At 41.5% G+C, this 72089-nt stretch overlaps 2 pseudogenes; both read right to left on the bottom strand.

Moving 5' to 3' along the window:
- Positions 1-41542: 41542 nt before the first annotated feature.
- Positions 41543-42851, bottom strand: LOC129025718 (heat shock transcription factor, Y-linked-like; annotated as a pseudogene).
- A 2534-nt stretch (positions 42852-45385) lies between these two features.
- Positions 45386-46986, bottom strand: LOC129025876 (glutamate dehydrogenase 1, mitochondrial-like; annotated as a pseudogene).
- Positions 46987-72089: the final 25103 nt, after the last annotated feature.

Genomic DNA, 72089 nt, shown 5'->3' with positions numbered 1-72089 from the left:
GGTTCCAGCGATTCCCCTGCCTCAGCCTCCTGAGTAGCTGGGATTACAGGTATATGCCAACCTACTCACCTAAATTTTGATTTTTATTAGAGACTGTGTTTCACCATGTGACCCAGGCTGGTCTTGAACTCCTGACCTTCAGGGATCTGCCTGCCTCAGCCTCCCAAAGTGGTGGGATAAAAGGTGTGAGTCACTGAACCCAGCCTAAATTGCAATTTTTCAAAATTAATTTGGGTTTTGTTTTGTTTTTCAAATAAATAGGTCATCATCTAATGGCCACTGTTATTGAAAGGCCACTGTTATTGAAAGTGGCCACTGTTATTGAAAGGTGGCCATGAGGGAGGCCTGGCCAACTTCACAGAGCCTCAGGCAACTGCTTTCTCTCCTTCTCTTCTGGAGGCCCCTCCTTGTCTCCCTCACTGCCTAGGGAAACTCCATCCTTGTGGGGACCCTGTTGTTCTTTTATCCCTGTAGGTAAATTGTGTCTTGTTCTCTTGCCAAGGTGGTGGCATAGTATCAGCTGGCTGCAGTCTCCATCTCCTTGCTTCCAGTGATTCTCCTGCCTCAGCCTCCCAAGTAGCAGACGTTACAGGTGCGTGCCACCGTATCCAGCTAATTTTTGTTTTTTTAGTAGAGACAGGGTTTCACCGTATTGACCAGGCTGATCTCACAATCCTGACTTTGTGCTCCACCAGCGTTGGCCTCCCAAAGTGCTGGGATGACAGTCATGAGCCACTGGGTCTGGCCACCATCATTGGTTTTAACTGGAGATTCAAGACTCAAGGCATATCTCATTCTATGCCACAGAATGACTTCTTTATCCTGCCAACCCAAGAAAGCTGGGCCCCTTCTGATTCATTTCAAATGGAGAGTCACTTCATGTTTGGAAAACAGATCTGCTCCCAAGTTCAGTGGTTGGATGTGGCATGTAGGAGGACGGACTGTTTCTTCTGACTTAGTCTGCATGGTGTGGCCTAGTGCTGGAGCTCAGTGCAGATAGATGGCTCCCTCTACCTTGGGTTCCATTGTCCCCACCCTGGAACACCAGCCTTGGCAGATCCTGGCGTTTCCTGGCCATTAAGATCTGTCAGAAACCACATCCCAAGCTTGGATGCCCCGAAGGACTGTGGCTCACACCTCTCTGGAAACATTTGAAATCTATCCTCTATGCATGGCCACCTAAAACCACAGGAGCACAGGACACTCGACTACCATCCACTTCACTGGTTTGTGGAGAGAATGCTGAAAGTCTCTTGCTGACTCTCTCTTAACTCGAGTTCTTCAAGGGCATGTGGTCAGGACATAGTGAGACCAGATATATTAAGTCAGGCTGGGTGTGGTGACTCATGCCTGCAAACCCAACACTTTGGGAGGCTGAGGTGGCAGGATTGCTTGAGCCCAGGATCTTGAGACCAGCCTTGGACAACACAGCCAAAACCCGATGTGCATGCCTGTGGTCTCAGCTACTCAGGAGGCTGAAGTGGGAGAATCACCTAACCCTAGGGTGGCTGAGGCTGCAGTGAGCTGTGATGGTGTCACTGCACTCCAACCTGGGCTACAGACACAGAGAGACCCTGTCACAAGTAGAAAGACAGACAGACAACACCTATATTATGTCCTTCTCAGGGTAGGCTGAAAAACTAACAGAATACAACACTTACGAATTTTTTACATTTTAAATTTAAAACTATTTATTTTTTCATTTGTGAAGATTGTGAAGCCAGCTAATTTTTGTAATTTTGTAGAGATGAGGGTTCACCATGTTGCCAAGGCTAGTCGTGACTGCCTGGAATCAAGGAATCCACCCTCTCTCCGGCTCCCAAAGTGCAGGGATTAAAGGTGTGAGCTACTGCTCCTGACAACATTGTTTTGTTTTTTTTTTTCTTTTTTTTTTCTTTCTTTTCTTAATTGTTTGTCTTTCCAGGAGTTTTATGGCAGGGTGTTTAGCTGGCTTGTTTAAATTAATTCTAAATAAGAACTGAGGATGTCAGCTTCTGGCCTCATGGACTCTGGGCTGAGAAGTCCCCAGGTCTGTCTATCATGGTACTGTACACGTAAGAAGCAAACAAGTCGTAATGTTTAAAATAAATAATTTTGTTGTACAGAAATATACGGATGCACCCCAAACACAGAAATGATTCTTTAAAAAGTTGTCTTAGTCCTGGTGAGTGTGGAAATTATTATTTTAGGTTTGGAGCTTGACTGAGAGAATTTCCAGTCGGTCTCTGGATGGAAGTTCCACATGATCCAATAGGTGTGGACTTAGGCTGTGTCCCCCCAGGGACCCTGGTTGATTAGTTATGGGGACTGTCTGCCAGGGTTTCGTGACCCACTGTACTGTGGGGGCCTCCATCCTTCCCTTCCTTTACCCCCTCCGGGTGATGACAATTCATTGAGGGCTGACACTCTCATTGGCAGAAGTTGGGCATCACCTGGCGGCCATTGTTACTCTGAAAATGGAGGCCTCAACGAGGAAGAAAGCTCGTGGCTCCCAGGCACACCCCGGGGCAACTGTGTCTTCTCCAATGCCCCCACCCCCACCTCTAAGTTTCTCCCTCTGTTGTTGCCTAGGGAATTACCACCCTGATGAGTGGGTCTGATTGTTCTTTGATCAGTTAAAAAAATAGATAAACATGCCGGGCATGGTGGCTTACACCTGTAATCCCAGCACTTTGGGAGGCAGAGGCAGGTGGTTCACCAGGTCAGGAGTTCAAGTCCAACCTGGCCAGTATGGTGAAAACTTGTCTCTACTAAAAACACACAAAAAAATAGCCAGGCATGGTGGTGTGTGCCTGTAATCCCAGCTACTCGGGAGACTGAGGAAGGAGAATTGCTTGAACCTGGGAGGTGAAGGTTGCAGTGAGCCGAGATAGCACCACTGCACTCCAGCCTGGGCAACAGAGTGAGAGTCCATCTCAAAAAAAAAAAAAAAAAGAAAGAAAAATAAAGAGTCCAGGCACAGTGGCTGACGCCTGTAACTCTAGCATTTTCAGAGGCTGATGCGGGTGAATCACCTGAAATTGGGAGTTTGAGACCAGCCTGACCAACATGGAGAAACTCTGTCTCTACTAAAAATATCAAGTTAGCCGGGCTTCGTGGCACTTGCCTGTAATCTCAGCTACCTGGGAGGCTAAGGAAAGAGAATTACTTGAACTGGGGAGACACAAGTTGCAGTGAGCAAAGATTGCACCATTACTCTCCAGCCTGGACAACAAGTGTGAAACTCCATATCCAAAATAATATTAATAATAATAATATAAAAATAAGTGTGTTACCAGGAAAAAAAGAAAAAAAAAAAAAAACAACAGTGACATAAACAAACTCCTCTGTCCTTTCAAGGCAGCAATGATGCTATAAAGTGATCCATCTCTCTCAGCTTCCCAAAGTGCTGAGATTACATGTGTAAGACACTGCACTCAGCTATGTGTAATTTCTATGTGTACTTTGTTTTTTTAATTTAATTTAATTTAATTTAATTTAATTTAATTTAATTTTTGTTTGTTTTGAGACAAAGTCTCACTGTGTCATCCAGGCTGGAGCACAGTGGTGCACTCGTGACTCGCTGCAACAGCCACCTACCAGGTTCAAGCAGTTTTCCTGCTTTAGCCTCCTGAGTTGCTGAGAATATTGGAAGGTGCCATTGCACCTGACTAATTTTTGTATTTTTCATAGAGACAGGGTTTTGCCATGGTCGCCAGCTGGTCTCGAACTCTTGATCTCAAGTAATCCACCCATCTCAGCCTCTCAAAGTGTGAGAAAGAGTTTCTGGGGTGCCAGATGGGTTAGTCTCCCCTGTGTGAGGCATTCATTTGGAGCCATGGGTGCCTCTGAGGAGAAATGTCTCCTTATTGCCTTCATGTCTTTATGCCCTGAAAGCATAGCAGCTTAGAGGCATTCCACAGGTTCATAAGGGAGATACCACTCCCTTGAAGCAGTGGCGTATAGTCAAACATATTGGCTCCTCCTGAAACCCACTCCCACCCATTTCGGTCCTGATAAGTTAAAGATCTTGAGTAGTTACACACACGCCTTTGCTCAAGGAAATTCACAAAAATCTCTGCTGCTATACATCTTATTGAATGACACTGATTAATCCTTTTCCTCATCCCTTTCTACCCCTCCCATCTGCTTAAGAACAAACGGCTTGTAAATCAACGAATTCAGCAGAGCTCCAGAGCTCTGGGCTGTGAGCAAGCCTCCGGAGCTCCGGTCCCCTGGACCCGCCATTTAAACATTTATTTTGTCTCTTTCCAATTCCGCTGTCTCTGCCGGACTCGGGGTACCCACCAGCTGTTGTGGGGCTGGTTTCCCCAACACAAAGTGCTGACGTTACAGGCATGAGCCACTGTGTCCGGCTATGCGTAATATCTTAACTCAGCTCATTTCTTGACTGGGTACCATGGGCATTTCGGCCACTTTCTCATGGAACTTACTTGTGCCTCAGGATCTGTTCGCACCCAGTCAGGTCCACAACACTTCCGTGTCATGCTGGAGTTCTGCTGTGCACACCCACTTACACCCAGTGTGTGATGAGCGGCTCAGATCACTAACTTTGTGGCTCCATGGTTGGGCATTTGGTTTCTACTAAAAGCCAGAGGCTAGCTGAGAGAGCCTGTAGCTAGAAAGAATGGTTATCTGCAGATAATGGCAGGGCCTTGCTCCGAAATCCTCAAGACCTCCATTGTGATTTGGAATAGCCTCTGTCTCAAATGGTTGGTCCTGTTTTTCTGCTGTAGTCTTTATGAATGAGTGGAGCCTTCCCGTGCTCTGCCACCTCCTTGCATTTTTTTACATTCATCTATTCATTTATTCATGTATTTTTCAGAAACGTGGCCTTCCTGTGTCTCCGAGGCTGGAGTGCAGTGGTAGGATCATAGCTCACTGTGACCTTGAGCTGCTGGGCTCAAAGTGATCTTCCTCTGCCTCAGCCTCTGGAGCACCTGGGCCTACAGGCATGGAGCGAGCCATAACACAGCACAATACCCCGCTAATTATCTTCAATTTTTTTAAAATTGTTTTCTTTTTTTCTGAGACAAAGTCTCCCTCTGTCACCCGGGCTGGAGTGCAATTGTTCCCGGACCAAACTGAGGGTGGGGCTGTTTATTCTCACGACCTGATAATAAGATACGGATGAACTAAAAAACAGGGAGTTTTCATTTCTGTTACCACTTACAGGGAGAAAGCCTGGAAATATCACCAGACCGACTCAAAATTACAAAGGTGTATAAAGCTTATGTACCTTCTAAGCTACCTGCGTAATCTTAAGAGTGCATGCATCCAAAGGTGGAATCAATTTATTTTATTTTATTTATGTATTTAGGTATTTATTTATTTATTTATTTATTTATTTTGAGATGGAGTCTTCCTCTGTTGCCCTGGCTGGAGTGCAGTTGTGAGATCTCAGCTCACTGCAACCTCCACTTCCCGAGTTCAAGTGATTATCTTGCCTCAGCCTCCTGAGGAGCTGGGATTACAGGTGCCCACCACCATGCTGAGCTAATTTTTGCATTTTTTTTAATGACGGGGTTTCGCCATGTTGACCAGGCGGGTTTGGAACTCCTGACCTCAGGTGGTCTGCGGGCCTCGGCTTCCCGAAGTGCTGCGGTGACTGGCTTGGGTCATCACGCCCAGCCTGCCTGTTTTGCACTAGAAATGGGCTCTCTCCTTATCACGGTATAAACGCGTCTATATTGTGGAATATGGCGTGCGTGTGTACGTGCGTAGGCGCATGTGTTTCTCCATGTTTTCCAGAGCCATAGTGATTCTTCCCCCGCAGGGGCTCTGGTCTATTACTTGTTGGGAGCTCCTGGGAGGGCACCGGGCTGATACTTCCATCTGTTGTCATCTGGCGTCATCTAGATGTCACCGTTTTTGAAGTCTAGGAGGCGCACAGGACGCTGTGGCCGCCCGCCAATGGTAAGGAGCCAGTGTGGCTTCTCTCAGCTCCTTCCAGTCCTACCCTAACCCTCGGAGGCCCGCCCTACCCCCGTCCCTTCATCCCCTCCCTCCTTGCCCAGAAAACCTGTGGAGATTCTGGCTGGACCAGATTGTTGATCTTTTTCATCAGTTGCTTCCTTTTCTTTCTTTGTGTGTTTGACCCTCGTGGACTCTTCTGCCTGAGTTTTACAGACGGCAGCTCCACCCTAGGCATTTTCATTAGTGGGGACTTTTCTGATTCTCCCCAGGTGTTGTGAAAGCAGGTAGATGTCAAGCATGTTGTACTGAATGACATTTCTCAGAAATAACCGAATGAGTGTAGAGGAAGAAGCATGCACTGCATAACTTTCAAATCAGCGATGGCAGCACTATGAATTCGGTGTCTTTTCTGGAATCAGCTTGTTTCCTGGGTTGCTCTCCGTGTCCCCCCACCCACCCCAGGCTAGGAAATTTTCCAGAGTGAACTACTGTGCCTCCTTCCCTTCCCCCTCCTGTTTTGTCCCCTCCCCCTCACCTTGGTTCCTCTTCTTGGAGGCTGGCAGCTTTCCTCTTCCTCTCTCCCTCCCTCCTTAGGGAAACTCAACCACCTTGGCTTAGTCACTTGGCTTAGTCACTTGGCTAAGTCACTTTTTGCCGTTACGTTATGTTTAATATTTTTTTTTCCCCAGCCAGCATATTGATAAAGTGGAAAGTGCATCATAGCCCCTCTCTGGGCCTTACTATTTTTTTAGAGTTTCTTTTTCTTTTCATCTTTCTTTCTCCTTTCATTTCTGTCTTAAAATTTATTTCTCCATTTCTTTCTTTCTTTTTCTTTCTTTCTTTCTCTTTCTTTTTTTCTTCTTTCTTTCTTCTTTCTTCCTTCCTTCCCTTTCTTTCTTTCTTTCTTTTTTCCTTTGTCTTTCATTCTCTCTTCCCATATTTCTCTCTTTCTGCTTCTTTTTTCATTTTCTTTCTTTTTTGACTTTTCTGAGATGGAGTCTCGCTCTGTCACGCAGGCTGGAGTGCAGTAGCACTATCTCAACTCACGGCAACCTCCACCTCCGGGTTCAAGCAATTCTTCTGCCTCCCCCGCCCCCCTCCCGTGGGTAGCTGGGACTACAGGCCCGCACCATCATGGCTGGCTAATTTTTGTATTTTCAGTAGAGACAGGGTTTCGCCATATTGGCCATGCTGGTCTCGAACACCTCAGACTCCCACATTGCTGGGATTACAGCCAAGAGCCACTGCACTCCCTCATTGTTTCTTTTAAAGGTATTGTTCCTTTCGAAATGTGACCTCCTTCTGGGTTTCCTTTATATCTTTTTCTTTCAGGACTCGCAATCTTTATTCGTTCAAGTTTTTCAGATGGAGTCTTGGTCTGTTACCGGAGCAAAAGTGCATTGGCCTGACCACGGCTCACCACACAGCCTTGACCTCTCGATCCCAAGAGATGGTCTTATTTCAGCCTTTTGAGGAGTTGTGACTACAGACGCATGTCCTTGTGTCCTGCAAACTTCCCCCCCCTTCCCCCTTTTCTTTCTCTTTAAGTAGAGACAGGGTCTCGCTATGTTGCCAGAGCTGGTATCAAACTCCCAGGCTCAGGCGATTCTCCCACCTAACCTCACAAAGTGTTGGGATTATAGAATTGAGTCACCATGCCCTGCCCTTTTTGTTACTTTCTCTTTTTTTCTTTCTTTCTTTTTTTCTTTCTTTCTTCTCTGTCTTTTACTCTTTCACATTTTCTCTTCCTTTTTTCTTTCCTCTCTTTTTTTCCTCCCAGCTTTCCATCATTTATTTCCTCATTCTTTATCTGTTTCATTTTTGTTCCCTTTCTATGTCTCTTTCTCTCTCTCTGTTCCTCTTTTTTTTTTTTTTTTTTTTTTTGACAGAGTCTCTCTCTGTTGTCCAGGCTGGAGTGCAGTGGCACGCGTGGTGCCATCTCCACTCACTGCAAGCTCCGCCTCCAGGGTTCACACCATTCTCCTGCCTCAGCCTCACGGGTAGCTGGGAATACAGGCGCCTGACACCGCGCCCCGCTAATTTTTTGTATTTTTAGTAGAGACGGGGTTTCACCGTGTTAGCCAGGATGGTCTCGATCTCCTGACCTCGTGATCCACCCGTGTCCGCCTCCCAAAGTGCTGAGATTACAGGCTTGAGCCACCGCGCCTGGCCTCTCTATTTCTTTATATTTCTTTGTCTAGATTTTAATAATTCTGTCTCTCTCTGTTTCTCATTTCCTTCTTCCCTCCCTCACTCGCTGTTCCCTTCCCTCCCTCCTTGTTTTCCTCCCTCTGTCTCTTTTCTCCATTCCCTTTCTCCCTCTCTCCCTCCCTTCCTCTGACTGTCTTTGTCTGGATTGTAGAAGACTCTCCTCATTCTGTATCTTCCTGTGTCCTAACCGATCTGTAACCAAGTTCCGTTTCTTCTTTCTCATTCCAAGATGCATCTTCATAGTCCCATGCGCCACGGGTTGTCTTTTGACTCTGTCGTAGTCTATGCAGAGACATGTTTGCGGAAAGGTTTCTGTGAAGTTGAGGAGGAGGGGCTGTGTTTTCCGCCTCTTTGAAAAGACTGACTCATGGTTTGAGTTTCCCAGTCATGGGCTTCCTTGCCATCTGGAGCTCACTTGTGAGTCAGAGCTTGGGCGTTGCAGGGCTTTGTTGGGGGAGACTGTCGCCGTGCTTCCGTGTCCAAGGGCAGTGTGGGGCTGCCCTCGCTGGTAGAACAGCATGCCACAACTCCTGAGTCTTGGCCCGAGATCCACGCGGACGTATTGGGCATGGCACTGGTGGCTGGGGACACCCTTCCCAGCCCGGTGGCCGGCCAGCGCAGGTCCTGACCGTCTGCTGCTCCTGCTCGGCCCTAGTCCCTCTGCCCTGATCTTTTTTTGAAGTCTCCGTGTACAGTCAGAGAGCAGTCCCTGAGCATGCATGTTGTCTGAGAGGTGGCACCTGGCTGAGCTTTGGTCCCTCATGTGATCAGTCATGCTAGGTGCCAGCTGAAAATGACTCCGTCTTGCTCTGGAAAAATGGGCCAGCCCTTGCATTGCACGGGTGACTGGGAGGGTGTCCCTGGCCGTCTGCTTCTCCTGTGTGTGTCCTGGGGTTGACCAGAGGGCCCTGAGTGTTCTGTGTCACGCTGCCATGGTGGCAGTTTTTGGGAAAGATGTCCAGGTCATGCTTTTCTGGGCTGGTGGTGTGGTCGCTGACTCGACACCCCGCCACCAGGCAAGGTATATCTTTCACTCCGAATTGGCATTTTGGGCCACCAGGTTGTTGCTGACATGCAGTCTGGCAATTAGATTGGGCCTCTAGAGGCCTGTGAAGCTCTGGTATACCGGTAACCCAGCTAACCGGCCCTGTTCCAGTTTTAGCTGATTGCTGTGACCTGTGTGCCTGCCCTCACGCATCCTAGTGTCACAAATGTCCGTGGCACCCGAGGTCTCTGGGCCTTTGACCCTGGCAGGGAAGGCAGCTTGAGCTCCCCTGACCCGTGTGCTCCCCGCTGTGGGCACACGGTGGTCAGAACAACCCCGTCCTATTGGCTCTGTGCTGTGCATGTCACGCATTCCCCTCCTTAAATTATCTGCTGTCTCCATCCCGGAGTGAGGCTGGCTGGGCTGTTATGCTCATCAGTTTCCTCAAGACTGACCCCAGCTCAACCACCGCCTGCTATGGGGCTTTTCACGATTGATGTGGTGACTTCACGCTCTCCCAGGCTGTCCAGGAAAAGACTTCCCACGGAGGACACAGCCTTCCCAGCAGCCTCTGTGCCAGAACCAGGGAAGTCGTGGAGTCCCTGGCTTGCACTCAGCGTGTGTTTCTCATCCACGGGGGTGACCGCCAAGCGGCAAGAAGGCCATAGGAGGAAGGAAACAAGACGCCAAGCTTGAAAGAGGACGTTCAGACAGCATGAGGAAAAAAGCGGCGAGCCGGTGACGTCACATGGATGGCAGTGCCTTTCTGGCAGCCCCTGCACCGGGACGGTGTGTGGAGCGGGGGGGGTCGTGGAGTCCCTGGTTTGCACCCAGGGTGCGTGTCTCGCCTATGGATAGCACCGCAAAGCTGCAAGAAGGCCCTCGGGGAAGGGGACAGCACATCAGACATGAAGGGGGAGGTTGAGGCAGCTCGGCGGAAAAAAGCAGCGAGGCTGGGGTTGTCCCACAGATGACAGTGCCTTCCCGGAAGCCCCTGTTGCGCGCCTGCGTTTGTCGCGGAGTCCCTGGCTTCGCCGCTTTTTTCCCCGTTGATCTCTCCTTACAAGCCTGGCATCCGACTTCCTTCCCCCGGAGGCCTTCTTAGCCGCTTTGGGGTACCCCCAGTTGGCGCGACACGCACTCTGGATGCAAGCCAGGGACTCCACGACTTCCCTGGGTGCAGCGTAGAGGCTGGAGTCTTCCCATGGACAACAACGCCTTCCGGGCAGCGCCTGTACCGGGACCAGGAAAATAGTGGAGTCCCTGGCTTGCACCCAGGGCGCGTGTCTTGCTCACCTGGGGCTCCCTAAAGCGGCAAGGAGGCTCCCTGGAGGGGGGACAGGAGGGACACCACGTGAAGCTTGAAGGGGTACGTTGAGTTAGCCCGAGGAAAGAAGCGGCGAGGCTGGGGTCTTACCATGAAAGATAGTGCCCTAACATTAGCCCCTGAGCCGGGACCAGGTGGTCGTGGAGCCCCTGGCTTGCACCCAGGGTGGGTGTCTCGCCGACGAGGGACACCCCAAAATGGCAAGAAGGCCCACAGGGGAAGGAAACAGGACGCCAGGCTTGTAAGGCGACGTTGAGGCACGCCGGAGAAAAACTTCCCGCCCACGACAATGCCTTCTCAGCAGCCCCTCCACCGCACCCGGGGAAGTCTTGAAGTCCCTGGCTTTCACCCAGGGTGCGTGTCGCATCTAGTGGGGACAAGCCAAAGCGGCAAGTAGGGCTGCGGGAAAACGAAACAGTACGCCAGGCTTGAAAGGAGACGTTGAGTAGGAAAAAAGCAGCAGGACTGCTTACTCCCACAGACAACTGTGCGTTCCCCCAGCCCATGTGCCTGGCCCGGGACGGTCGTGGAGTCCCCAGCTTGCACCCAGGATGCGTGTCGCACCCACAGGGGAATCCCAAAGTGGCAAGAATTATTCTGGGGGAAAGGAACATGATGCCAGGCTTGAAAGGGAACATTGAGATAACACAGGGAACAAAGCGGTGGGCCGTAGTCCTCCCACGGACGACAGTGCCTTCCCAGCAGACCCTGCGCGGTTCTTAGGGTGGTCGTGGAGTCCCTGGCTTGCACCTAGTGTGCGTGTTGCGCCCCCGCGGGGCACCCCAAAGCGGCAAGAAAGCCTCCGGGGTAAGGAGAGGGGATGTTGAGGCAGTACTGGGAAAAATTTTCCACGGAGGGCTGTGCCTTCACGGCAGCCTCTGCATCATTCCCAGAGAAGTCGTGTAGTCCCTGGCTTGCACCCAGAGTGTGTGTCGTGCCCACGGGGTGTGGGGGCACCCAAAGGGGCAAGAAAACCTCCAAAGGAAGGGAACAGGATGCCAGGCTTGAAACGGGACGTCGAGGCAGCACGGGGAAAAAACCGGCGGGTCAGAGTCACAGCACGGGTGACACTGCCTTCCCGGTCTCCACTATGCCGAAACGTGGGGGTGGTAGTGGAGTCCCTAGGTCGCACCCAGGTTGCGCGTCGCGCCCACGGGGGGCACCTTAAAGTGGCAAGAAGGCCCCCGAGGGAAGCGGACAGCATGTCAGGTTTGAAGGGGTACGTTCACGCAGCCTGGGGAAAACAGCGGCGAGGCTACGGTGGTCCGGCGGACAAAAGCGTCTTCCGAGCAGCCCCTGGGCCGAACTCGTGTGTTTTGCTGAGTCCCTGGCTTTCACCTAGGGTGAATTTCTCTTCCACGGGAGGCACCCCAAAGAGGCAAGAAGACCTTTAGGGGAAGGAAACATGACGCCAGGTTTGAAATGGAAAGTTGAGGCAGCACCGAGAAAAACGCGGGTGGTCGGGGTCCTCCCACGGACGACAGTGCCTTCCCGACAGCCCCTACGCCGGGCCTGGGGGAGTCGTGGACTCCCTGTCTTGTACACAGGGTACACTTCTCGCCCATGGGGGGCACCCCAAAGCGGAAAGAAGGCCCCTGGGGAAAGGGAACAGGAAGCTAGGTTTTAAATGAGACATTGAGGCTGCCCCAGGGGAAAAGCAGCCGGCCGGGGTCATCCCATGGATGATATTGCCTTCCCGGCAGCCCCTGCGCCTGGCCCTGGGGAATCGTGGATCGCTCGCTTGCACCCAGCGTGCGTGTCGCACTTAGACATGGGGTGCCCCCAGGGATGCGACCAGCACCCTCGGTGCAAGCCACGGACTCCACGACCACCCCGGGCCCGACTCACGGGCTGCCGGCAAGGCACTGTAGTCCATGCGACGACCCTAGTCGGTGGCGTTTTTCCCCAGACTGCCTCAATTATCCCTTTCAACCCTGGCGTCCCATACCCTTCCCTCGGTGGCCTTCTTGCCACTTTGTGGTGCCCCCCTGTGGGCGAGACATGCACCTTGCCTGCAAGCCGAGGACTCCACGATGTTCCCAGACCCACCGCAGAGGTTGCCTGGAAGACGGCGTTATCCATAGCAGAACCCCAGCATCCCCTGTTTATTCCCAGGGCTGCCTCAACGTCCCTGTTCAAGCCTGACGTTCTGCCTCCTTCCCCTGGGAACCTACTTGCTGCTTTGGGGTGCAACCGTGTGCCCCTCGGTGTAATCCTGGGACTCAACAACCCCTCCGTGTCCGGCAAAGCGGTTGCACCCCAAAGTGGCAGGAAGGCCTCCAGAGGAACGGAACAGGAGGCCAGGCTTTAATGAGGACGCTGAGGGAGCACGGAGAGAAAAGAGGCCAGCCGGGTTCCTCCTGTGGATGACAGTGCCTTCCCGGCAGCCCCTGCGCGGGGCCCGGGGGGATCGTGGAGTCCCGGTCTTGCACCCAGGATGCGTGTGTTACCCACAGGAGGCACTCCAAAGCTTCAAATAGGCCCCCGGGTGAAGAGGACAGCACTTCAGACTTGAAGGGGGACGTTGAGGTAGCCTGGGATAAAAAACGGCGACGCTGGGTTCTCCCACGGACGGCAGTCCCTTCCTGGCAGCCCATTCGCTGGGCCGGGGTGGTCCTGGCGTCCCTGGCTTGCACCCAGGATGCGTGTCTCGCCCACAGGTGGCACCACAAAGCATCAAGAAGGCCCCGGGGGAAAAGTACAAGACGCCAGGGTTGAAAAGTATAGTTGAGGCAGTCCGAGAAAAAAGCGCCGGGCCTGTGTCCTCCCAAGGACAACAGTGTCTTCCCAGCAGCCCCTGCGCCGGGCCTGCGGTGGTCGTGGAGTCCCTGGCTTGCACCTAAGGTGCGTGTCGCGCCCACAATGAGCACCCCAAAGCGGTAAAAGTTCCCCGGTAGAAGGGAACAGGACGCCGGGCTTGAAAGGGGACATTGAGGCAGTCCCGGGAAAAAATTCCCATTGAGAACACTGCCTTCCCGGCAGCCTTTGCGCAGTACCCGAGTGGATGGTGGAGTCCCTGGCTTGCACCCAGGGTGCGTGTCTTGCTCACGGGGTGCACATGAAAGCAGCAACAAGGTCCCCTGGGGAAGAGGAAAGCACCTCAAGCTTGAAGGGGGAAGGGGGACATTGGGGCAGCCCCGGGAAAAAAGCGGCGAGGCTGCTGTCATCGCACAGACAACAGTTCCTTCCCGGCAGTCCCTGCGCTGGGCCCCGGCGTCGTTGTTTCTGGCTTGCACCCAGGGTGCATGTCTCCCTATGGTGTGCACCCCAAAGCGGCGAGAAAGCCTCCGGGGGAAGGGAACAGGACGCCAGGCTTGAAAGGGGGCGCTGAGGCAGCGCGGGGTAAAAAGCAGTGGGCAGGAATCCTCCCACACACGACAGTGCCTTCCCTTCAGCACCAGCGCTGGTCCCGTGGGGTGTCGTGAAGTCCCTGTCTTGCACCCAGGTGCGTGTCTCGCCCCAGGGGACACCCCAAAGCGGCAAGAAGGCGCCTGGGAAAAGGAGCGGGAGGCGAGGCTTGAAAGTGGACTTTGAGGCAGCCCAGGAAAAAAAGCTGTGAGCCTGGGATCCTCCCAGGGACGACAATGCCTTCCCTGCAGCCCCGGGGCCAGGCCTGTGGGCCTGGGGGAGTTCCTGCCCCTGGCCCGGGGCGGGGGGGTGTCGTGGAATTCCTGTCTTGCACACAGAGTGCGTGTCTCACTTAAGGGCGTACCCCAAAGCGGCAACAAGGGCCTGGGGGAAGGGGACAGGACGCCAGGCTTGAAAGGAGACTTTGAGGCAGTCCAGGGAAAAACTTTCCACGGAGGACAGTGACTTCCCGGCAGCCCCTGCGCCAGACCCCGGGCGTTTTGGAGTCCCTGGCTTGCACCCCGGGTGGGTGCCTTGCCAACGGGGTGACACCCTAAGCGGTAAGGGAGCCCTCGGTGGAAAAGAACAGGATGCCAGACTTGAAAGGGGACATTGAGGCAGCCCCGGAAAAAATGGGGCGAGGCTGGGGTCCTTTCACGGGTGACAGTGCCTTCCCTGCAGCCCCTATGCCAGGCCCTGGAGGGGCGTGGAGTCCCTGTCTTGCACACAGTGTGAGTGTCTCGCCTAAGTGGGGCACCCAAAAGCGGCAAGAAGGCCACCGTGGGAAGGCAACAGGACGCCAGGCTTGAACGGGGACGTTTAGGTAGCCCAGAGAAAAAAGCAGCGAGGCTGGGGTGATCCCAGGGATGACAGTGCCTTCCCTGCAGCCCAGCGCTAGTCCCGGCGGCATCATAGAGTCCCTGGCTTGTACTCAGAGTGTGTGTCTCGCCCACAGGAGGCACCCTAAAGCGGCAAGAAGGTCCCCGGGAGAAGGGGACAGGATGTTAGGCTTAAAAGGGGACCTTGAGGCAATCCGGGGAAAAAAGCAGTGAGCCGGGGTCCTTCGAAGGACAGTGCCTTTGCGGCAGCCTCTCGCCCTGCCCGATGAGGTTGCGGAGTCTCTGGCTTGCACCCTGGTTGTGTGTCACTTCCACGGGGAGCACGCCAAAGCACCAGGAAGGCCTCCGTTGGAAGGGAAGGGGACGCCAGGCCTGAAACGGGACGTTGAAGTAGCACGAGGAAGAAAGCAGCAGGCGCAGACGTCCCACAGACTGCAATGCCTTTCCGGCAGTCCCTGCGCCAGGCCTGGGGTTGTCGTGGAGTCTCTGGCTTGCACCCAGGGTGCATGTCGCACTCACGGGTGTCACCTCAAAGCGTCAAGAAGGCCTCCGGGGGAAGGAAACAGGACCCCAGGCTTGAAAGGCGACGTTGGGGCAGTCCGGGGAAAAAAATTTCCCGTGGATGACAGTGCCTTTCCGGCAGCCCCGTTGCAGTGAATGGGAGTGGTTGTTGATTCCCTGGCTTGCACCCAGGATGAATGTCTCCCCTATGAGGGGCACCCCACAGCGGCAAGAATGTTCCCGGGGGAAGGGGACAGCACGTCAAGCTGGAAGGGGGACGTTCAGGCAGCCCCAGAGAAAAAAAGCGGGAATACTGAGGTCCTCTCATGGACGACACTGCCTTCCCGGCAGCCTCTGCGGTGGGCCCGGGAGCTTCATGGAGTCCCTGGCTTGCACCCAGCGTGCATGTCTCGCCCACGGGGGGCACCACAAAGATGCAAGAAGGCAACCAGGGGAAGGATACAGAACATCAGGGTTGAAAGGGATAGTTGAGGCAGTACGGAAAAAAAAGCGGAGGGACGGTGTCTTCCCATGGAAGACAGTGCCTACCCGGCAACCCCTGCTCCAGTACCGAAGTGATCGTGGAGTCCCTGGCTTGCACCCATGGTGCGTGTCGTGCCCACAAGGGCACCCCAAAGTGGGAAGAAGGCCTCCAAGGGAAGGGAACAGGACGCCAGCCTTTAAAGGGGATGCTGAGGCAGCACGGCGAAAAAAGCGGCGAGCAGGTTTCCTCCCGTGATGACAGTGCCTTCCCGGCAGCCCCTGTGCTATGCCCGGGGCGACGTGGATTTCCTGGCTTGCTCCCAGGGTGCGTGTGTCTCCCATGAGGTGTACCCAAGAGCGGCAAGTAGGTTCCTAGGGGAAGGGGAGAGCACCTCAGGCTTGAAGGGGGACATTGAGGCAGCCCGGGGAAAACAACCTGCAGGCTGGGGTTCTCCCATGGACGACAGTGCCTTTCTGGCAGCCCCTGCGCCGGGTCGAGGGTTTCATGGAGTCCCTGGCTTGCACCAGGGTGCAAGTCTCACCCACGGGGGCCACCCCAAAGCGGCATGAATACCTCCGGGGGAAGGGAACAGGACATCAGGCTTGAAAGGAGACGTTGAGACAGTCCGGGGAAAATACCCCATGGAGAACAGTGCCTTCCTGGCAGTCTCTGTGCCGGGCTTGGGGTGGTCGTAGAGGATCCCGACCACGGGATATCAAGCGGGGTATCACATTACTTTTCCCCGGGGGAATTATTGTTGCCGTGTGGTGCCCCCTGAGGGCGAGACACACAACCTGTGTGCAAAACAGGGACTCCAGGAGACCCCCAGCACGCCGCAGGGGCTGCCCAGAAGGCACTGTCTTCCCTGGGAAGTTCTTCCACGGACTGCCTCAACGTCCCCTTTAAAGCCAGTTCCCATCCCCCAGTGCCTTCTTGGCGCTTTGGTGTGCCCCTGTGGGCGAGACACGCACCCTGGGTGCAAGCCAGGGAATCCTCGCCTGAGGCCTGGGTCTCTCTCCTGTCCTCGCGACGGGAGTTTACACGAAGTCGGTGGCCATGGGAATCCGGGTTCACAAGGACGTTTTCCTGGTAGCTGGCAAAGGCAATATCCTTCCCTGGAAAAAGCAGCAAGTGCGTTCTGGAGGAGGTCTTGGCTGGCGTCTGTGGGACACTCTGCCCCTGCCCTCCCCTTCCCCAGGCTTGGACGTTTGTGGTGGCACCAGATGAGTAAATTAAATTATCTCTGCCTTCCTGGAGCAGGAAGACAACCAAGAGGGCAGGGAACCTGGGCCTGCGCCTTTGAGGTCTGGAGATGTCCTGCCTTGCCCTGCCTAGGGCTGGGGACCTGGTGGAGCTGCAGCAAGGCAGAAGAGGTGGGATACTGCTGCCTGGCGGTGCACGAGGAGGTTCTGAGGTGAGGTGGGGATGCAGGCAGCTGGAAAAGGGGTAGCAAAGTCGGGGGGTGTTTTGGAAGCAGTGCGACAAAAGGGAGAAAGAGGGAGCTGGAAGCCAAAAGCCTGCAGCAGCTGGTATACCCAGGCGGCCTCATTTCCAAGTACTGAATCAGGCCGCACTCTGCTTAGCTGCACAAGCCAGAGGAGATCAGGTGTCTTCAGGGCGGGAAGGCCTTAGACACCCGCAGTGATACCTGGCTGACACAAGAGCCTGGCCCACCATGCCCGCCCGACTCCAGGCGTCACCTCCACTCCAAGGCAGGTGCTTGCTTTTTTTTTTTTTTTTTTTTTTTTTTTGAGATGGAGTCTTGCTCTCTTGCCCAGGCTGGAGTGCAATGGCGTGATCTCCGCTCACTGCAAGCTCCGCCTCCCAGGTTCACACCATTCTCCTGCCTCAGCCTCCCGAGTAGCGGGGACTACAGGCTCCCGCCACCACACCCGTCTAATTTTTTGTATTTTTAGTAAAAATGGGGTTTCATCTTGTTAGCCAGGACGGTCTCGATCGCCTGACTTCGTGATCTGCCCGCCTCGGCCTCCCAAAGTGCTGGGATTACAGGCATAAGCCACCGCGCCCGGCCGAAACTTTCTTGTATTTATTACTTTTGTTTGGTTTATTATTTAGTCTTCCTACTTAGAATGAGTAGTTTACACACCACAGCTATAGTGTTATAATATTCTGTTTTGTTTTGTACAGTTACTATTATCAATGAGGATTTTTTTTTTTTTTTTACTTGAAGGTTGATTATTTCTTTCTCATCAATGTCCTTTTCTTCCTGACTGAAGTACTCCCTTTAGCATTCCTTGGAGGATAGGCATGGTATTGATGAAATCCTTCAACTTTTGTCTGGAAAAGGCAGTATTTCATCTTTTTATTTGAAGGACATTTTTCACTGTGTATGCTATTCTAAGGTAAAGTTCTCTTCGTTTAGCGCTTTAAATATTTATTGCTTCTTTCTGCTGGCCGGTAGGCTTTCCTCTGTAAAGTCTGCTGCCAGACGTGTTGGAGCTCCCCTCTATATTATTTGTTTCTTTTGTCTTTCTTTTGTAGAACTTTTCTTTTTCTTTGACATTTTGAAGACTGGTTATTGAATGTTTTGAAGTAGTCTTTTTTAATCTGTTTAGTGTTCTATAACATTTTTGTAGTTGCACTTGGATATCTTTCTCTAGGTTTGGAAAGTTTTCTGTTATCATCCCTTTGAATAAATTTTCCTATCCCTGTCTCTTTCTATACATCTTTAAAACCAATAACTCTTAGGCCTGTCTTTGTAAGGCTATTTTCCAGATCCTGTAGGTATTATTTGTTGTTTTCATTCTTTTTCTTTTGTCTCTTCTAACTATATATTTTCAAATAGCCTGTCTTCAAGATCACCATTTCTTCTGCTTGATCCATTCTGCTATTAAATGGTTCGAATGCATTCTCCAGCATGCCAATCGCATTTTCCAGCTCCTGAATTTTTGTTTAATTTGTTGTAACTATTTCAATCTCTTTGTTGAGTTTAGCTGATAACATTTGGAATTTCTATACTTTGTTATCTTAAATTTCTGTGAGTTTTTAAAATACAGCTATTTTGAATTCTCTGTCTGAATGATTGCATATCACTTCTTCCCCAGGATTTGTCCCTGGTGACTTATTTAGTTCACTTTGTGAGATCACGTTTTCCTGGATGATGTTGATGTTAGCAGATGTTCTTCGGTGTCTGGACATTAAAACTTTGGCATGCAGCACCATAGAAGAGGTTAAAAAAAGAATTTTTTTTTTTTTAAAAGGTGAGAATTTATTGTAGTCTTCACTGTCTGGGGTTATTCATAGCCATCTTTCTTGGGAAGGATTTCCACATATTTGAAAAGGCTGGTGTTGTGATCTAAGGCATCTAAGGCATATCTGCTTTAGGGGACACCGTATACCCAAGAGTGCTGTAATTTTTGCTGACTCATAGATGTACCACTTTGACAGTCTTGGACAAGATCCAGGAGAATTTTCTAGATTAGTAGCCAGAGACTCTTGTTCTCTAACCTTATTTCCCACAAAGATACAGAGTCTTTCTCTCTATTCTAAGCCACCTAAAGTTGGGAGTAGAATGACACAAGCACCCCTGGCCATCACCACTATGACTATCCTGGGTCAGACCTGAAGCTAGCATAGCACCGGGTCTTGCTCAAGTCCTGATGCCTGCACTTCCTAACAACTGCCTATGTTCACTCAAGCCCTTTGATCTTTACAATTAGCAGGTGTCAAAGCCAGCCATATCTGTGTTCTTTCCTTCAGGACAGCGAGTTTCCTCAGTCCCTGGCTGGTTCCAGAAGTGCCATTCAGAAGTCAGGGAGTAAAACCAAAAATTTCAGAAGTCCACCAGACATTCTATTGAATTCCAGCTGAGCTGGCATTCAAACTGCAAGAAACAGTCCTTCCTATTCCTCCTTTCCTTTTCCAAAGGCAGAGTAGCCCCCAGCACCCCAGGCCACAAGGAGTACCATCTTTGTTCCTTTAAGGCCCAAATCCTCTTTTCAGGTTGTGATGAATGTGGCCTGGACTAGGACTTGCCATTTTCATGTCGGTGGGCTCCCCACTGGCCCTGGGCACGTCCATACTTGCCAACCAAAAATCAAGTCCCAGAATCAGGGATCCCAAAAAGCTTTCTTGGTGCTCTACCCACCGCTGGCCTTGCTGGTACTTAAGTGGCAAGAAAAAGTCCCTTTTACTTTTTCTTCTGCTTTTCCCAAGCAAAAGGAGTTTTGCCCTTTAGCCACCAGAGCTTGTAATGTGCTGAGTCTCACCTAAATGTAGTAAGTCTATGAGGCTCATGCCTGGTTCTTGATGTAGTATCTGGGTATGGCTGCTGGTTATTCATGGCCCAACGGTTGTTAAGTTTGCAGATGATAAATGCTGCCAGCACTGGTTTCTTTCCTTCAAGGCAGCAGGTTTTCTTCTGGCCCAGGGTGTGTCTAGGAATATCTAGGAGCCAGAGCCTGGAAAGGAGGCCTCAGGACTCTGAGCAGTGCACTATCTTGCTGTGGCTGAGCTGGTATCTAGGATGGAAGACAAATTCCTCCTGACTCTTTTTCCTCCTCTCCTCAAGCAGAAGCATGGGGTCCCTTTTGGAGCTATAAGCTGTGCAGCTTTGTATTAAGAGAGTGATAATTCCAGAACACCTTTGGCTGCCCCAGCTGGTGTCTCAGTATGTTGCATGCCCTCCCTCCCCAGTTGAGTGTTCCTGGGCCCAGTTCAGCCCTAGGTCTCACGTTAGATTTTCAGTCTTGATGGCCTAGGCTGCCTTTCAAATTTTCTTAGATACACGGAGTTCTGGAGCCCTCACAACCCACATTTCCAAATGTTCAATTTCCAACCACTGGAATCTCATTCCCCTCTGGCCAGGGCTGGTTTAAATAATCCCTCTTTGGATGGGCTTTAACTGCATTTGGTCTGGTTTTCCTTTTTGGTCTAACAGGGCAGCACGGAGTGCAATGCCTTACAATTGCTGTGTTATCCCTCCTGCAGAATCCAGTGTTGATCTCGGCACCAAACCATCACTGCTGGGGGTGAGGAAATGGTGCCTCTTTCAGCGATATGAAGCTAAAACCAGATACTTTGAGTACTCACCTGATTTTTGGTTCTTATGAATGTATTTTCTATGTAGATATTAATAGTTGTTCATCTGGTGTCCTTGCAGGAGGGAAGATCAGTGGAGCCTCCATTCTGCCATCTTGCTTTACCTTCACGCCCAGGAATCAGAATGCAGAACTTTCAATAAGAAAAGCTTTCAGAACTCAGGAAGGACATAGAAATGTCCTGTTTCTGTACATTTAACATTAGAATGTTTCTTCAACTTAGGTGCATAACAGTGACTAATCCGAGATTATCATAGCTAATTTGACTTGGACCATGGAATTCATTCAAATACTTTGTCTAGACAACATAAATACGGCTGATTTGGCACAAAATCTGACACACTATTTTCTTGGTATTCAATTGATTTTTACTCTGTTTTGGGTAGTAGTTTTATAAACCAGTCAGTCTCTTCATTAAAGTTCTGGGAATTCCTACTCAGTTCAAATGATATGATTCTAACGGTGCAAAAAATCTGTATTCAAGAATACTTCTCAGGACCTTTTCCATCCTTTCAAGAAACTCCTTAAAGATACAATATTTTATAAGTTTGCAATCTTGTAAAGTTTTCAGAAACTGCCTCAGAATTAAGCAATTTGCAGTGGAAATGATTTTAAATCATCATAGACACAACTGAGAAGAAAATTTTATTATTTACAGGAGTGAGCCACCGCACCCAGCCTCAGAAGTTAATTTAATAAAATTTTATAAATAAATTTATCAAATGTGTCATCTTTTAATCCCAGATTTTTGTGAACCTATGCTTTGGATTTTCTTGGATTTTCCCCCAACTTTCTCTAGTTATCTAGTTTTATCTATTTTTTACTTCTTCACTTTGAAATCTTTAAGTAACTTCAAAAAATTAAAACACATTTTTATGCCTTTCTAAGTTTTCTAATCAAAAGTTTATCTTCATTTATTGATTTGCCTGAAGATAAGCATATAAACAGAACCAAACACAAAAACCACATGATTATCTCAATAGATGCAGAAAAGGCCTTTGACAAAATTCAACAACCCTTCATGCTAAAAACTCTCAATAAATTAGGAATTGATGGGACGTATCTCAAAATAATAAGAGCTATTTATGACAAACCCACAGCCAATATCATACTGAATGGGCAAAAACTGGAAGCATTCCCTTTGAAAACTGGCACAAGACAGGGATGCCCTCTCTCACCACTTCTATTCAACATAGTGTTGGAAGTTCTGGCCAGGGCAATTAGTCAGGAGAAGGAAATCAAGGGTATTCAATTAGGAAAAGAGGAGGTCAAATTGTCCCTGTTTACAGATGACATGATAGTATATCTAGAAAACCCCATTGTCTCAGCCCAAAATCTCCTTAAACTGATAAGCAACTTCAGCAAAGTCTCAGGATACAAAATCAATGTGCAAAAATCACAAGCATTCTTATACATCAATAACAGACAAACAGAGAGCCAAATCATGAGTGAACTCCCATTCACAATTGCTTCAAAGAGAATAAAATACCTAGGAATCCAACTTACAAGGGATGTGAAAGACCTCTTCAAGGAGAACTACAAACCACTGCTCAAGGAAATAAAAGAGGATACAAACAAATGGAAGAACATTCCATGCTCATGGGTAGGAAGAATCAATATCGTGAAAATGGCCATCCTTCCCAAGGTAATTTACAGATTCAATGCCATCCCCATCAAGCTACCAATGACTTTCTTCACAGAATTGGAAAAAACTACTTTAAAGTTCATATGGAACCAAAAAAGAGCCCGCATCACCAAATCAATCCTAAGCCAAAAGAACAAAGGTGGAGGCATCACGCTACCTGACTTCAAACTATACTACAAGGCTACAGTAACCAAAACAGCATGGTACTGGTACCAAAACAGAGATATAGATCAATGGAACAGAACAGAGCCCTCAGAAATAATGCCACATATCTACAAGTATCTGATCTTTGACAAACCTGACAAAAACAAGAAATGGGGAAAGGATTCCCTATTTAATAAATGGTGCTGGGAAAACTGGCTAGCCATATGTAGAAAGCTGAAACTGGATCCCTTCCTTACACCGTATACAAAAATCAATTCAAGATGGATTAAAGACTTAAATGTTAGACCTAAAACCATAAAAACCCTAGAAGAAAACCTAGGCATTACCATTCAGGACATAGGCATGGGCAAGGACTTCATGTCTAAAACACCAAAAGCAATGGCAACAAAAGCCAAAATTGACAAATGGGATCTAATTAAACTAAAGAGCTTCTGCACAGCAAAAGAAACTACCATCAGAGTGAACAGGCAACCTACAAAATGGGAGAAAATTTTCGCAACCTACTCATCTGACAAAGGGCTAATATCCAGAATCTACAGTGAACTCCAACAAATTTACAAGAAAAAAACAAACAACCCCATCAAAAAGTGGGCAAAGGACATGAACAGACACTTCTCAAAAGAAGACATTTATGCAGCCAGAAAACACATGAAAAAATGCTCACCATCACTGGCCATCAGAGAAATGCAAATCAAAACCACAATGAGATACCATCTCACACCAGTTAGAATGGCAATCATTAAAAAGTCAGGAAACAACAGGTGCTGGAGAGGATGTGGAGAAATAGGAACACTTTTACACTGTTGGTGGGAGTGTAAACTAGTTCAACCCTTGTGGAAGTCAGTGTGGCGATTCCTCAGGGATCTAGAACTAGAAATTCCATTCGACCCAGCCATCCCATTACTGGTTATATACCCAAAGGACTATAAATCATGCTTCTATAAAGACACATGCACACGTATGTTTATTGCCACATTATTCACAATAGCAAAGACTTGGAACCAACCCAAATGTCCAACAATGATAGACTGGATTAAGAAAATGTGGCACATATACACCATGGAATACTATGCAGACATAAAAAATGATGAGTTCACGTCCTTTGTAGGGAAATGGATGAAATTGGAAATCATCATTCTCAGTAAACGATCGCAAGAACAAAAAACCAAACACCGCATATTCTCACTCATAGGTGGGAATTGAACAATGAGAACACATGGACACAGGAAGGGGAACATCACACTTCGGGGACTGTTGTGGGGTGGGGGGAGGGGGGAGGGATAGCACTGGGAGATATACCTAATGCTAGATGACGAGTTGGTGGGTGCAGCGCACCAGCATGGCACATGTATACATATGTAACTTACCTGCACATTGTGCACATGTACCATAAAACCTAAAGTATAATAATAATAATAATAAAAGAAAAAAAAAGTTTATCTTCACAAGTCTGTAATCCCAGCAGTTTGGGAGGCCAAGGCAGGTGCATCACTTGAGGTCTGGGATTTCAGACCAGCCTGGCCAACATGGTGAGACCCCATCTCTACTAAAAATACAAAAATTAGCTGGGTGTGGTGGTGAGCCCCTGTAATACCAGCTACTTGGGAGGCTGAGGCAGGTGAATCACTTGAATCTGGGAGGCAGAGTTTGTAGTGAGCTGAAATCATGCCACTGCATGCCAGCCTGGGCAACAGAACAGGACTTGGTCTAAAATAATAATAATAATAATAATAATAATAATAAGAAGAAGAAGAAGAAGAAGAAGAAGAAGAAGAAGAAGAAGAAGCATATCTTGCTTTTTCATACAGTCTGATTGCAGACTTGTTTCTTTCATATCTAGTAGTTTAGTCTTAGTAACCCCAATTTTCAGTGAAAACCCTAAAAAGTGATTTTCAAATATCTTATATCAGTATATTTAGATAAAACCATTTTATACTTTTAAAGAAATATAGTTCTTCAAATTATTGTTTATTAACAGAACCAAAGATATTCAGGTTTTCTATACCATATACAAGTAATATGTCATAGCATATAGATCTAATTTTTAGTGGTGAATATTTCATTATTTTAGCTTACAAATGACTCAAGTCATTTTATAATTATCTATTACTTAATTTAATGTTACTTTAAGGTTTTAAATTATGGAACAGAATTTTGGAACTATGACACAGGCAGCATCAATAATGTCCTCCCCCAGTAATTCTAGGTCCCAAGTAACCCCATGGCACCTCGAAAAACTGTGAAGATCATGGTCTGCTTGAGTCCATTAGGACTAAAGACAGAGCTGTGAAGGCTATACCTGAGTATCCAATCCCTCCTAAAATAGCCAGGAAGCAAAATAGGAAAAGCATAGAAAGAAGAGTCAAATTGGGCTTGACTCCAGCTTATAACTGCTGGTCTAGACATGGAGAACATGTCTCCAGACTTCATGATGGACAACTATCATGACCCTCTGATTCCAGAAACTCTTAACAAAAGACATAAGCTCACAGTTAAATAAAGCAAGTACCTAATTATATTCAACTGATAATTGTAAAGCCATTTCTATTTTACTAATGATGTAAGAACTAGCTTTATTTAAAAAATATCACATATATGTAACACATATAGACATACAAACACAGAGGAACAGATCTTATAGCTTTCATGAAGGATTTATTTTTTTTTTATTTTGGGTTTGGGAGTACATGTGAAGGTTTGCTAAATAGATAAGCTCATATAACAGGGGCTTGTTATGCCGATTATTTCATAACCCAGATATTAAGCCTAGTACTCGATTGTTAGGTTTTCTGTTCCTCTTCCTCCTCCCACCCTCCTCCATCAAGTAGAATCCCGTGTGTATTGTTTCCTTCTTTCAGTTCATAAGCTCTCATTATTTAACTCCCACTTATAAGTGACAACACGTAGCTGTGCAGTATTCCATGGTGCATATGAGTGTTCTGTGTGGAACATGTGTAAGGAGAGAAGAAAAGAAACACACAATACTTTTAAGGGTAAACAGACTTTATCCCAAGTTTATGGCAATACAGGTATAATAAACAAATCATCTGATAAGCCAGTGATATAATAAACAAATTACAATGGGAAGGGGAGAAGGGAAAACACATATTATATATATTACATATATAATATTATGTATATATGTATTATATATAATATATACATATACATATGTGTGTGTGTGTGTGTGTGTGTGTGTGTGTGTGTGTGTGATGGGGGATTCATCACCAGAGAGGGAAGCAACTACCTGGCCTCCAGAATTGGCCACTAGTCCATGCACAGATGAAGAGAGGTCCCATGAAGCTTCAGCATGGTCTTGGAAACTAGCTCTTTTTCTTAAAATTTGTTTGACATGAGGCCCAGTCATGAGGGCCCTTCTTGACTGGGCTGAAGGAATACAAAAAGGTCATCAAAAGCATACCTTCAAAAGCCTGTAGTTCCAGCACTTTTGGAGGCCAAGGCAGATGCATCGCTTGAGGTCAGATGTTTGAGACCAGCCTGGTCAACATGGTAAAACCCCACTATACTAAAAATACAAAAATGAGCCCGGCGTGGTGGTGTAATTGTTGTTGAAATGTTTATTCTTTTTCAATAATTATTTCTCTGAAAGAGTGCTGAATGAATGTCTCAAGGGGCTCACACAACTCATTCCAAGTCTTAGTAACCATTGTTTGTGTCCGTGTTCAGTTGAGTTCAAATTTAATAATTAAATTTTGCTCCATAATGTCCCACATTATCTTTATTCAATCTATCATTGATGGGCATTTAGGTTGATTCCATATCTTTACTTTTCTGAATAGTGCTTCAATAAACATGTACGTACTTGTGTCTTTATGATAGAATAATTTATATACCTCTGGGTATATTCCCAGTAATGAGATTGCTGTGTCAAGTGATGGTTCTACTTTTAGCTCTTTTGAGGAATTACCATACTGCTTTCCAAAACGGTAGGACCAATGTACATTCCAACCAACAGTATATGTGTTATTTTTCTCCACAACCTTGCCAGGATCTGTTCTTTTTTGACTTCTTAATAATGGCCATTCAGACTGGTGTGAGATTGTGTCTCACTGTGACTTTAATTTGAATTTCTCTAATGATCAGTGATATTGAGCTCCATTCCTGAGTTACTTAACTTAAATTAATAGTCTTCAATCCCATCCAGGTTGCTGCAATAGCCATTGATTCATTTCTTTTTTCTGTCTGAGTAGTATTCCATCCTACATATATACCACAGTTTCTTTATCCACCAATTGACTGATAGGCATTTGGATTGGTTCTACATTTTTGCAATTTGAAATTGTGCTACTATAAATATGTGTGTGCAAGTATCTTTTTTGTATAATAACTTCTCTTTTTCCTCTGGGTACTGAGTACATAGCCAGTAGTGGGATTGAGGGGTCAAATGGTACTTCTACTTTTAGTTGTTTAAGGAATCTCCACACTATTTTCCATAGTGATTGTACTACTTTAAATTCCCACCAGCAGTGTAGAAGTGTTCCCTTTTCACCACATTCACACCAACATCTATTATGTTTTTATTTTTTTTATTATGACCATTCTCATGAGAGTAAGGTGATATTGAATTGTGGTTGTAATTTGCATTTCCCTGATTATGAGTGATGACGAGCATTTTTCATGTTTGTTGGCCATTTGTATGTCTTCTAAGAATTGTGCATGACCATACTGCCAAAGGCAATCTACAAATTCCACGCAATTGCCATCAAAATACCACCATCATTCTTCACAGAACTACAAAAAACAATTCTAGAAGTCATATGGAACCAAAATAGAGCCCGCATAGCCAAAGCAATACTAAGCAAAAAGAACAAATTAGAAGGCATCTCATTACCTGATTTCAAGCAATAGCATAAGATCATGGTCACAAAGACAGTATGGTTCTGGTATAAAAGTTGGCACATAGAAAAATGAAACATAATAGAGAACCCAGAAATTAACCCAAATATTTATAGCCATCTGAACTTTCAGAAAGCAAACAGAAACAAAGTGGGGAAAGAACACCCTACTCAACAAATGATGCTGGGATAATTGGGAAGGCACATGTAGGAGAATGAAACTGGATCCTCTTGTCTCACCATATACAAAAATCAACACGAGATGGATGAAGAATTTAAATCTAAGACCTGAAACTATAAAAATTCTAGAAGATGACATCAAAAAAACCTTCTAGACATTGGCTTAGGCAAGGATTTCATGACCAAGAACCCCAAAGCAAATGCAAGAAAAACAAAGATTAATAGGTGGGATTTAATTAAACTGAAGAGCTTTTTCACGACAAAAGGAAGAGTCAACAGAGTAAACAGACAATCCACAGACTGGGAGAAAATCTTCACAATCTGTATATCTGACAAAAGACTAATATCCAGAATCTACAACCAGCTCAAACAAATTAGCAAGAAAAAAATCAAATAAAAAAGTAAGCTAAGGACATAAGTAGACAATTCTTTGGCCACTCTTTAATAGGGTTGTTTCTTTTTCTCTTGTAAATTTATTTAAGTTCTCTATGTTGAATATTAGACATTTGTCAGATACATAGTTTGTAAATAGGTTTTCTTGTTCTGTAGGTTGTCACTTCACTCTATCGATAATTTCTTTTGCTGAGCAGAAGATTTTAAGTATAATTATACCCCACTTGTCAATATTTGCTTTTGTTGTAATTGTTTTTGGTGTCTTTATCATTAAATCTTTGCCTGTTTTTATGTCCAGGACGGTATTGCCTAGGTTGCTTTCCAGGGCTTTTCTAGTTTTGGGTTTTACACTTAAGTCTTTAATCCATCTTGAGTTGATTTTTGTATGTAGAGTAAGGAAGAAGTCCAGCTTCAGTCTTCTACATATGGCTAGCCAGTTATCCCAGCAACACTTATTGAATAGGGAGACTTTTCCCCATTGCTTGTTTTTGCCAGCTTTGTCAAACATTAGATACTTGTAGGTGTGCAGTCTTATTTCTGGGCTGTCTACTCTGTTCCTTTGCTGTGTGTGTCTGTTTTTGTACCAGTACTCTGCTGTTTTGGTTACTGTAGTGCTGTAGTATGGTTTGAAGTCTGGTAATGTGATGCCTCAAGCTTTGCTCTTTTTACTTATGATTGCCTTGGCTACTTAAGTTCTTTCTCGGTTCTATATAAATTTTTAAATAGCTTTCTCTAGTTCCGTGAAGCATGTCATTGGCAGTTTAATAGGAATAGCTTTGGGCACTATGGTGATTTAAATGATATCATTTCTTTCTCTCCATTAACATGGAATAATTTTCTTCATTTCTTTGTGTCTTCTGTGACTTCTTTCAGTAGTGTTTTGTAATTTTCATTCTAAAAATCTTTCACCCCCCTTGTTAGCTGTATTTCTAGGTATTTTATTCTTTTTTGTGGAAATCATGAATAAAATTGCCTCTCTGATTTGTCTCTCAGTTTGGCTCTTCTTCATTTATAGGAATGCTAGCAAATTTTGTACATCGATTTTGTACACTTAAACCATGTGGAAGTTGTTTATCAGCTTAAGGAGCATTTTGGGTCACAAGAATAGGGTTTAGATTATTGTGTTGTCTGCAAACAGAGGTAGTTTGAATTCTCTTTCTATTTAAATACCTTTATTTCTTTTTTTTAATACCCTTTATTTTTTTCTTTTGTCTGATTGCTCCAGCAAGGATTTCTAATACCATGTTGAATAGGAGCGGTGAGAGAGGGCATCCTTGTCTTGTATGGGTTTCAAGAAGAATGCTTCCAGATTTTGCCCATTTAGTACAATGTTAACTGTGAGTTTGTCATATGTGGCCTTTATTATTTTCAGGGATCTACCTTCAATACCTCATTTATTGAGAGTTTTTAACATGAAACATTGTTGAATTTTACTGAAAGTCTTTTCTGTATCTATTCAGACAATCATGTGGTTATTGTCTTTAGTTTTATTTATGTTATGAATCACATTTTATTGATTTGCCCATAACAGACCAAATTTCCATTCCAGAGAAGAAGCCTACTTCACTGTGGTAAATTGCCTTTTGATATGCTGCTGGATTCAGTTTGAGAGGATTTTTTTTTTTTTTTTTTTTTTTGTAGATAATTGAATGGACATTCATCAAGGATACTGGCCTGAAGCTTTCCTTTTTTGTTGTGTCACTGCCAGGCTTTGGTATCAGGATGATGCTGGCCTCATAGAGGAAGCTGGGAAGAAGTCCCTCCTTCACTATTTCTTGAAATGGTTTTAGTAGGAATGGTACTAGCTTTTCTTTGTACATCTGTGAAAATTTGATGGTTAATTTATGAGATCCTGGGCTTTTTTTTTTTTTTCTTGGTTTGTAGGCTGCCTACTACTGATTCAATTTTTGGAGCTCATTATTGGGCAGTTCAGAGCCTGAATTTCTTCCTGGCTCAGTCTTTAGAAGGTGTATGTGTCCAGGAATTTATTTATCTCCTCTAGGGTTTTTTGTTTGAGTGTGTAGAGGTATTCGTAGTAGTTGTTGATTGTTATTTTTATTTCTGTGTGGTCAGTAATAACATTACCTTCATCATTTATAATTGTGTTTATTTGAATCTTGTCTTTTCTTCTTTTTTTTTTTTTTTTTTTTTTTTACTTTTATTCGAATTTCTTTTTTTTTTTTTTAAGTTTTTTTTTTTTTTTCTTTTATTATTATTATTATTATACTTTAGGTTTTATGGTACATGTGCACAATGTGCAGGTAAGTTACATATGTATACATGTGCCATGCTGGTGCGCTGCACCCACCAACTCGTCATCTAGCATTAGGTATATCTCCCAGTGCTATCCATCCCCCCTCCCCCCACCCCACAACAGTCCCCAGAGTGTGATTTTCCCCTTCCTGTGTCCATGTGTTCTCATTGTTTAATTCCCACCTATGAGTGAGAATATGCGGTGTTTGGTTTTTTGTTCTTGCGATTGTTTACTGAGAATGATGATTTCCAATTTCATCCATGTCCCTACAAAGGACGTGAACTCATCATTTTTTATGTCTGCATAGTATTCCATGGTGTATATGTGCCACATTTTCTTAATCCAGTCTATCATTGTTGGACATTTGGGTTGGTTCCAAGTCTTTGCTATTGTGAATAATGCGGCAATAAACATACGTGTGCATGTGTCTTTATAGCAGCATGATTTATAGTCCTTTGGGTATATACCCAGTAATGGGATGGCTGGGTCGAATGGAATTTCTAGTTCTAGATCCCTGAGGAATCGCCACACTGACTTCCACAAGGGTTGAACTAGTTTACAGTCCCACCAACAGTGTAAAAGTGTTCCTATTTCTCCACATCCTCTCCAGCACCTGTTGTTTCCTGACTTTTTAATGATTGCCATTCTAACTGGTGTGAGATGGTATCTCATTGTGGTTTTGATTTGCATTTCTCTGATGGCCAGTGATGGTGAGCATTTTTTCATGTGTTTTTTGGCTGCATAAATGTCTTCTTTTGAGAAGTGTCTGTTCATGTCCTTCGCCCACTTTTTGATGGGGTTGTTTGTTTTTTTCTTGTAAATTTGTTGGAGTTCATTGTAGATTCTGGATATTAGCCCTTTGTCAGATGAGTAGGTTGCGAAAATTTTCTCCCATTTTGTAGGTTGCCTGTTCACTCTGATGGTAGTTTCTTTTGCTGTGCAGGAGCTCTTTAGTTTAATTAGATCCCATTTGTCAATTTTGGCTTTTGTTGCCATTGCTTTTGGTGTTTTAGACATGAAGTCCTTGCCCATGCCTATGTCCTGAATGGTAATGCCTAGGTTTTCTTCTAGGGTTTTTATGGTTTTAGGTCTAACATTTAAGTCTTTAATCCATCTTGAATTGATTTTTGTATAAGGTGTAAGGAAGGGATCCAGTTTCAGCTTTCTACATATGGCTAGCCAGTTTTCCCAGCACCATTTATTAAATAGGGAATCCTTTCCCCATTTCTTGTTTTTGTCAGGTTTGTCAAAGATCAGATACTTGTAGATATGTGGCATTATTTCTGACGGCTCTGTTCTGTTCCATTGATCTATATCTCTGTTTTGGTACCAGTACCATGCTGTTTTGGTTACTGTAGCCTTGTAGTATAGTTTGAAGTCAGGTAGTGTGATGCCTCCAGCTTTGTTCTTTTGGCTTAGGATTGACTTGGCGATGCGGGCTCTTTTTTGATTCCATATGAACTTTAAAGTAGTTTTTTCCAATTCTGTGAAGAAAGTCATTGGTAGCTTGATGGGGATGGCATTGAATCTGTAAATTACCTTGGGAAGGATGGCCATTTTCACGATATTGATTCTTCCTACCCATGAGCATGGAATGTTCTTCCATTTGTTTGTATCCTCTTTTATTTCCCTGAGCAGTGGTTTGTAGTTCTCCTTGAAGAGGTCTTTCACATCCCTTGTAAGTTGGATTCCTAGGTATTTTATTCTCTTTGAAGCAATTGTGAATGGGAGTTCACTCATGATTTGGCTCTCTGTTTGTCTGTTATTGATGTATAAGAATGCTTGTGATTTTTGCACATTGATTTTGTATCCTGAGACTTTGCTGAAGTTGCTTATCAGCTTAAGGAGATTTTGGGCTGAGACAATGGGGTTTTCTAGATATACTATCATGTCATCTGCAAACAGGGACAATTTGACTTCCTCTTTTCCTAATTGAATACCCTTGATTTCCTTCTCCTGCCTAATTGCCCTGGCCAGAACTTCCAACACTATGTTGAATAGAAGTGGTGAGAGAGGGCATCCCTGTCTTGTGCCAGTTTTCAAAGGGAATGCTTCCAGTTTTTGCCCATTCAGTATGATATTGGCTGTGGGTTTGTCATAAATAGCTCTTATTATTTTGAGATACGTCCCATCAATTCCTAATTTATTGAGAGTTTTTAGCATGAAGGGTTGTTGAATTTTGTCAAAGGCCTTTTCTGCATCTATTGAGATAATCATGTGGTTTTTGTCTTTCGTTCTGTTTATATGCTGGATTACATTTATTGATTTGCGTATATTGAACCAGCCTTGCATCCCAGGGATGAAGCCCACTTGATCATGGTGGATAAGCTTTTTGATGTGCTGCTGGATTCTGCTTGCCAGTATTTTATTGAGGATTTTTGCATCAATGTTCATCAAGGATATTGGTCTAATATTCTCTTTTTTTGTTGTGTCTCTGCCAGGCTTTGGTATCAGGATGATGCTGGCCTCATAAAATGAGTTAGGGAGGATTCCCTCTTTTTCTATTGATTGGAATAGTTTCAGAAGGAATGGTACCAGCTCCTCCTTGTACCTCTGGTAGAATTCGGCTGTGAATCCATCTGGTCCTGGACTTTTTTTGGTTGGTAAGCTATTGATTATTGCCACAATTTCAGATCCTGTTATTGGTCTATTCAGAGATTCAACTTCTTCCTGGTTTAGTCTTGGGAGGATGTATGTGTTGAGGAATTTATCCATTTCTTCTAGATTTTCTAGTTTATTTGCATAGAGGTGTTTGTAATATTCTCTGATGGTAGTTTGTATTTCTGTGGGATCGGTGGTGATATCCCCTTTATCATTTTTTTATTGCATCTATTTGATTCTTCTCTCTTTTTTTCTTTATTAATCTTGCCAGCGGTCTATCAATTTTGTTGATCCTTTCAAAAAACCAGCTCCTGGATTCATTGATTTTTTGAAGGGTTTTTTGTGTCTCTATTTCCTTCAGTTCTGCTCTGATTTTAGTTATTTCTTACCTTCTGCTAGCTTTTGAATGTGTTTGCTCTTGCTTTTCTAGTTCTTTTAATTGTGATGTTAGGGTGTCAATTTTGGATCTTTCCTGCTTTCTCTTGTGGGCATTTAGTGCTATAAATTTCCCTCTACACACTGCTTTGAATGCATCCCAGAGATTCTGGTATGTTGTGTCTTGGTTCTCGTTGGTTTCAAAGAACATCTTTATTTCTGCCTTCATTTCGTTATGTACCCAGTAGTCATTCAGGAGCAGGTTGTTCAGTTTCCACGTAGTTGAGCGGTTTTGAGTGAGATTCTTAATCCTGAGTTCTAGCTTGATTGCACTGTGATCTGAGAGACAGTTTGTTACAATTTCTGTTCTTTTACATTTATTGAGGAGAGCTTTACTTCCAAGTATATGATCAATTTTGGAATAGGTGTGGTGTGGTGCTGAAAAAAATGTATATTCTGTTGATTTGGGGTGGAGAGTTCTGTAGAGGTCTATTAGGTCCGCTTGGTGCAGAGCTGAGTTCAATTCCTGGGTATCCTTGTTGACTTTCTGTCTCGTTGATCTGTCTAATGTTGATAGTGGGGTGTTAAAGTCTCCCATTATTAATGTGTGGGAGTCTAAGTCTCTTTGTAGGTCACTCAGGACTTGCTTTATGAATCTGGGTGCTCCTGTATTGGGTGCATATATATTTAGGATAGTTAGCTCTTCTTGTTGAATTAATCCCTTTACCATTATGTAATGGCCTTCTTTGTCTCTTTTGATCTTTGTTGGTTTAAAGTCTGTTTTATCAGAGACTAGGATTGCAACCCCTGCCTTTTTTTGTTTTCCATTTGCTTGGTAGATCTTCCTCCATCCTTTTATTTTGAGCCTATGTGTGTCTCTGCACTTGAGATGGGTTTCCTGAATACAGCACACTGATGGGTCTTGAGTCTTTATCCAGTTTGCCAGTCTGTGTCTTTTAATTGGAGCATTTAGTCCATTTACATTTAAAGTTAATATTGTTATGTGTGAATTTGATCCTGTCATTATGATGTTAGCTGGATATTTTGCTCGTTAGTTGATGCAGTCTCTTCCTAGTCTCGATGTTCTTTACATTTCGGTATGATTTTGCAGTGGCTGGTACCGGTTGTGCCTTTCCATGTTTAGCGCTTCCTTCAGGAGCTCTTTTAGGGCAGGCCTGGTGGTGACAAAATCTCTCAGCATTTGCTTGTCTGTAAAGTATTTTATTTCTCCTTCACTTATGAAGCTTAGTTTGGCAGGATATGAAATTCTGGGTTGAAAATTCTTTTCTTTAAGAATGTTGAATATTGGCCCCCACTCTCTTCTGGCTTGTAGGGTTTCTGCCGAGAGATCCGCTGTTAGTCTGATGGGCTTCCCTTTGATGGTAACCCGACCTTTCTCTCTGGCTGCCCTTAATATTTTTTCCTTCATTTCAACTTTGGTGAATCTGACAATTATGTGTCTTGGAGTTGCTCTTCTCGAGGTGTATCTTTGTGGCGTTCTCTGTATTTCCTGAATCTGAATGTTGGCCTGCCTTGCTAGATTGGGGAAGTTCTCCTGGATAATATCCTGCAGAGTGTTTTCCAACTTGTTTCCATTCTCCCCGTCACTTTCAGGTACACCAATCAGACGTAGATTTGGTCTTTTCACATAGTCCCACATTTCTTGGAGGCTTTGCTCGTTTCTTTTTATTCTTTTTTCTCTAAACTTCCCTTCTCGCTTCATTTCATTCATTTCATCTTCCAGGGCTGATACCCTTTCTTCCATTTGATCGCATCGGCTCCTGAGGCTTCTGCATTCTTCACGTAGTTCTCGAGCCTTGGTTTTCAGCTCCATCAGCTCCTTTAAGCACTTCTCTGTATTGGTTATTCTAGTTATATATTCTTCTAAATTTTTTTCAAAGTTTTCAACTTCTTTGCCTTTGGTTTGAATATCCTCCCGTAGCTCGGAGTAATTTGATCGTCTGAAGCCTTCTTCTCTCAGCTCGTCAAAGTCATTCTCCGTCCAGCTTTGTTCCGTTGCTGGTGAGGAACTGCGTTCCTTTGGAGGAGGAGAGGTACTCTGGTTTTTAGAGTTTCCAGTTTTTCTGCTCTGTTTTTTCCCCATCTTTGTGGTTTTATCTACTTTTGGTCTTTGATGATGGTGATGTACAGATGGGTTTTTGGTGTGGATGTCCTTTCTGTTAGTTTTCCTTCTAACAGACAGAACCCTCAGCTGCAGGTCTGTTGGAGTACCTGGCCGGCCGTGTGAGGTGTCAGTCTGCCCCTGCTGGGGGGTGCCTCCCAGTTAGGCTGCTCGGGGGTCAGGGGTCAGGGACCCACTTGAGGAGGCAGTCAGCCCGTTCTCAGATCTCCAGCTGCGTGCTGGGAGAACCACTGCTCTCCTCACAGCTGTCAGACAGGGACATTTAATTCTGCAGAGGTTACTGCTGTCTTTTTGTTTGTCTGTGTCCTGCCCCCAGAGGTGGAGCCTACAGAGGCAGGCAGGCCTCCTTGAGCTGTGGTGGGCTCCACCCAGTTCAAGCATCCAGGCTGCTTTGTTTACCTAAGCGAGCCTGGGCAATGGCGGGCGCTACTCCCCCAGCCTCGCTGCGGACTTGCTGTTTGATCTCAGACTGCTGTGCTAGCAATCAGCGAGACTCCGTGGGCGTAGGACCCTCTGAGCCAGGTGCAGGCTATACTCTGCTGGGGCACCGTTTCCTAAGCCCGTCGGAAAAGCACAGTATTCGGGTGGGAGTGGCCCGATTTTCCAGGTGCCGTCTGTCACCCCTGGAAGGGGAACTCCCTGACCCCTTGTGCTTCCCGAGTGAGGCAATGCCTCGCCCCTGCTTCGGCTGGCGCACGGTGCGCTCACCCACTGACCTGCGCCCACTGTCTGGCACTCCCTAGTGAGATGAACACGGTACCTCAGATGGAAATGCAGAAATCACCCGTCTTCTGCGTCGCTCGCGCTGGGAGCTGTAGACCGGAGCTGTTCCTATTCGGCCATCTTGGCTCCTCCCCCTCTTTTCTTCTTTATTCATCTAGCTAGTGCCTATCTATCTTATTATTTCAAAAACCTTGATTAAGTGATCATTTGAACAATTTTTTATGTCTCAATTTCTTCCAATTCAGCTCTGATTTTAGTTATTTCTTGTCCTCTGAAATCTTTGTGGTTGATTTCCTCTTGCTTTTCAAATTCTTTCAGTTGTGATGTTAGGTTTTTAATATGAGGTCTTTCTAAATTTTTGATGTGGACATCTTATGCCCTACACTAACTTTTCTCCTTCTCCTAGAAATCTCAGAACCATGCTTTCTAAACCATTTCAAGCTTTCTCAGTGAATCAACCTGATCACCCTGAGGCAAAGTTAGCAATTTTCCATTACACATGTTTCTTATTCTCTTTAATAATATCTGATGCAACAATTCAAGTGTTTCTTGCCTCGTGGATATTTGGAGAACTCATTTTTTTTCTGAGACCAAGACTTAAAACTTTGTTCTTTAAACATTAATGAAGATCTATTTAGAAAGTCTCCATTTTACAGCAAAGGTACACAAGTACCAATGAAAATAAATATAAAATTATATGACATACAATTATATTGTGGAAAGATTGAATAAACAAGTGAAATAAGCTCAAAGAAAAAAAGAAGATGATATAAAATGATACATAAATGAAAAATCTGGGCTAGTATAGCATTAATTTATGTCCAGTAAAGTGTGTACATTGTAGAAGTGGCAGGAAAACTGCATACAGAGTGAGACCTGACCAAAAATTTTAACGAAAGTTCAGATCTCTGTATGGAGATTGGTAGGGGAGACAAGGACAGGCCAGAAAAATATAAATTGTTTGATCTATACCCTTAAAAGTGATTAAAGTGGACTCAGGAAAACATGCTCCGCTTTAGGAGAAGGACACATGTTCAATGCTGTCCAAAGTTCAGAGTAACCCTACCTTCTCCAGGAGGAAAGGGGAGGCAAAGAGCAGGCAGACAGCAGTACAGCCAGGTCAGTACAGGGCTCCTAGGCCAAGCCAGTTGGGCTACATTGTACAAGTAGTGAGGAGCCACTGCAGGCTGGCCTTTACTCATTAGTTTGTTATGTTTTCTTTAGTAACAAGACATATGATCAAAGTTGATCTTTGTAAATATTGCTGCAGCTGAACACAGGATGGATAAAACCAGTGTTTAAAAAATTATGTTGTATAGAACACTAGCCTCAGTGAGATATTAGTGGAATACACAGGTGCGTGCACACACATAAACACACACACACGCACACGCTCACACTGAGCGCAGATTATTCTGGCAAATGCTGGGTTAAGCAAACTAAAAGAAACATCTTTAGTGCCGGACATCTCAGAACCTGGAATGTGGCTATATGACTCATAAAACAGCAATATTAAGACAGAGTGTGTGATTTTGTTTTCCAGAAATGTTGAAACATTTTCCTTTCCTTGGCTTCAGTGTCACCTTCTTTCTCCTCATTCTCCATCAACCTCTGTGGCTGCTCCTTCTTGGTTTCCTTGTTGGCAATCTGCTGCTGTTCACCCATTCATTCTCTTTTCATTCCCCATGAATTTCTCAAGTGTGTTTCTATTCCTGCAGATCTTTCCTTGTTTTTCCTGACACCTCTCCTTGTCTGACCCTCCCCCACTCTAAGGCACATGTTCCATCTGTGTGCACTTTTGGCATCCTGGGATGCTCCCAGAGTGTTCCCTGCCATACTCCAACAGGTTTTCTCCCCCAGACTCTGTGAGGGCAGTAGCATTGTCTCCACTGTTGCTTCAATACTCAATACACAACACAGAAGCTGATTCCAAAACATTTACTGGGCCAACTGAGACTAAATATATGTTCCTCCAGATCTTAAAAAGTTACAATAATAAACATAGCACAATAGTCCAAAAAAGTCTCTTCAGTCATGAATTCTCTATATATGCACAAGAGTTTTAAATCATTATGAGGAAAATTTAAACAGAAACTGTCACAAGGTTCCCTAAGATAAATTATTTTTCTTTATGCTTCAATTCATCAGATGAGACTCAAGACCGTGTGTTATTGTAAATATTTCTAGCTTACAGCATAACAACCTGATGTGTATTGTTTGAATTAACACAATATAAATCTGTTAATTAAAAATTGCATAATCATTTCAAATAAAATTCTGCCTAAATTTTATGTTATTCATATGTTCAAATGATAATGAGCTCATAGGCTTTTCCAGTACCTCAGTCAAAACATTGCAGTGATTCCAGCTGTGGGAACAGCATCTGAGAGTTATGTTACAGATGGGGAAAATGTACTTATGTGACATTGGCCTTTGCACTACAGTGCCCTTTTGATTCAGGAAAATGCTGTTTCCTTAAAATTCTAAAATCTGTTCTGCCAGGTCTGAATTGTATGTGGGAAACACAGTTTTTAAAATTTTAACCACAGATGTTTTATTCCTTGATGAAAGCAGTGAATAGATAAAGGCCACCAGAAGAGCCTCTGATGTTGCTTCAGAAGCAGTGTGACAGAGAGCATCATCCTGAAACACTCCCTTATGTCTGCCTAAAATCATGTTAGGTAGGAAAGTCAAAACTTAGGAGGCTGTGGAGATCCAAGGGGATCATTGAGCTCTGAGGCTTATGAGAGGAGAGAAGAGAGAGAGGTCTAAGACTTTCTGGGTATAAATTTATTGGTTACAAGTGCAATTTTCTGTAAGCATGGATTGTGTAATTTTGAAGTCAGGGCTTTTAGGGTATCTATTACCTGAATAATAGACATCGTACCCATTAAGTAATTTCTCACTATACACCCCTCCCATCCTGTCACCCTGCTAAGTCTCCATTATCATTCCATTCTCTATATCAGTACCTAGACATCTTTAAGCACCCACTTATGAGTGAGAATATACGATGTTTACTCTCTGTCTGGTTGTTTCACTTACAATAATGACCTCCAGTTCCATCCATGTGTCTCCAGCAGTTATGATTTTATTCTTTTTTGTGCCTGAATAGTATTTCATTGTGTATATTTTCTACATTTTCTTCCTGCAAACATCTGTTGATGGACATTAGGTTGATTTATATCTGTGCTACCGTGAATAGCATTGCAGGAAACATACAAGTACGGGTATTTATTCATTTTCCTTTGTGTAGCTACCCAGTGGTGGAGTTGCTGGATCAGACAGAGCCAACTGATGATCAGTAATGGTGGCCAATAATCAGCTAGAAACAAAGTACTTACCAGGGCCTAAAAGTGCCAAAACTCTGAGACCACTTACCTTGAAAAACTTCAACAGCCCTGAGTTAAACATCCAGACACATTTATCCACCATTTAAATACCCTTTATTGCCTGTCCCCTGTGCATCTCAGAAGTCTCTTTTTACCACACTGTATATACAGCATTAGCCATTTATATGAAACTCCAAGGCATGTTATACTAAATAGTCAATCATGTATCCATAGTACCTAGCACAGTCCTGGCATATAGTTTCCTACTAAACATTTGAAGAATGAAATAATTATCTTCTATGCAGGTTCCAAGTTTTAAGGGGATTTCTCAGTAAAAATAAAGTATTACAGTTCACAAATAATCCACTTCCTTTTTTGCAAGTGGGATATATTTTAATCGTATCCCCTAATAACATTATTTTCATTTACTTCCATCTAAATATACTGTCCTAGGAAAGCAGTAAGAAAAAGAGTTAAAGCTGGAGCTTGAAGAATTGTACATTGTCCACACTGTGCCCTGGCGTTCATCACTCCCCTGAGCTTCATCTGTTACGTATGTCAGGGAAGATAAAAAATGTGAAAGTGGCCTCAACAAAGGACCCCAGATCTCTGGCTTCCCCATCTGGAAAGTACACCTCTGTGAACAAAGTCTTCAGAGCCTGATGACAAGAATGTCCCAAGCAGTCCACCAGGGAAAACTGGGCCATGTGTACATCAATGCAGAGCATCAAGCAGCAAGTAACGTGTAACTGAAGGAGACAGCAGGAGCAACAAGGAGGGACAACCATGACCTACGAAGGCACCATTCCAGAGATGCCTGGACCCCACAATAGGCTCAGTGCCCATTAAGCTCTTGGGAACCAGTGCTTTCCCTTGCCATCACTTGGCATATTTGGCAATTTTGCTACTTAAAATAATGGTTTTAGTGTTCACCTTTCCTAGGAGACAGGCAGATCCTGTGACACTACAGCTTCTGGCACACAGTAGGTACATCACAAACACCTGCTGAGTTCACACACTCTTGCCTTCTCAAAGCTTCTTGTCAAATCTTCAGTGAAGAGGAATTGCCGATTGAGAAAGAATTAAACTTCTAGAGACTCCTGGATCCACTGAAGTTTGAGGCAAGGTGAGATTTGTTTACTGCCATATTCCTAGCTCATAACATACTGTAGTCACTTAATAAATATTTATTAAACAAGTGAGTGAATTGACTCATACATCTTACTTAGCAAAATGTTTTCTGTGTAAAGTTGATATATGTAATAGTTTACTTCTGGTACAATTTTACATTACTTATTCAACAAATCTGACAATTCAACTAGGTGCCAGGCACACCACTGCTGAAGAAAAAGAGGTATAAGATACAATTTCTGTCTACAAGAAATCCACAGTCTAAAAAGTAGAAACCTATGAACGAATTTTTACAATAAATTGGCTAAATTCAAAACAGGAAGGGTTTGTTTCTATTTTAAAAAGCCCTAATCAGGAAATGTTAAAAAGTTCTAAGTACAAAATATTTCAACACACCATCTAAGCATGAAGCAGAAACCAACCATAAATGAGTTTGCTACCACCAACCTCAACAGTAAGAATTCCAATCCTGCTGCTGCAAATTAAGTGCCACTCTGATTTTATTATCTGATTTTGCTATCTGGAGAACAAATTAGTTATTTTGTGAGTGAGTTTGATGAAGGATGAGTTTGGTCCCGATTTTCTGTTCATCTCATGCCCTTCACCGTATAAGGTCAACCTGCCATGTTGTAACATAGAAAGAAGATCTCATGAGGTGCAGCCCCTTGGACTTCCCCACCTCCAGAACCATGAGCAAAATAAGCCTTTTTACAAATTACCCAGGCAGTGGAACCATGTTGTTTCAGCAGCAAGTGGACCCAAAGACTTTATTATTTTTTCTTCTTTAAAGAACTAAATTACTTAACTTACAAAGGAGCACATCAAATTTCCTTACAAATAATCAAAAAGCCCACATATATTTTTATAGGAAGTAGTACAACAGTCTGACACTGAAAGAAAACATCATTTTACTTTTAACTATACTTTGAGAAATAAAGAAAAAGCAAACATATAAGTTGTCATGCAGTTTTATTTTTCAGTAAGATAATTGCAGATATTTTTAGGGTTTTTTTGGCCTATGTAAATGTTAGTCTCTGTTGTCATGCATAATCTGATACTGTTTTAATGGAAGATCATTTGTAATTAGGGTGATATTTGTCCAGTTGTGATGGTTGAAGATCTGGTCTGGAATGAGGGACAGCTGATGTATCAGGTATCGTAGGCATTTGCAACCATGGTTTGCCTATTGGTAGCAGGTTAGGATGTGGAGCCTCGTAGACTAATACCACAGGATATCTTGTTGGAAGAGCGGATGGTTCCACTATCAGCCCCAGAAAACAGTTTTGCAAGGGAATTATGTTGCGGTATTGAGAAGTTGTGGTTGTAATGAAATTCACAATGTGGCCACTTGCTTGGATGCAGGTGCTATGAGAGTGCATATGAATAGAGGTCAACTGATTTAAAATAGCATTCTGATCTGTTGCAATTTGTTGAGACAAGTGACAATAACAAACACTTAAAATATCAGATTTCTGTTTCATCACACAAACTTAATATCATCAAAAAATTCATGAACATGGTTTACTATTTTCAAGAATGTGCTTTTGGGAAAAGAGCACTAAAGTTGTTAAGCCCTCAAGTGAAAACATGTTATATATTAATAGTAACATTGCATTAAGTGGCTTTGGTACATTTATTTTGATTTCACTGGTAAGATTCAAAGTTGTTAGCAAAATTTCTTAAAATGCTGGAAGATTAATTCTCAAGCTGAACTCAATAATTTCAAAAAAATTAAAAAAATTTTACCTTAGTATTTTATATAATTTTCAAAATCTGGTCTTACTTCATGTATTAACATATTTACTGATGTACAAAGTAAAATTACATATATACTCTATGTAAAGTGGTAACTGAAATATATTAAATATCTTGCTTAAGACAATGGATTCATTCTCTCCTGCCAGAAAGGTGGCTACAAAGGCAGATCTTTGAAAATTCTGTCAAATTTTACTAAATCCATAAAGGCTGAGATGTCAAACAAAACTTTTGATACTGTCAGCTTGAAATATTCTGTAAGGAGACTTTCTATCCAAAATTTCTTTCTTGACAAGTCCTTCATTAATCACTATGCAAGTTCCATTCCCATCCTATAGAATAGACTTGAATTGGTCACTCTCAAATATTTTCTGATATTTCCTGGGGAAGGTCAGAGAAAAAAAAATCATTATCTTTATCTGGCTCAGAAACACACACTGTGTCACATGGCCATTTTAACAAGGATTCTTGTGAAAAAACCTGAACAGCATTTTCTTCAATCATTGACCTTAAGTCTGAGTCCCCGGGGAATGTGAGTTTACACAGTGGTGATCTAGCGGAGGCTTCTGAATCAGTTAATTCATCTCTGGGAGAAACAACTTGAGTTTCTGAAGAAACATGTGCCATCTCAAATAAATATTTCTTTAGATACTCTTCCAGCCTGTATGGTTTTCAAGACTGAAGCTTCAAACGCAGCTTCAGAAGGCTTATGCAGGTAAGGCAATCTAAAGCATCACTCTAGTATATGTCAAGCTGAGTAGCAAAGACATCACAAGAGGACTTTAGTCTCCTAGCAATCAATAAAAATCTGGCCAAAAGTATTTCCTTCCCAGTCTGAGAAATGTAGCCAGTGAAAATAAAACATAGACTGCTCACTTACACATTGTAGGCTGCAAAATCACATCCCTGTAGCAGCATTTAAATAAATAAGAAAATAATGTCCTCAATCCCTGAAATAAATGTAATTCTCTCCCTGACACAGACACTCTTACTAGACTGGTGAGAGGAGCATAGGTCCTGGTAATTGCAAAATGAAAAAAAAAAAAAAAAAGAAAAAGGAAAAGGAAAACAAAAGTGAACGATTTTAAAACCTCTATGACTTTGGCATGTTGGATTGAAAACTGTTGCAGTGCAAAACCAATGTGGTAAAAAGATATAGCCATAGAGAAAAAAAGTAGGTTACTGGTTATGAGAGGCTGAGAAATAAAAAGAACTGTTTAGTAGATATGGAGTTTCCTGCTGCGCAATAGAAATGTTTAGGAACTAAAGATAGATGATGATTGTACGACATCATAAACATATTAAATTCCATTGAATTGTACACTCAAATGTAATTTTTCATTATGTGAAACTTACCTTGATAAATCAAGGGGAGAACAATTGTGAATAAAACTAACTAATTACATTTCAGAATAAAAAGTTATTTATATGCATATCTCTTCAAAACCTTTTTCAGTCATATCAGAAAAATAAATAATGATTTTATTTGGTCTGTCTGTAAATATCTGACAAATGTTAATGATGAAAGAGATTTTAAAAGAAGGTGATTTACTTTTAAGGAGATCCCAAAGAGTAGGAGATGTAAATAAATAATAATAACAATAAAAATAATAACAACAAGAAAATGTTGTAAGAAAAGTAAGCATGTATGTTTGTCTAAGCAGTAAAATTTTTATTTGGCTCCAAGAACATAATCTCTATGAAAAAAGATTTTGTAAGGAATAATCTTTGTGTCCTGCAAATAATTGTTAACATTATTAAGCAGGATTTGAATTTATAAAGTAATGTTGCTATTGAATAAAATAGCAATGCTGCATTAACAGTAAGACTTTTTATATCTTCATGGTTGAAATTTGACATATTAAAATTTGAACTCTTTGACATTGATAAGTGTTGAATACATGTAGAAGAAAGAAATAAAATATTGATATTTCTCATATCGTAGGAGTTAGTTCTTTCATACTGGGAAGAGGTGTCATTGTTAGAAGATTGTCTTCGTCTAACATCCTTTAGGTTTTGGTTTTTTTTTTTTTTTTTTGGAAAACGTAGACTTTAAATAACTGCTTTTATCAACAGGTTAATCCATGCAGTTACAAAGTAGTTAGAAATTTCTGAAAGGTGTTATAGTTAAAAAAAAAAAGCTGATTCTTACACATGTATTATCTAGCAATTCATGGGGACACTACTGTTCAAAAGGCACTGGCAAAATAACTCCCAAATGAAACACTCAACCCAAGGTTGTTTTCAGCTCTCTGTTAGTGAAGCTGGGTGCAGAATGGAAAGCCTCTAAAAGGAGAGGATACAAAGTCAGGTGAGTAGGGGCAATTGGCAATGCTCAGAGCCTGCCAGACTCCAAACAGGGAGCCAAAGTGGTTTTTTTCTGGGACATTCTACTTGAATTATAGTTTAGTCAACCATAGATCTTCAAAAGAGAACAATTAGTTAACATGATAAAAAGTTTCCTGCATTCTTTGGACTATGTGTCTTAATTATAGTAAGCAAATTCTGATGGTTTTAATGAAAATAGCCTCCAACATTTTGCATGTATGAAGAAAACTTAATTATCCACAGGGCTTTTAATGTTTGCTGGACAACAATACATGAATGATAAGCTATAAATAATACTGATTTATGATATAAAAATACTAGTTTTTTTCATTTATTATTTTTATAGGCATTCACTGTTTGAGTCAAGCTTAGGCTTGTTAAGTGATTAAAGACAATTTTATTACAGCAGCATGTACTTATTCTATTCTAAAATAATAAAATTTGTAAACACAAACAGCTTTTATATTTGTTTGCAACCTGCAAAATTGAGTTATTTTGCTGATATAAAATACTGAGAACTCACTTGAGGACCATGCCACCTTCTGAAAAGGCCACACACCTACTTCTTAAATGTGTTAAAGTTACAGCATATCCCAGACTCATCCAGAGCAAAATAAGTAAGCAACTGACTGCTCTTGACTGTCCCTTCCCCAGCACTAGCACTGATTGCATTGGGAAAAGCCACAGAGCAAGGCTGCACAGCCAGATGGAGGAGGCTTTTTATTTGAAGGCAAAATACCAAAATGGCTCTCTGGTGTAGGGGACTTCTACTTTCACACTCAGCTTGTACATGATCCTCTAACCTTAACTTATTTCTCCTTAATGGGCTGATTTGGACTGACTTGTTGAGAATGGTATCCATTATTAATGAGTCAGGAGAGAAAGGGATTTCTGTGGTTGCATGTAAACTTGTGATAGGTCTGCAGAAGTTACACGTGAAGAGGATAGTGAGGAAGTCAGCCATGATCCATCTATGTGAAGGTCAAACCAGCTTCATTGTACACTTTGAAGACTTTCTCAATGGTATTGACATAGGCAGCTGTTCTCAGGTCCAATCCCAGGTTAAACTTCCTGGCTGTGCACAGGATTTGCCTGGCAAAACACTCCATTGTGTATGCCAAGCCAGAGTGCATGATGTCTTTCTCAGATGCACCCGGCGTCCTGTCTTGGAACTCTGTCGTGGGTACAATGGGAATAGTTCCACCATGCTTTCCAAATTGTCTTTCTAACCTCTCTTGAACAGACAAAAGCAAGTGGTAGTTAGAATCCCTTTCATACTTGAAGGTCAAACGGCTACAGCTGACATGATTTAGATTCTTCAGCCACTCAAAGTAAGATACTCTCATTCCTCTAGCATTCAAGTAGAGATCTGGAATAACAATTATGTTTCTCTCCAGGAAGATCTTGTCAGCTTCTGGAGTTGTTTGCCCCTTGGCACCTTCAGCAATGATCTTGGCTTTGACTCTGGATTCATTGGATTTGGTCAACTGATTCCCACGGGCAGCTGGGATCAGTATGTCACAGTTGACCTCCAAGATGCTTCCTTCATAGGGCTTTGCCTTGGGGAATCCCAGAACGGACCCACGTTGCAATTTGAGGTCTTCCACTTCCTTTGGGTAAATACCACCTGGATTCCATATACTCCCTTCAGACTCACCAACAGCAATACATTTAGCACCAAAACCATGTAAATATCTCATAGAGTGTAGGCCCACATTACCAAATCCCTGAAGGACAAATGTTTTATCTCCAAACCCTGGTGTCATTCCTAAAATGCTCATGTAAGAAGCTTCATTGATGATGTTTTCAATCCCACGGAAGACACCATGGCCAGTAGCAGAGATGCGTCCATGGATTCCCCCTTGGCTGATGGGTTTACCAGTAACACGGGCTTGTGCATTAATGTCATAGTGCTCTATGGTACTGGCATAGGCATCAGCGATGCAGGACATCTCCCGCTCACCTGTGCTCATGTCTGGAGCAGGCACATCAATGCCACGACCAATAAAGCCTTTCTTTGCCAGCTCCTTGTGATCTTTTCCAATTCATTACTAGTATAGTTCTTGGGATTGTTCTTAACAACCCCAAATAGCACATCAACCACTACACACTTGTATGTCATCAGAGAAGCCAAAGCTTTTACTTCATCTACACTCACATCAGTGCTGTAATGGACACTTAACTTGCAGAGCTTGCGGTGCTGGCTGAGCTGGGCCGTGTAGCCTTAGATGACCTCCCAGGAGCCGTCGTCGTGCCCGATGCGGAAGGAGAGACTCAGCACATGGTTGCAGGGCTTGATGATCCACAGGATGCTGCGCAGCCTGTCCTCCTTCTGCTCCTCACTCTCCCAGGTCCTCAGGTCCTCCACCAGCTTGTCTTCCACCATGCTGGCGCCGCGATTGAAGAAGCCCTCCACCATCTTGAAGAAGTTGGGGTCGTCCTAGCGGTCGGCCACCGCCTCGCTGTAGTGGCTCCATGTGGCCAATGCGAGCCCCGACTGCGGGGTGGGGGCGGATTGTCCCCGGGCCTGGCCCAGCAACGCGGCCTTCTGGGCGGCCGCTGAGCCCAGGGCAGCGGGCCCGGACCAGGAAAGCAGCAGGGCTTCACCCCAGGTTTTGCAGTTTTTTGTTCTTGTTTAATTCAGATTTTTTTCTACTAATATTATGTAACAAAAATGTTCACATCAGTAAATTCTTTGTGAAGATAAAACCCGTCTTCTACCAGATGCATGTGGTTCCTCAATTTTGACCTTTTTTAAAAATTAAAAAAAGTGCAACATTAAAATATATATATTTTTAATTTTTTACTTTTCTGGAGAATTTTCATGTCGCTCTATCTGAATGGAGTATACGCTTCTTTTGTGATGGGAGGGGATGAATGATTACTGACAGTAGCAAAAGATGGGAGATGAGTGTGGAGAAAAGAGAGCGTTAATGGGAGGATCAGAAGACAAAATCACATTAAATGTAGGACAATCTAAGTCAAATTCTGGCTGAGCATTTTGGGTTGCTAAGATGGGTGACTGTGTAGGGAGGGAGTATGCCTTGTGTTTTCAGGGGGAGATGACTCAGCTAAAGCTGTCTTCTGACTCCAAACTACAAGTCTACCTATAGTCATAAAAAGGCAAGAAAAGAAGCATTTTTACATGAAAAAAGGTAAACGTAAAGTAGGCTGTATCCACTTAGCTACGTAAAAGAATCAGGTACCTGTCTGATCTCCTTAGTGGCAGCCTGTGATACGCATGCTCTTGCAGCTTCAGCCTCCCAGTTAGCAGGTTCTCCAGGAAAAGGCCAGTAGGCTCAGATAACTATTCAGTTTCTTTAATTATTTTAATATTTTTTATAGACAGAGTCCTGCTATATTGTTCAGGCCAGCCTCAATTTATAAGCCTGAAGTGATCCACCCACCATGGACTTATAGATTGCTAAGGTTACTGGTGTGAGCTACCATATCTTCCTGATTTGTAAAAACTTTTGTAGAGATTGTGTTTCACTATTTTGCCAAACCAGGTTCAAAATTCTTGGCCTCAAGCGATCTTTTTGCCTTGGCCTTCCAAATTATTGGAATTATTATTATGAGCAAGAAAACCTCAGCTAAAATATGTTATTATCTTTTTAATTATCACTTAATATTTTATTTAGAAAAGGTAAAGATTCATACTTAATGATACACTGGAAAAAGGTGCAATACAAAGTTATTGGAGTAGGAACCAATTTTGAAATAATAAACACACACTTAGATTACACAATTTTAAGTTTATGAAGAATTCTCTCACAATTACTGCAAAAATGTTTATTGTATATTTAAAATTTGAAATAATATTTTTATGATTAGAAAAATGTAAAGAAGTATAATAGACAACCAAACCAATTATAAGTTCCCTATGAATAAAATCCAAAGCCATATACCCGTCACTGGCAGGAACACAAATTAGTATTTTAAAATGTAAAATACAGTGATAATGAGGAATGTAGCAGCAATCTGTGTACTAATCATAGTAATTTATTTTGATTCAGGCAGAAAAATAATTCTGCTCTTTAAATAAAAAGTACCTATACAGTCAAAGACAGTTGTATTTTCAAGCTGTTTCTTAACATAATTCTTATTAGTTAACAGTAGTTTTTACTGACGATCTTACCACTTCACTAACCCACATTTTAAACTAATGCTTGAGTAAAAAATAATAACTGGTGTAATAAATAAATGATTTTCATATATCCATACATTAAGGTCCACTATTCTAAGGTGCAGATATCTTAAATTTTTTACTTTAAAATAACTAAACCAGAAACGAAACACATTCACATAAATTAAGGCTAATGATTCTATGAAAAAAGCAAACAGAAGACTGAAGAAAAGTATTAAAAACATGTTGATGCCTTGTAAAGAATCATAGAAGCCAAGCACACATTATTTTTGTTACTAAGAAGCTAATCTAAAAGCTTAGCACGAGCAGGGTTTAAATAAACACCATTACAAGTAAGCAGTTCTTTCACAAACTGCAAATACTGAACTTTATTGCTTTCACTTAGGAATAAATGTCATTTTTTTTTTTTCCATACACTTTTCTCGAAGGCTGGTGACATGATGATATGATGTGGTCTTGCAACAGTTAGCCATAATATATGTCTTATCATCTCATCTTCTTCACTAATCATGTCCACTTGTTTATTATTTCAAAACTATGTAAGCATTTTATCCCCTCTTCTGCTGTCTATATGACATGCACTTCAGCATGTGATCAAATACATTCATGTACTCTCCATCAAAACACTAATTTTTAAAATTTCTTTTTTTATCATTACACTTAAAGTTCTAGAGTACATGTGCACAATGTACAGGTTTGTTAAATATGTATATATGTGCCATGTTGGTGTGCTGCACCCATTTACTCGTCATTTACATTAGGTATATCTCTTAATGTTATCACTCCCTCCTCCCCACTTCCCCCATTCCATGACAGGTCTCATTGTGTGATGTTCCCCATCCTGTGTCCAAGTGTTCTCATTGTTCAATTCCCACCTATGAGTGAGAACATGTGGTGTTTGGTTTTCTGTCCTTGGCTATAGTTTGCTCAGAATGATGGTTTCCAGCTTCATCCATGTCCCTACAAAGGACATGAACTCATCATTTTTTAATGGCTGCATAAGTATGCCGTGGTATATATGTGCCATGTTCTTAATCCAGTCTACCATTGATGGACATTTGGGTAGGTTCCAAGTCTTCACTATTGTGAATAGTGCCACAATAAACACACGTGTGCATGTGTCTTTATAGCAGCATGATTTATAATCCTTTGTGTATATACCCAGTAATGAGATGGCTGGGTCAAATGATATTTCCAGTTCTAGACTCTTGAGGAGTCACCACACTGTCTTCCACAATGGTTGAACTAGTTTACAGTCCCACCAACAGTGTTAAAGATTTTCTATTTCTCCACATCCACTCCAACACCTGTTGTTTCCTGACTTTTTAATAATCACCATTCTAATTGGTGTGAGATGGTCTGTCATTGTGGTTTTGATTTGCATTTCTCTGATGGCCAGTGATAATGAGCATTTTTTGATGTGTCTTCTTGCTGCATAAACGTTTTCTTTTGAGAAGCATCTGTTTATATCCTTTGCCCACTTTTTGATGGGGTCGTTTGATTTTTTCTTGTAAATTTGTTTAATTTTTGTATATTCTGTATATTAGCCCTCTGTCAGATGGGTAGATTGCAAAAATTTTCTTCCATTCTATAGGTTGCCTGTTCACTCTGATGGTAATTTCTTTGTCTGTGCAGAAGCTCTTTAGTTTAATCAGAACCCATATGTCAATTTTGGCATTTGTTTCCACTGCTTTTGGTGTCTTAGACATGAAGTCCTTGTCCATGCCTATGTCTTTTATTGGCTAGGTTTTCTTCTAGGGTTTTTATGGGTTAGGTCTAACATTTAAGTATTTTCAGGGACTACTATAAACACCTCTACACCAATGAACTAGAAAATCTAGAAGAAATGGATAAATTCCTTGACACATACACACTCCCAAAACTAAACCAGGAAGAAGTTGAATTCCTGAATAGACCAATAACAGGCTCTGAAATTGAAGTAGCAGTTAATAGCCTATCAACCAAAAAAAGTCCAGGACCAGATGGATTCATAGCTGAATTCTACCAGAGGCACAAAGAGGAGCTAGTACCTTTCCTTCTGAAACTATTCCAATCAATAGAAAAAGAGAGAATCCTCCCCAACTCATTTTATGAAGCCAGTACCATCCTGATACCAAATCCTAGCAGAGACATATGTACAAAAAAGAAAATTTTAGACCAATATCCATGATGAATAGCGATGCAAAAAAATCCTGAATAAAATACTAGCAAACTGAATCCAGCAGCATATCAAAAAGCTTACCCACCATGATCAAGTGGGCTTCATCCCTGGGATGCAAAGCTGGTTCAATACACGCAAATCAATAAATGCAAACCATCATATAAACAGAACCAAAGACAAAAACCACATGATTATCTCAATAGATGCCGAAAAGGCCTTCGATAAAATTTCTCATCATCATCAATTTTAAATCCTGTTAAATCTTCACCATCAAATTTATACCAGGAATCTCAGTCATCATCCTACCATTTTTTGAATAATATAAGAATATTTATGCCCACTGCTTGCTTGACCACAGAATACAGGCACACTTAAAAGTCTGCATTTTGTGATCTTTGTAGTTTTATTTTCAGGTTACTCTTTCTGTTAAATCAACTGATTTTCTGATTGGACAATATTCTCTTCCAGCTTTGCAATGCTTGCTTCTGTGTAAGGTCACGTATCCAACTCCCAAGGAAATTCAAAGTAATCACTGAATGTAAATGCACATTTTTATTCATACTCAAATCCTTTATGTTGGCCAAAAAAAAAAAAAAAAGAAAAAAAATTATTTAAACAGCAAGTGCTTAATTATGTTAACATACCATAGACAGACAACATGTAAAATGTTCACATTCCCTGAGCAAACATTAAAACAATTTAATAATAATATTAGGGCTTATAATCTTTTAAATTTATTTATAAAAGTATAAGTAAATAATAATTAACATCATTAGGGTGATTATGCCATCGCTAACATGAGCAATATTTTCTTACCAAAGCTTAAAATATTTACATAGAGCAATCCTTTGATAGTTATAGGGGATTGGCTCCAGAAGCCTCTTAAATACTATAATTTGTGTCTGCTTAAGCTTCTGATTTACAATGATGGAGTATGTAAGTATAATTCACATCCTTCCTCTTGTATAGTTTACTTTTTCCCTACATAAATATTTAATAAAATGTAAATGCTCCATAGGCAGATAATATACTCTAACGGCCTTAAATTTGTTACATTTTACGGTCGTATTGGTTTGTTTTTGTTTTTGTTTTCAAACATCTTAATATACGTTTGCAGAAATCTGGTTGCAGAATCTGTGTATGTAAAAGTCTCTTATTTGTTGTAAATCAGAAAACATTACTGACACAGACACTGATGGCTATGTGCTCTGAGATAAATAACTTATGAGGAATAAGATAGTTTGTTCTCCTAGAATTCAGAGTTCTCTTGTGAGTATAATGTATTTTTACAGATTTCATGATATCATTTATGTGACATATTTGGAATTATTACCACACAACAAATATGGCTGTTAAACTAGTTGTGGAAGGAATGAGAACATACACAGGAGCTCCAAATGTCATAATTTCCTTGTAGCTACAGAGAAAAATAACGTTATCTTACACATATCTATCATGTTTCTATATGTTTTTCTCTACACCTGAGATTATTGATACAAAAAGAAACAATATCCAGTTTATGCACTGATGAAGTTCATGGCATAGAAAAATTAGCTAGGCAGACATGCACGCCACAGTGAAGTGCTAAGAAAACATAAAGCACAAGCAACCAAGAGCAAAGATGGAGACTTTATTAGAATTTTATATTCTGTCTGCCTCATTCACTTTTTGTCAGTATAATTATCCATCTTTATCTGTTTTAAATTCAACACCCTAGGGGTAAAACCAACTACAATATCAGGACTTGAATTTTACATTTTTGTTATTGTTGTTTGTTAGTGGCTGTTAATCAAGTGTTAGTGAACATCCCATATGGAGATTCTAATAAAAGAAACACTGCCAAGGTTGCAATGACTGCATGGTGTGATGTATCAGATCTAGAAAGGCAGAGGAAAGTTTGTGTTTTAATCTCCATTGATGATAAGTGCTGAGATGCTATTTGAAAACCAAACAATTTCTGATCACTGAGGAAGACAAACAGAAATTTAAGAATTATTTACTACAGTTAAAATATTCTAATTTATTTAGTTTCTGTCAATATCTATGCAAAAAAGTAAAGGAATCATAAATTACTTGAGTACCAACATTTCCAAAATTAAAGTATTCTGGGTTCACTTACTTCATAGCTGTATCTTAAATATGCAAACTGCCACTAAAACCTAACATTTTTTTCGGCTTTATTTCAAACCAGATACTTTTTATTTTCAACCAGATGCTTTTATACTCTTAGCAGCCTGATTTTAATAGTTATATCATGTTGCTAATGGGTCCATGTAGCATTATCTCAAAAACAATATTTTTCCTTAGCAGAAAAACCTTAATTTGAGAAAAATATTCAGAGAATCCTAAAAATAAGTACAGCTTATATGACACAGACAGAACAACAGTAAAAAAAAAAAAAAGAAAAAGAAAAATGCCTGCTTTAAAAAACAAAATGTGAATATAATTATTAAAAATTAAAGGCCCGGCATGGTGGCTCATGCCTGTAATCCCAGTGCTTTGGGAGGCTGAGATGGGTGGATCAAGAGGTCAGGGGACCACCTTGGATAACAGCAAAACCCCATCCCTACTAAAAATAGAAAAAGAAAATAGCCGGGTTTGATGGTGGGCTCCTGTAGTCCCAGCTACTTGGGAGGCTGAGGCAGGAAAATGGCGTGAAGCCAGGAGGCAGGGCTTGCAGTGAGCTGAGATTGCATCAATGCACTCCAGCCTGGGTGACAGAACGAGACTTCGTCTCAAAAAAAAAAAAAACTTCTCATTATTCAAAGGCTGAATTTCATTTACCAGGTCATAGAAATGTGACTACATCTAGCATGGTTTGAAAACAAACAAACAAAAGTGATAATTATTATTAACTAAAATTTCAGGGGAGGAGCCAAGATGGCCTAATAGGAAGAGCTCCGGTCTACAGCTCCCAGCGTGAGTGACGCAGAAGATGGGTGATTTCTGCATTTCCATCTGAGGTACCCTGTTCATCTCACTAGGGAGTGCCAGACAGTGGGCACAGGTCAGTGGGTGATCGCACCGTGCATGAGCCAAAGAAGGGTGAAGCATTACCTCACTCAGGAAGCACAAGGGTTCAGGGAGTGCCCTCTCCAGGGGTGACAGACAGCACCTGGAAAATTGGGCCACTCCCACCCTAATACTGTGCTTTTCCGATGGGCTTAGGAAATGGTGCACCAGGAGATTATAGCCTGCCCCAGGCTCAGAGGGTCCGACGCCCACGGAGTCTCGCTGATTGCTAGCACAGCAGTCTGAGATCAAACTGCAAGGCAGCAGCGAGTCTGGGGGAGGGGTGACAGCCATTGCCCAGGCTTGCCTAGGTAAACAAAGCAGCCTGGAAACTTGAACTGGGTGGAGCCCACCACAGCTCAAGGAGGCCTGCCTGCCTCTGTAGGCTCCAAGTCTTGGGACAGGGCACAGACAAACAAAAAGACAGCAGTAACCACTGCAGACTTAAATGTCCTTGTCTGACCACATTGAGGAGAGCAGTGGTTCTCCCAGGACACAGCTGGAGATCTGAGAATGGGCAGACTGCCTCCTCAAGTGGGTTCCTGACCCCTGACCCCTGAGCAGCCTAACTGGGAGGCACCCCACAGCAGGGGCAGACTGACACCCCACACAGACGGCCGGGTACTCCAACAGACCTTTAGCTGAGGGTCCTGTCTGTTAGAAGGAAAACTAACAGAAAGGACATCCACACCAAAAACCCATCTGTACATCACCATCATCAAAGACCAAAAGTAGGTAAAACCACAAAGATGGGGAAAAAACAGAGCAGAAAAAACAGAAACTCTAAAAAGCGGAGTGCCTCTCCTCCTCCAAAGGAACGCAGTTCCTCACCAGCAACGGAACAAAGCTGGACGGAGAATGACTTTGACGAGCTCAGAGAAGAAGGCTTCAGATGATCAAATTACTCTGAGCTATGGGAGGATATTCAAACCAAAGGCAAAGAAGTTGAAAACTTTGAAAAAAATTTAGAAGAATGTATAGCTAGAATTACCAATACAGAGAACTGCTTAAAGGAGCTGATGAAGCTGAAAACCCAGGCACGAGAACTAAGTGAAGAATGGAGAAGCCTCAGGAGCCAATGCAATCAAATGGAAGAAAGGATATCAGCCATGGAAGATGAAATGAATGAAATGAAGCGAGAAGGGAAGTTTAGAGAAAAAGGAATAAAAAGAAAAGAACAAAGCCTCCAAGAAATGTGGGACTATGTGAAAAGACCAAATCTACGTCTGATTGGTGTACCTGAAAGTGACGGGGAGAATGGAACCAAATTGGAGAACACTCTGCAGGATATTATCCAGGAGAAATTCCCCAATCTAGCAAGGCAGGCCAACATTCAGATTCAGGAAACACAGAGAACACCACAAAGATACTCCTCGAGAAGATCAACTCCAAGACACATAACAGTCAGATTCACCAAAGATGAAATGAAGGAAAAAATGACAAGGGCAGCCAGAGAGAAAGGTCGGGTTACCTTCAAAGGGAAGCCCATCAGACTAACAGTGGATCTCTTGGCAAAAACACTACAAGCCAGAAGAGAGTGGAGTCCAATATTCCACATTCTTAAACAAAAGAATTTTCAACCCAGAATTTCATATCCAGCCAAAATAAGCATCATAAGTGAAGGAGAAATAAAATACTTTACAGACAAGCAAATGTTCAGAGATTTTGTCGCCAGCAGGCCTGCCCTAAAAGAGCTCCTGAAGGAAGCGCTACACATGGAAAGGCACAATAGGTACCAGCCACTGCAAAATCATGCCAAAATGTAAAGACCGTCAAGACTAGGAAGAGACTGCATCAACTAACGAGCAAAATAACCAGCTAACATCATAACGACCAGATCAAATTCACACAAAACCATATTAACTTTCAATGTAAATGGACTAAATTCTCCAATTAAAAGACACAGACTGGCAAATTGGATAAAGACTCAAGACCATCAGTGTGCTGTATTCAGGAAACTCATCTCATGTGCAGAGACACACATAGGCTCAAAATAAAAGGATGGAGGAAGATCTACCAAGCAAATGGAAAACAAAAAAAGGCAGGGGTTGCAATCCTAGTCTCTGAAAAAACAGACTTTAAACCAAAAAAAGATCAAAAGAGACAAAGAAGGCCATTACATAATGGTAAAGGGATCAATTCAACAAGAAGAGCTAACTATCCTAAATATATATGCACCAAATACAGGAGCACCCAGATTCATAAAGCAAGTCCTGAGTGGCCTACAAAGAGATTTGGACTCCCACACTTTAATAATGGGAGACTTTAACACCCCACTGTCAACATTAGACAGATCAACAAGAAAGAAAGTCAACAAGGATACCCAGGAATTGAACTCAGCTCTGCACCAAGGGGACCTAATAGACATCTACAGAACTCTCCACCCCAAATCAACAGAATATACATTTTTTTCAGCACCACACCACACGTATTCCAAAATTGATCACATAGTTGGAAGTGAAGCTCTCCTCAGTAAATGTAAAAGAACAGAAATTATAACAAACTATCTCTCAGATCACAGTGCAATCAAGCTAGAACTCAGGATTAAGAATCTCACTTAAAAACACTCAACTAAATGGAAACTGAACAACCTGCTCCTGAATGACTACTGGGTACATAACAAAATGAAGGCATAAATAAAGATGTTCTGTGAAAGCAATGAGAACCAAGACACAACATACCAGAATCTCTGGGATGCATTCAAAGCAGTGTGTAGAGGGAAATTTATAGCACTAAATGCCCATAAGAGAAAGCAGGAAAGATCCAAAATTGACACCCTAACATCACAATTAAAAGAACTAGAAAAGCAAGAGCAAACACATTCAAAAGCTGGCAGAAGGCAAGAAATAACTAAAATCAGAGCAGAACTGAAGGAAATAGAGACACAAAAAACCCTTCAAAAAATTAATGAATTCAGGAGGTGGTTTTTTGAAAGGAGCAACAAAATTGATAGACCACTAGCAAGATTAATAAAGAAAAAAAGAGAGAAGAATCAAATTGATGTAATAAAAAATGATAAAGGGGATATCACCACCGATCCCACAGAAATACAAACTACCATCAGAGAATACCACAAACACCTCCATGCAGATAATCTAGAAGAAATGGATAAATTCCTCAACACCTACAACATCCCAAGACTAATCCAGGAAGAAGTTGAATCCCTGAATAGACCAATAACAGGAGCTGAAATTGTGGCAATAATCAGTAGCTTACCAACCAAAAAAAGTCCAGGACCAGATGGATTCACAGCCGAATTCTACCAGAGGTACAAGGAGGAACTGGTACCATTCCTTCTGAAACTATTCCAATCAATAGAAAAAGAGGGAATCCTCCTTAACTCATTTTATGAGGCCAGCATCATCCTGATACCAAAGCCGGGCAGAGACACAACCAAAAAAGAGAATTTTAGACTGATATCCTTGATGAACATTGATGCAAAAATCCTCAATAAAATACTAGCAAACAGAATCCAGCAGCACATCAAAAAGCTTATCCACCATGATCAAGTGGGCTTCATCCCTGGGATGCAAGGCTGGTTCAATATATGCAAATCAATAAATGTAATCCAGCATATACACAGAACCAAAGACAAAAACCACAGGATTACCTCAATAGATGCAGAAAAGACCTTTGACGAAATTCAACAACGCTTCATGCTAAAAACTCTCAATAAATTAGGTATTGATGGGACGTAACTCAAAATAATAAGAGCTATCTATGACAAACCCACAGCCAATATCATACTGAATGGGCAAAAACTGGAAGCGTTCCGTTTGAAAACTGGCACAAGACAGGGTTGCCCTCTCTCACCAGTTCTATTCCACATAGTGTTGGAAGTTCTGGCAAAGGTTATTAGGCAGGAGAAGGAAATAAAGGGTATTCAATTAGGAAATGAGGAAGTCAAATAGTCCCTGTTTGCAGACGACGTGATCATATATCTAGAAAACCCCATCATCTCAGCCCAAAATCTCAAGCTGATAAGCAACTTCTGCAAAGTCTCAGGATACAAAATCAATGTACAAAAATCACAAGCATCCTTATACACCAACAGCAGACAAACAGAGAGCCAAATCATGAGTGAACTCCCATTCACAATTGCTTCAAAGGGAATAAAATACCTACGAATCCAACTTACAAGGGATGTGAAGGATCTCTTCAAGGAGAACTACAAACCACTGCTCAAGGAAATAAAAGAGGATACAAACAAATGGAAGAACATTCCATGCTCATGGGTAGGAAGAATCAATATTGTGAAAATGGCCATTCTGCCCAAGGTAGTTTACAGATTCAATGCCATCCCCATCAAGCTACCAATGAATTTCTTCACAGAATTGGAAAAAACTACTTTAAAGTTCATATGGAACCAAAAAAGAGCCTGCATTGCCAAGTCATTCCTAAGCCAAAATAACTAAGCTGGAGGCATCACACTACCTGACTTCAAACTATACTACAAGGCTACAGTAACCAAAACAGCATGGTTCTGGTACCAAAACAGAGATATAGATCAATGGAAGAGAACAGAGCCATCAGAAATAGTGCCACATATCTACAACTATCTGATCTTTGACAAACCTGAGAAAAATAAGAAAAGGGGAAATGATTCCCTATTTAAAAAATGGTGCTAGGAAAACTGTCTAGCCATATGCAGAAAGCTGAAACTGGATCCCTTCCTTACACTTTATACATAAATCAATTCAAGATGGATTAAAGACTTAAATGTGAAACCCAAAACCATAAAAACCCTAGAAGAAAACCTAGGTATTACCTTTCAGGACATAGGCATGGGCAAGGACTTCATGTCTAAAACACCAAAAGCAATGCCAGCAAAAGCCAAAATTGACAATTGGGATCTAATTAAACTCAAGAGCTTCTGCACAGCAAAAGAAACTACCATCAGAGTGAACAGGCAACCTACAAAATGGGAGAAAATTTTTGCCGCCTTCTCATCTTACAAAGGGCTCATATCCAGAATCTACAATGAACTCCAACAAATTTACAAGAAAAAAACAAACAACCCTATCAAAAAGTGGGCAAAGGAGGTGAACAGACACTTCCCAAAAGAAGACATTTATGCAGCCAAAACACACATGAAAAAATGCTCACCATCACTGGCCATCAGAGAAATGCAAATCAAAACCACAATGAGATACCATCTCACACCAGTTAGAATGGCAATCATTAAAAAGTCAGGAAACAACAGGTGCTGGAGAGGATTTGGAGAAATAGGAACACTTTTACACTGTTGGTGGGACTGTAAACTAGTTCAACCCTTGTGGAAGTAAGTGTGGTGATTCCTCAGGGATCTAGAACTAGAAATTCCATTTGACCCAGCCATCCCATTACTGGGTATATACCCAAGGACTATAAATCATGCTGCTATAAAAACACATGCACATGTATGTTTATTGCGGCATTATTCACAATTGCAAAGACTTGGAACCAACCCAAATGTCCAGCAATGATAGACTGGATTAAGAAAATGTGGCCCATATACACCATGGATTACTATGTAGCCATAAAAAAGGATGAGTTCATGTCCTTTGTAGGGTCATGGATGAAATTGGAAATCATCATTCTCAGTAAACTATCGCAAGAACAAAAAACCAAACACCGCATATTCTCACTCATAGGTGGGAATTGAACAATAAGAACACATGGACACAGGAAGGGGAACATCACACTCTCGGGACATTTGTGGGGTGGGGGGAGGGGGGAGAGATAGCATTTGGAGGTATACCTAATGCTAGATGACAAGTTAGTGGGTGCAGCGCACCAGCATGGCACATGTATACATATGTAACTAACCTGCACATTGTTCACATGTACCATGAAACCTAAAGTATAATAATAATAAAATTTTTAAAAAATTCAAATTACTAGATAGTGAGCACAATAAATATGCCAATCATAGTATCTCACATATTCTAGCCATACCATCAAATTGCAGTCCTGATAAAAATCTCATGAAAGTACACTAATCTCAGGAAGAACAACAGTATCTACTATCAGAATATTAAAGAACAATAATTAAAAGATACATTACAATTTTGTTCTCATCTTTGAACAATCATCATCTTTATCACTGCCTTTTCAATTGTAGAAAAACTGTTTCTGATGACTAGGATTATGTATAGTTGCTGGATCACAGAATTTATGTGAAAAGTAGCAGCAGCTTCTCTGAGTTCCACCAATCTTTTTGGTGGGCAGGATCCAACAGGGGGCAGATAGTCCTTCTCTTTGAGTGCTTCACAAGCTATGAAAAAATAACGCTTTTGCAACAAAAATAATGATTTTACCCATTGTTCTCTTAATTGGGTTGTGAAATTTATTCTGTAAGGTTAACACAGGCATTTTGAAAGAGTACTTTAAACCTTTATATCAGCAATGTGAGCCACTATAAAGACGATTAAATACAGAATTTTTAAGTCCACACTTTTTAATGGCATTGCTTTTGTAATAATTTTATTAGAAAGAGTCATACACGATGATATAATATTAAATTCTCATGTGTTAAACAGAGACTTAGCATTAATCATTATGACTTTACATATTAAAAAACTTTTGCACTTAAAATAAATCTATCCAATACACTTTCATCAGAACTTTATATAAGTAGAACATTAGGGTTTTCTCAGTTTTAATTGAACACTTCATTTAAATTATTGTTCCAACTCATAAAAACTATAACATTCACATAATTATCACGTTCTTCCTCAGCTAATAGTGATAATTTCTTTATATACGTTCACAGTTGTATTGTGAGAAGAATACAATTAGATGGTGTCTTTAAAATACCTGTGAAAATTTTAAATGTTACTTTTTGTAAAACTGAATACAACTTACACATCACTCCATCTTAGAGGTGGATGGCATAAATTAGAGCACATTGAACTGCAAGTTATGTAGCTACAAAAGAGAATTAAACAGATCTTCATGTATTGACAGGTGTGTGACTAAGTACAAAACAAAGTTTACCATAATGTATAGTGCATATGCTGATTTCTGTAAAAAAAAAAAAAAATAGGTAAGGGTTTGGAGATGTGCATATACCTAAAAGAAAATCTCTCGACCAGAAATATATTATTGGTGACAAGTTCATAGTTTTTACCGCATGTCCTCTTATATATTTGAAAATATATACTAATCACAAGAAAACAGTGGCTAAATAGTTTAACAAAAATACTGTTTGGTTAAATATATATTTACTATTCCAATACAATAGTAAAACAAAATAACAAAAAAAAAGTGCTTTCAAAAAGGAAATTCTTCTGTCTACATAGATCCTACAGAACACATAAAGATCTGAACTTTCAATAAGTGAGTTTAGCTAGAAACTCCTACAATGTACTAAAAAATATACTCATACAGAAGAAACATAAACAAATATAATTTCATATTTCCAATTAAATATCTGTACAGAATGCTGTTGTTAATTATATTCTTAACCCTCAGGTTTCTCTTCAAATTAATGAAATTTCCTGTTCGTACTTGTTAACTTACTTACATTGACTCGCACTCTGAGTGTCAGTTTAGTGTAAGATTTCAACATTGCCACCCATTTTGCTTAACTAATATGGACATTTAAAAGTAACAAAATGCACTCAAATGTTCTCTTCTCACATTATGATTTTTTAAAAAGATACCTCTCAGAATATAATTAAAATACATTAAGCAACTGTAACGTTTCAGTTGTGAAAATCTTTTAAATGAACATATTTTAATATAAAATTTTGTAGCATTAAATTAGATTTCTTTTACTCTAAAGGATTAATATTTTTTTCACATATGACTAAATAAGACCCACTGTGGTAAAGTACCAAAACCAACTATAGGAGAGAAGTTAAGAAATACATGCTTATTAAAAAATTAATGTTCTCTTACTTAAATGGTTTTAATTATATACCTGGTGACTACAAAATGGTAAACTAGTTGACCCAAAACAAAGGAAACCCTGAGTTAATTTTTCTAAATGAAACAATAGAATTTTAAACAAAAGTATGATTAATGAACAAAACTGCTTTATAATTTAAAATACTCACAGTTTTTACTTTGTCTATGTAAAATGTTTCAGTCAAATAGTCTAGCATCACTGTGAGATTTTTTACACAGCCAATAGCTGGTGCTGCAGGTAGCTCAAAACCAGGGTTGATGGTAATGAGTGACTTACGGACTGGAACAACCTTCTCGGTTAACAGTTCTTTGCTTCTCATATATTGCAGTTGAACTCTAGGTGCAGGGAAAATGAAAAAAATAATTTCTAGTATGTTAGAAAAAAATAATCACATATTATTGGTAGAAAATATAGGTTATATAAACTTTCTTTTCAAAGACAATACCTTTAAGTTTATTTCACCTAATTGAACATCTCAATGTATCTTGAAGCAGTTTTGAGTTTTCTTACAAAAGAAAATCCTGAGGAAAATAACCTGAGTACAATGAACTAATGTAATTAATTATCCAAATTAGTTTTTTAAAGAAATTTCTACAACCTCATAACTTTACACACAGCCAAAAAAAAAAATCATGCTAAATATACTTACTATTTTAATTACATATTAATAAAAATAAATTCATTTTCACTTACAAGAAAATACATTAAAATTATACCATTTTCTTTAATTATGAGACATATAAAGAAACACATCAAAAAGATAATATGGAAAATAAGATTTTGCAAGACAGACTTTTTTTGAATTAGAAATTCAGTCAGGGGCCAGGTGTGGTGATTCACACATGTAATTCCTATACTTTTGGAGGCCAAGACAGGCAGGGTACTTGAGCTCTGGAGCTTGAGACAAGTATGGCCAATATGGTAAAAATCCATCAGGTGTGGTGGTGTGCATCTGTATTCTCAGCTATTCAAGAAGCTGATGAAGGATAAACACTTGAAGCTGGGAGGCAGGGGTTTGCAGTGGGCTAAGATTGCAGCACTGCACTCCAGCCAAAGAGACAGTGTGAGATTTCTTTCTAAAAATAAAAGAAAAGAAATTCAATCAGCTAAAAATTGAGATATGCTACTTATTTGCTTTTCAATGAAGTTTGTGACAATGCTGATTTGTAATTACAAAATGTTTGAAATAAAGTGTGGCACACATTTCAAAGCTACTGTAACCTCACATCCAGAAAAAAAAATTATTTGTGTTTAATTAATTTAGTATTGTTTTATATTAAGTTCCATGGTACATGCAGGACACCCTGGTATATTTCACAAATGACAGAATGTTAGAATAGCAGCAAGTTAGAGAAAATTTCAGGATGTTAGAATAGCCAAAAATTAGAGAAAAATGAGATCTCATATAAAATTTCTGCACTTTTTTTTTTAAGACAGTGGTTTGCTCTTTTCCTACAGGCTGGACTGCAATGGTGTGATCTCAGCTCACTGCAACCTCCACCTCCCTGATTTAAGCGACTTTCCTGCCTCAGCCTCCCAAGTAGCTGGGATTACAGCTGTCCACCACCACGCCCAGCTGATTTTTCTATGTGTGTATGTTTGTAATTTTAGAGAAGACGAGGTTTCACCCTATTGACCAGGCTGGTCTACAACTCCTAAACTCAGATGATCCTCCAGCCTCAGTCATCAAAGGTACTTGGACTACAGGTGTGAAGCACCACCCCCCGGCCTCTGCAAAATTTGAAAATGCGGTTTTTAATTTCTTCTTCAGAACTCTCTAGAATAGTAAATGTCAACAATTTATATTCCATGAGACAAAAACACATTAGGGTATTTCAACCACAGAAAATGGATGTTACTATTGCATTTAGCAGAAAACGTCAGACATGCTGCTCATCATATTATAATCCTGAGCAAAAGTGACTCTCAATCAGAAATTATATAAGTACAAAACATCAAAGTCCAGGAATTAGAAATGCTCTTTCATAAGTAAGCTTCATAATCTACTAGGAGAATGCTAATCTGGTCTTCAATGTCATGCTGGGCACCGTGGATGGTGCCTGTAATTTCAGCTCCACAGGAGGCAGAGGCAGGAGGTACAGTGAGCTGAGAAAATACCATTGCACTCCAGCTTGGATGACAAAACTGAAACTCTGTTTTAAAAAAAATGCAGTGTACATAAGATGGATCAGGTGATTCAACGCAAATAATCTTTCAAATTTGATTTTGTAAAAATTTTGAAATATAATCATTTGCAAAAGACGTTAAAAGATACCAAAATGTAGGACACTGAATAGTCATTATTTCAAGAACCAAAAGAAGTAAGTCATTTAAAAATAACCAGCTATGCTTTTTTTGCTATGGGATTTTAGGGGCATCAATTTGCCAGATGAAAACCTCTGTGGCCTGTGGTGTCTTTCCCTGAGCTTTAATCAGACCTGCTAAGTTGTTCTACACACACTATCTGACATGCTGCACTCATCTGGCATTAACCGCCAGGATTTATCACCTGCCAAGGGCAAACGTGGATTAGTGGTGAGGGGTGTATGAGCAAGTATGGGCTCCAGCTGCTAAACAAGGTCAGTCATGCCAGCTGTATCAGGCCAGGAAGTTTTAGTTGCCAACAGAACTGCCAGATCATTGAAAAGCTGCAGCTGGACCAGTCCTACTGCAAGCAGCTTCCACAGCTGATACTGGGGAATGTACTGAAACCCAGAAGCTTGGAGATGCTGGAAAACACAAAGCCACAAAGGTTGTGACAGCCCACCCTGGCTTTGAGAGCTCCTAGGTCTGTGCACACTGAAGGGCCACAGCTGTTGTTTTATTTTTGTCTTACCATAATGTGATAAGACAGGGGAAACTTTTATCCCTGTTTGAGTTCCAGGTCATTCAGCCCTGCCATTCAGATAATCTCAAATTATGTTTCTGCATCCAGGAAGAATGAGATTCATACTGCCATCAGCATTTTCACCTGTTTCTGCAGAGATAATCACCATGCTGATTAGGCAACAGTGATGGCCTCTCCTAGAAGATGCTTGAGCTTTCATTTTACTCAACAGCTAGAATTCTCTAACCCTGGCTATAATCCTTGAAATCTCAGTTTCCATTTGGCTTGGTTATTGTAAAATCTCAGCAACTTTTATGTCATAAGAAACACTTAATATTAGTCTTATGACAATCATTATGCCCAGTCTGTATGCATAATGAAGTGCACAAATGCACATATACATATCTGTATTCTGTATGATTTCCAGTTGTATTCAAGATTAGTTCTATCCCAAAAGCCATTGAATGTTGTCCGTGGTATCCCAAAAATACAGTGTGCCTAGAGTTTTATTTTCCTATATTAGTGTTTTACAGAAACATTTTAAAGTAACGTAAAAGAAAGGGGGAGAAAAAATGAAATAGTTTACTTTTTTTTTTTTTTCAGAGATGGAGTCTTGCTCTGTCACCCAGGCTGGAGTGCAGTGGCACCACCTCAGCTTACCACAAGCTCCACCTCCTGGGTCGACGCCATTCTCCTGCCTCAGCCTCCTGAGTACTTGGGACTACAGGCCCCCCTCACCATGCCCAGCTAATTTTATTTACTTTTTTTGTATTTTTAGTAGATAAAAGGTTTCACCATGTTAGCCAGGATGATCTTGATGTCCTGACCTTGTGATCGGCCCACCTTGGCCTCCCAAAGTACTGGGATTATTGCCACTGCACCTAGTCTATAGTTTACTTTCTAATCATTGATTAACTGAACTGACTTCACTTTACTAACACTTACCCTAACTTGAATCAACTGAACTTTAAAAGAGCTTCTTAAAATCCTTCTGATTTACAGAAACCAAAGATTGAGTTAAGTAACTTTGAAAATATAAAATCAATGTTTCTTAAAAGTATGCTTCTTTTTTTTTTCCACAATTTTCTGGAGAGATGGTTCAATACCGTTAATTTCTCAAAGGTGCTGAGACTGGATTTTAAGGTATTCAACAGCATTTCTAGCCTCTTGGCACTAGATGCTAGTAACAACCTTACCACTTCCACTTCCAGTCATTAACTTGGCTTAAAGTGAAACTAAAATAAAATCTACTGACCTATGGAAACCCTAGATAATCACAATGACTGTGTGTTACCCCTATAATCTCATTGTCTACAATCATTTTCCTTCCAGAGTCTGGTCCATGCATAGTGACCTGGTTGTTTTTCAAACAATTTATTCAGGCTTCTGTCAGAGATCATCACACTTGTAGACCTTGCTGCATGCCTATATAATTATTCCATTATTGTTTTATTTAGATATGTACTTGAAAGTCACTTTGGAAACAAATAATTGTATAAATATTTTACATGAAACCAAGAAGTAATTCATAATACAGAATATTGCCCTTGCCTTTTATATGAAATTGATAACATCAGTTAATTAAAAGCAAACAATAAACTTCACACCATAACCACCAAAACAAATACCTAACAATTAGAAACACAAATTAAAAGTGTAAAATTCAATTTAACTATTTTAAACAATATTTTCATAGGACAAATCATAGATCAACTAAATAAAAATAATCTCTGAGAGTATAAAATAATCAGTGCTTCCCAAGTAAAAATAAAGGCAAAACTGCAGGGTTGGCAGCTTCAAACCATTCAAAGAAACATCAAACTAATCAAAAACTCTCTGTACCCTGTAAATCAGTAGTTTGTATCAACAAAGCAAAGCGTCAAAAGAGACAATTTTAAAGTAGTAAATATTTTTTTGCATTGCCGTACTGCCTCCCAGGCACAAACGAAGCCTTCAAAATTGAAATCTGCATTTTCCATTTCAGGCCTTCATTCCTAATTCAGGGAGGAGTGAAGAAGCACTTGTGTGCTAATTTATTGTTTTTGTTGTAGTCTTTCTAGAAGGTAAATAAAGAATTGATGAAACATATTTTTATTTCTGTTTTGCTAAACTCAAAAGTCACTCTTGGTTGAAAAATGCCTGGAATTGGTCACAAACAAAATTTTAAGTTGTTGAAAGCAAGAATACAGTTATTTCATACAATAGACAATACAACAGATTTGTTAATACAGATCCAGTTTTATTAAATAATAGCTTTCATATTGCTCTTATTCATAATGTTAATGTCTTAATGGAATGCATTCTAAGCAATCAATAACTAAAAAACAACACGTTGGAGAAATGAAGAAAATCTGTTTCTTGTAAAATTGATATTCAAGCAAAAAATGTCTAGATATAGAAAAGCTAAAATAATGTGTGATTAAACATTCCCTTAAAAAAATAAAAAATGCTATTGCAATCCTGGCAAATTTAGCTATTGCTATTACAGATTTCATAGGCAGCTATTACATAAAAAGTTACAAATTTACTATAATGGACACTCAGGGTGTACAGATATAATCTGAGACAAGTTATACTGAGAAAGATAGAAAAGTATAAGAGCAGCATATACTTATACTGTTGAACTTAAAATTTAGATTATTCAAAAAATTTAATATTATTCAAAGTCTATATTATTTTAGAATATAGTTAAAGTCCAAATATAATTAATTATCACATGAAAATACAGAAAAAGTTTTAAAAAGTTAACTTTTTTTAATGGACAAAGGAGTAATTGAGGATCAAATAAGAAAAAGAACATATAAAAAAGGTAAGTAAATGTCACAGTATGTAATTTTTTTACCTGTAATAACAGTAAATGTGAGCTCTTGTGTAAAAACACACAGACTGGCACAAATGTATCTTGGGAAGAAAAATTCACAGATGTGATGTCTATGCATGTCTTACTTTATGTTCAAAGAAACAGAGATTGAAACTGAAATAATACAGGTTCTTAGGAAAGCATCAAAACTTATTTTCAAACTTAGAAAAAAATTCTGGGCCAGGTTCAGTGGCTCTCAGGAAAAAAAAAAAAATCTGGAGATGAAAATGAAACAACTGACATTAAAATTCACAGCTGGGCGTGCTGGCTCACACCTGTAATCCCATCACATTGAGAGACTGAGTTGGGTGAATCAAGAGGTCAGGAGATTGAAACCATCCTGACTAACATGGTGAAACTCCATCTCTACTAAACTACAAAAAATAAAAAAATAAATAAATTAGTAGAGGCATGAAATTGCAGCACTTCAGGAGGCCTAGGGGGCAGATCATAAGGTCAAGAATTCATGACAATGCTGGGAAATATGATGAAACCCCATCTGTACTAAAAATACACAAATTAGCTGAGTGTGGTGACAAATAACTGTAGTCCCAGATACTCAAGAGGCTGAGGCAGGAGAACCATTTGAACCCAGTACGCAGAGGTTGGAGTGAGCCAAGATTGTGCCACTGCACTCCCGCTTGGTGACAAAGAAAGATTCCATCTCAAATAAATAAATAATTACTATAGACATTTAAAAGGGAGTTGAGCATATAGAACAAAATGTCAGCAAATTGAATAAAAGAGGCAAATGAAATTATTAAGTCAAGAAGAGAAAAAAAAATAAAGAAATGTGAAAACAGTCTAGAAACCATTGTGACACCATCAAGCAGACCTACTTATTCATTTTGGAAATTCAAGAAGAGACCAAGAAATAGGGAGACTAAAAAAGTGGTCAAACAAGTCACAAATTTAAGGTAATAAATACCTAAGAAACTCAACAAACTCCAAGTAAAATAAACTCAAAGAAACACACTCAAATGTACATGATAGTTAAACTGTCTAAAACAAAGACAAAGAGAATCTTCAAAGCAGAAAGAGAAATCTTGACTAGTAATGTACAAAAAACCCTCACAAATTATAGAGGAATTTCTTATCTGAAAATTCAGAGGACTCATATATTCCAAGTGCAGTAAGAAAAAGCTTTCAAAGATAAAAGTAATGTTTAAACAAAGTGTCCATCAAAAGTGAGGGAGAAGTTATGAAATTCCCAAATAAGAGTCACATTCTTTTGCCAGTAGACAACCATTTCAGAATGCCTTATGGATTATTCCAGGGTAAAATGAAAGAACACTGAACAACACTATTAACAAACAAAGAATAAAGTAAAGATAAATATAAGAACAATTATAAAAGATAAAAAGATTAACAATGTGCAGCTTCACAATATGTTCTCCACATAATTTAATACACTATTATATTAAAAAAACTCACTAGCTTGTGTTTTTGAGATAGAATGCATTTTTTATAATTTTGAGAACTCAATAACTGAAATAAAGCAGGCCATGCTATAAAGGAGTAAGGGTTTTTTATGTTAAGTGAGAAAAAACTAATGTGATTTTAGAAGTGTTTTACTTTTAGAATGTTCAATATAATCACTGGAGCAACTACAAAACAAAGAGTTATAGCCAGGAAGAAAGATCTCTGCACCACACCAGAAAGTAGGAGTACCTGAGGCTACCTAGCCAGACACCTTGGCATGATAAACAGAAGCCTCAGCTGTCCCACCATGGAATAAGTTGGGAGATACTAAGGTACATAGCATAGCTGCTTCTTCACACAACTTTTACTACACCAGTGGCCACAAAGTGGAACAGGCTCATCCATACCCAGGGCTGGTGCAGCAATGGAGGCAGAAAGCAGTGACAACATGGAGACTCAACAGAAAGAAAAATGACACAGTAATTGCTCCAATCCTATCTCTTCCTTCATGGCATCCCAGGAGTTTGAGGTTGAAACTGTTGTTGACAAAGGACAAGACAAAAATGGGAAGACATAGTATTTCTTTCAGTGGAAAGGCTATGGCAAACAGAATGACACTTGAGAAGCAGAGCAGCAATTCGTAAACTGTGAAAAATGTATTTATGACTTTAACAGATGACAGATTAAAAAAACAGAAAAAGAAGGACATGGTTGGCAAATAAGTAGAACATTTTGAACATTTTCAAGCAAGGCCAGAAAAGGAACTTCCAAATCTACCAACTCCAACTTTTTAAAGAACTTTCCTAAAATGCTAGTGACTTGCAAACACCACACATCTGAAACTGCCAGTTGTTTGCTACCAACCACAATGCTAGGAGAAACACAATTTCACCTCTCTTCGACCTAAGGAATATGGAGCTAGGAAATTAAACTATCAAGACTCTTGCACCTCAGAGCCCCTTTAACAGCAAGAACACAGTGGATTTCAATAACTCGGGAAACTGGATCCTATTTTGCTGGATCAGCAGGACACCACGGTGCTCAAGTTGGCAGCTAAGAATCCCTTCAGAGCTGTATTATATCCTGATGCAGAACAGACTGCAGGAGAGAACAGGTGCAAGATATACCCACTAATGTCTCAGGGGTCTGGCTTAGTTACTGCTTCCATGGTTACAGGCCTAGCTAGGAAGGATGGTACATTGGTATAAGCAATTCCACGAACAGCCAACAGAACAAAAAGCTTGCATATATTTGTTCCAAATGTGAGACGGGTGCAAAGAAAGATTATTGATGATGAAAAAGACCAGCCTTTTATCAAAAGCATATATTTTACCATAAGGCTAACAGAAAATGCCAGTAGACTCGGAGACATTTCGATGAGGAAAAATGATGGCTTTACCCAGAAAGTGCTATCAACAGGATTGACTGAGAATAACTCACTAAATATAGAAGTAATGAAAAAAAAATGAGAATGTTCTGCATAGGGATGCTGCAGATGACAGGAAGCTTATGCTGTCCAGTGCAGCTGGCTGTGTCCTTTGCTGAGATCTTGATTTTGTGTGCATTTAAGAAATGACAGAAAGAGAGCAAGTATTGAAATAGTGGATACCATAAAGAACATTGTGAATAGTTTCGTTCAGTTTAAGAAGCCGATTGTGTCAGCCAATAGCCCAGCCATTTGACTAACTGCATCCATACTGCCTCTTTGTGATTTGGTTAAAGCTCTTGGTTTTAAACCCCTTATATGACTTTTAGACAGAGCCCAGGTGGCTTGTTTACCATTAAATTTCCCAAGATGATGGGTGAAGCATCGGCCAATGTAATGTTGATTGGTGGGAGAAAGCTTAAAGCATGGGAGCCATGTGCCAAAGAACTGGTCTCTCAGGTGTCTTGAACTGCAACTTTTTCCCCAAGTGGTTATGATTCAAATTAAGGGATTTGCTTCATATAATTCAGCTGTGCTAGAGAAAAATATTGCCCTTATTTACTATAACATTAAAATGAAGTTGAAACAGGCCAATGAGAGAGTGTGATGTGCCAAAAGAATCTGAATCTCAGCACAAGGAATAGAATCCATGTTCAAGGATATGCAAAGGAAAATTGGTAAGTTTTAATAGTCAGTCTGTCTGCTCAGGACACAAAAACTGTGCTGAGCAAAATACATCATTAGCTGCAAGATGAACTAATTTGTTTTAATAGCCCTAAACAGTATCACCCATTCCTGCTATGGGTGAGCCAGGCACAGAGTAGGGAGAGATGCCTAAGTGAGCAACTTTTGAGTCCAGCCATGTCCCACCTCTAGGCAAGTCAGCAATGATAAGGTGAGATGTTCCAGGTGCCAGCTCAGGAGCCAGTTCCCTACATATATTTGGCTGAATCAGGCATAACACAAGCTGTTTCCTCCAGAGGGCCTGAGGAATGCAGTGGCATCCAGAAGCTTAGAAATTCCAGAAACTGCAAAGCTCCAAAGATGGTGTTACAGCCCTGGCTTGGAAAAGGTTTCAGCCTGGGTTCTTTAAGGGCTGAACCTCTTCTATCTTTTTTTTTTTCCTGTTACCAACAATTTCATAAGTGTGGGTTTCTGTGTTTCAGCCTTGTGCACCATTAAGTGGGTCCTGAGTTCTTGCTGCATATCCAGAGAGAATGAGGTATTTAGACAACAGCAGAACACTCAAGATCCTTTATTGAGTGAAGGTACAGCTCTCAGGAGAGAGAAAGTGGGTAACTCCATTTCAAAAACAGGACATAACTGCATCTGTGCAACACTCAGTGAAGACTGGACCAAGAGTGAACAGTTTCAGTGGAAAAGCAGGTTGTTAAAACATCTCTGAAGGCCTCAGTGGAGAGAAGTTTCAGAGTGGGTAGCTTCTATCTGCAGGAAGTTTGTTGAGATGTATCTGCAGCTTTAAGTTTGGAGGAGACTTATCTATTTGCAGCCGTGCAATCCCAAGAAGTGTACAACCCACAAAGGAGAGGTGGCATATAATTGGTAGTTCCACTTTAAGTAAGGTCATTTCAAAGTCTGATGCTGGGCATGGTGATTCATGTGTGTAATCCCAGCACTTCTGGAGGCCAAGACAGGTGGATCACTTGAGGTTGAGGTTCAAGACCAGCCTGACAAACATGGAGAAACCCCGTCTTTAATAAAAAGACAAAATTAGTTAAGTGTGATAGTGGATGCCTTTAACCCCAGCTACTCAGGAGCTGAGGCAAG

The sequence above is a fragment of the Pongo pygmaeus genome, chromosome Y, assembly GCF_028885625.2.
Source record: "Pongo pygmaeus isolate AG05252 chromosome Y, NHGRI_mPonPyg2-v2.0_pri, whole genome shotgun sequence".
Classification (NCBI taxonomy): Eukaryota; Metazoa; Chordata; class Mammalia; order Primates; family Hominidae; genus Pongo; species Pongo pygmaeus.
The sequence above is the reverse complement of the archived record's forward strand: the minus strand, read 5'-3'. Positions and strand labels throughout refer to the sequence as shown.